Source organism: Anomaloglossus baeobatrachus, chromosome 6 (assembly GCF_048569485.1).
Source record: "Anomaloglossus baeobatrachus isolate aAnoBae1 chromosome 6, aAnoBae1.hap1, whole genome shotgun sequence".
Taxonomy (NCBI): Eukaryota; Metazoa; Chordata; class Amphibia; order Anura; family Aromobatidae; genus Anomaloglossus; species Anomaloglossus baeobatrachus.
This window is the reverse complement of record NC_134358.1, coordinates 361,093,683-361,165,771: the sequence shown is the minus strand read 5'-3', so window position 1 is coordinate 361,165,771 and position 72,089 is coordinate 361,093,683.

Below are 72,089 nucleotides of genomic sequence, written 5' to 3'. Positions count from 1 at the left end.
TCTTGAGTCTAATGTGCCCATTTTGAGGAAGTGAGTCTTTGTAGTATTTTCCTTTGCCAGGGCAGTCCAAAATTGTGAGGTTCACCAATGCTCCTGCATACAGACGTGCATGAGGGCCTGTAAACCTGAAGTGCCCATTGTAAGGAAGTGGGTCTATTGTAGTATAGCCCTTAGGCAGGGCAGCCAAAAATTGGGAGGCTCCACATTGTCCCTGGATAGAGACGTGCATGATGGCCTGTAAACCAGAAGTGCCCATTGTAAGGAAGTGGGTCTATTGTAGTATAGCCCTTTGGCAGGGCAGCCAAAAATTGGGAGGCTCCACATTGTCCCTGGATAGAGATGTGCATGATGGCCTGTAAACCAGAAGTGCCCATTGTAAGGAAGTGGGTCTATTGTAGTATAGCCCTTTGGTAGGGCAGCCAAAAATTGGGAGGGTCCACATTGTCCCTGGATAGAGACGTGCATGATGGCCTGTAAACCAGAAGTGCCCATTGTAAGGAAGTGGGTCTATTGTACTATAGCCCTTTGGCAGGGCAGCCAAAAATTGGGAGGCTCCACATTGTCCCTGGATAGAGACGTGCATGATGGCCTGTAAACCAGAAGTGCCCATTGTAAGGAAGTGGGTCTATTGTAGTATAGCCCTTTGGCAGGGCAGCCAAAAATTGGGAGGCTCCACATTGTCCCTGGATAGAGACGTGCATGATGGCCTGTAAACCAGAAGTGCCCATTGTAAGGAAGTGGGTCTATTGTAGTATAGCCCTTTGGTAGGGCAGCCAAAAATTGGGAGGGTCCACATTGTCCCTGGATAGAGACGTGCATGATGGCCTGTAAACCAGAAGTGCCCATTGTAAGGAAGTGGGTCTATTGTACTATAGCCCTTTGGCAGGGCAGCCAAAAATTGGGAGGCTCCACATTGTCCCTGGATAGAGACGTGCATGATGGCCTGTAAACCAGAAGTGCCCATTGTAAGGAAGTGGGACTATTGTAGTATAGCCCTTTGGCAGGGCAGCCAAAAATTGGGAGGCTCCACATTGTCCCTGGATAGAGACCTGTTAGGTTCTTAGTGCGTCCGTGCTTGCATTTAAAAACCGCACGTGTGTGCCTGTTGGTGGCAGCGTTCAGGTGCACTTGTGTGCGTTTTGCACAAACTTGGATATAACGCACAAGTCTAGTGAATACACATCAGCACAGCATTGCAAAATGCGCAAGGGCGTTGGCAACGAACAAGGAAGTGGACGTGATGGTGGTGCAGGCAGAGAACGAGGTCGTGTGCAAGCTCTAATTTCGCCACAACAAAGGGCCACATCTACTCGCTCGCACATCCTGTCCCAAATTCTTGGGGACCGCAGCAGTACACCGCTCTTGAACCAAGACCAGTGTCAACAGGTTGTTAGTTGGATAGCGGATAATGCTTCCAGTCAGATTGGCACCACCACAAACACTCTGTCTTCCACACGGTCAAGTGTCAGTAGCCGTGATACTGCACCGCACATTTCAGAACCTTATCCTCCTTCCTACCACCAGGCCGACTACACGTCCACGGACACTCGGAAGAGCTGTTCAAGTTTCCATTCACACATTCTGGCCTCTCGCCAGCTCCTGTTGAAGTGGGTCATGACGAGATTGTATGTACAGATGCCCAAATATTTGAGCAGACACGTTCTCACGAAGTTGGCAATGTGTCTCAACAAGGGGTGAACGATGATGAGACACAATTGTCAGGAAGTCAGGAGGAGGAGCAGGGTGCGGAAGAGGAAGACGACGTGGTGGATGATCCAGTAACTGACCCAACCTGGCAGGAGGATATGCAGAGCGAGGACAGCAGTGCACAGGGGGAGGGAGGCGTAGCATCCCAACAGGCAGTAAGAAGCAGGGTGGTGGCCCCAGGCAGAAGTCAGGCAACCATTCCCCGGAACAACAACACGACACAAGGTGCCTGTACAAATGTTAGGTCTTCCCGAGTCTGGCAGTTTTTTAAGTTGGCGCCAGTTGATTCTAAAAAGGCAATTTGCAACACCTGTCGTGCCAGCATCAGCAAGGGTACCAAAACTAGCAGCCTGACCACCACCAGCATGATCAGGCACATGTCAGCCAAGCACCCGACTTTGTGGGATGTACAACAGAGTCGAGGAGCAGTGCTTGCTGATGTCACTGCTGCGTCTTCGCTTGTTGTGCATGCGAGCCAATCCCCTGTCCATGCTGCCCGCGAACAAGCCTCCTCCGGCCCTGCACCTGCAGTTGCCCACGTAGATATAACACCATCATCAAGCACGTCCTTGTCCCAGTGCAGCGTTCAGTTATCCTTTCAGCAAACCTTTGAACGCAGGCGCAAATACACTGCCAACGCCCCACATGCCACACTTCTAAATGCTAACATTTCGCGACTGCTTGCGCTGGAAATGTTGCCTTTTAGGCTGGTGGAGACAGAAGCATTCCGCGACCTTATGGCGGCAGCTGTCCCACGTTACTCGGTCCCCAGCCGCCACTATTTCTCCTGGTGTGCCGTCCCCGCATTGCATAACCACGTGTCACAAAACATCACACGTGCCCTGAACAATGCTGTTTCAGCCAAAGTCCACCTAACCACAGACACGTGGACAAGTGCTTGTGGGCAAGGCCGCTACATCTCGTTGACGGCACACTGGGTTAATATTGTGGAAGCTGGGACCCAGTCTGAGCGAGGGACAGAACACGTCCTTCCCACACCAAGGTTTGCAGGCCCTACCTCAGTCAGGGTTTCACCTACACTCTACAGCTCCGGAATGTCATGCTCCTCAGCCTCCTCCTCCTCCTGCGCATCCTCATCCACTTTACCCTCCACACCAGTCCCAAGCTGGAAGCACTGCAGCACTGCCTCGGCGAAGCGGCAACAGGCTGTGCTGAAGCTAATCTGCATAGGTGACAAACCCCACAATGCAGAAGAGGTGTGGACAGCTCTGAAACAGCAGGCAGATCACTGGCTCACAACTCTGAACCTAAAGCCAGGAAAGGTCGTGTGTGACAATGACCGGAACCTGGTGGCGGCTTTGAGGCGAGGCCAGCTGACACATGTTCCATGCGTGGCCCATGTGCTCAACCTCGTGGTTCAGCGGTTTCTAAAGTCATACCCAGAGCTGTCTGATCTGCTGGTAAAAGATCGCCGCCTGTCTGCACATTTTCGAAAGTCACCTACTGCTTCAGCCGGCCTTGCCGGCTTTCAGCGCCATTTGCATCTTCCGGCTCACAGACTGGTGTGTGATGTCCCCACGCGTTGGAATTCAACTCTGCACATGTTGGTCAGAATATGTGAGAAGAAGAGGGCAGTTGTTGAGTACCTGCATCACCTAAGCCGTCGGGAAATGGGTCAAACTCCACACATAACACCTGAGGAGTGGAGATGGATGTCCGACCTATGTACCATCCGCCAAAACTTTGAGGACGCCACCAAGATGGTGAGCGGCGGTGACGACATTATTAGCATCACCATACCGTTTCTCTGCCTTCTAAAATGGTCTCTGCTCAAAAACAAACATGATGCATTGCAGGCGGAGCGCGATGAGTTGGAGCAAGAAACAATAGTGGGTGTGGGTGATAACACACAGCCCAGCCTCGTCTCATCACAACGTGCAGTGGAGGACTATGACGAGGAGGAGGATGAAGACATGGAGCAACTCTCCGGCCAAATTGAGGATATGACATGCAGTCATATCCTCGGTTCAGCGTGGCTGGCCAGAGGACAGGGTAGATGATGAGGAAGAGGAGGAGGAGGAGGAGGACAGCATGTTCAGTCATCGTGTTGGTCAGGATACTGAAGTGATGGCTGTTAAGAGTCTGGCGCACATGGCTGACTTTATGGTGTGCTGCCTGTCTCGTGACCCTCGCGTTAAGAACATCTTGGCCGACAATCATTAGTGGTTGGTAACACTGTTAGACCCACGCTAAAAGGAGAACTTTATGTCTCTTATTCCAGAGGCGGAGAGGTCAGGCAAAATGCAGCAGTTCCAGAAGGCCATAGTCACGGAAGTAGGCAAAGCATTCCCCTCACAAAACGCTAGCGGCATAGGTCAGGAATCAGTGGACAACCAAGGCGTACAGCCAAGAGGGGCACAAGTCCAATCCGCCAGAAGTAGGGGAACAGTCTTTAAGATGTGGGACAGTTTTCTCAGCTCCTCACATACCACAGCCCCTGAGGTGCGGGGTAGTGCCACAAGAAATCCTAAGTTTGCCCAGATGCTCAAGGAGTACCTTGCAGATCGAACAACTGTACTCCGACATTCCTCTGTGCCTTACAATTATTAGGTATCCAAGCTGGACACGTGGCATGAATTGGCTCTCTACGCCTTGGAAGTCCTGGCCTGCCCTGCCGCTAGCGTTTTGTCAGAGCGTGTTCTTAGTGCCGCAGGTGGAATCATTACAGATAAACGCACCCGCCTGTCAACTGAAAATGCTGACAGGCTGACTCTGATCAAGATGAACAAGGGTTGGATTGGGCCAGACTTCACCAGCAAATGACAGTGGAATTTAAAGTTTGTAACGGGAATTTGCCATGTACCTCCACTCACCCATGGGTACACACTTCTGGACTTTGGCTAATCGCTGGACTGCTCCTCCTTCTCCTCATGCACCACCATGATGACCGTTACAATAGTTAGGCCGTTGTTTCAGGTATACCCCCAGTGGCAAATTTTTTCGCCCATTCTTACAGAATGGGCATTACAACGACAGGAGACCCACTCCTTTGCAATGGGAACAATGTTTTGAGGCCCGCATGCACGTCTCTATCCAGGGACAATGTGGAGCCTCCAAATTTTTGGCTGCCCTGCCTAAGGGCTATACTACAATAGACCCACTTCCTTACAATGGGCACTTCAGGTTTACAGGCCATCATGCACGTCTCTATCCATGGACAATGTGGAGCCTGACGCTGCCACCGACTGCCACACACGTGCGGTTTTTAAATGCAAGCACGGACGCAATAAGAACCTAACAGGTTTTTAGGAGCGACAATTACTGAGAAGTTTGACACTATCAGACACTGCTGACGTGTATTATTCACTAGACTTGTGGGTTTTATGCTAGTTTGTGAAAAACGCACACAAGTGCACCTGTACACTGCCACCGACAGCCACACAAGTGCGGTTTTTAAATGCAAGCACGGACGCAATAAGAACCTAACAGGTTTTTAGGAGCGACAATTACTGAGAAGTTTGACACTATCAGACACTGCTGACGTGTATTATTCACTAGATTTGTGCGTTATATACTAGTTTGTGCAAAATGCACACAAGTGCACCTGTACGCTGCCACCGACTGCCACACACGTGCGGTTTTTAAATGCAAGCACGGACGCAATAAGAACCTAACAGGTTTTTAGGAGCGACAATTACTGAGAAGTTTGACACCATAAGCCACTGCTGACTGACGTGTATTATATTCACTAGACTTGTGCGTTATATCCAAGTTTGTGCAAAACGCACACAAGTGCACCTGTACGCTGCCACCGACAGGCATACACGTGCGGTTTTTAAATGCAAGCACGGACGCACTAAGAACGTAACAGGTTTTTAGGAGCAACAATTACTGAGAAGTTTGACACTATCAGATACTGCTGACTGACGTGTATTATTCACTAGACTTGTGCGTTATATACTAGTTTGTGCAAAACGTGTACCTGTACGCTGCCACCGACAGGCACACACGTGCGGTTTTTAAATGCAAGCACGGACGCACTAAGAACCTAACAGGTTTTTAGGAGCGACAATTACTGAGAAGTCTGACACTATCAGGACTGTTTTAGACTGTGTACACCAGCCCCAGATATGATGAAGGCTGGTATACGGTCACCACTAGGAATGGCTATATACCCTGCCTGCCTGCCTGTATACAGCTACAATAGTCCTGAGAAGGACTCTTCTGGTCACTAGCCTGTATTCCGACCTGGCTATACCCTGCCTGCCCTGCCTGTATACAGCAACAATAGTCCTGAGAAGGACTCTGCTCCTGTACTCCGACCTGGCTATACCCTGCCTGCCTGTATACAACTACAATAGTCCTGAGAAGGACTTCTGGTCACACTGTTTGCAGGCCTGCTACGGAAATAACTATAAAGGGCCGCAAACCTTTCCCTGAAGCAGCAACACTCTCCCTGCACTGACTGTCTGGATGGCTGTGTGCAGAGCACAGCGCGCCCGCCGGTATAAAGGCTCGGTCACGCTGTGCAGGCCGGCCAATCACTGCAATTCCACAACTAACAGGGCTGTGGCATTGCAGTGGTCTGCCAGCCAATCCCTGCATGAGGGCTGGCTCTCAAAAGAGCGCCAACATGCTGGGTTGAAGACCACGAGTACAGCACGAGTATCGCGAGATTACTCGGTCCCCGCCGAGTAGCCCGAGTACAGTGATACACGTGCGAGTACCGAGTAGTGACAAGCATACTCGCTCAACACTATTTATTAGATATGAAAAAACCACAATAGACCATTAAAAACATGATAAAACATCACCAAAATGAATCATCTGGGAGAATATATAGGTTGTTACATGGACAGAATTGTTACACAGACAGGGATGGTCTCAGGAAAACCACCAAAGATACTCAGGATTACCCATAAATCCTGTGAATAAATCGGTCACAGTGTGATTAATTACATTCAAATCTTAATCAGGTGAATCCTGAGACCCCCGGTCAGTGTTGAAATGTCACAAACTGAGGGTATAATAACTAATTAGGACTATACATATGAATGGCAGAGGACAGCTATAAGGCCCAATATAGGAGTAATCCCATGTGGGATGTGTATAAGCAGAACAACCATTCAATATAATACCTAACAAGTAAAGAGTTAATTACCTGGAAGTCAGAGGGATAAAGATTAAACCTTCAGTTTGAGAGACCCCCCCCAGTGAGGAACCTGGACTTCATCGACACGTGATTCGCATGGTACAAGAGCTTTTTCAAGATGGTAAGAGTGCCTCTCCATCTTGAAAAAGCTCTTGTGGCAGTGTGATGCGAAAGAAGCAGTTTCTGCAAGCACGCCACAAACAGAGTCGCCTGAGGTATGCAAAAGCACATTTGGACAAGCCAGTTACATTTTGGAAGAAGGTCCTGTGTACTGATGAAACAAAGATTGAGTTGGTTGGTTATACAAAAAGGCATTATGCATGGAGGCAAAAAAACAAGGCATTCCAAGAAAAGCACTTGCTACCCACAGTAAAATTTGGTGGAGGTTCCATCAAGCTTTGGGGCTGTGTGGCCAATGCCGTCACCGGAAATCTTGTTAAAGTTGAGGGTCACATGGATTCAACTCAGTATCAGCAGATTCTTGACAATAATGTGCAAGAATCAGTGACGAAGTTGAAGTTACGCAGGGGATGGATATTTCAGCAAGACAATGATCCAAAACAACGATCCAAATCTACTCAGGCATTCATGCAGATGAACAATTACAATATTCTGGAATGGCCATCCTAGTCCCCAGACCTGAATATCATTGAAAATCTGAGGGATGATTTGAAGTGTGCTGTCCATGCTTGGCGACCGTTAAACTTAACTGAACTGGAATTGTTTTGTAAACAGGAATGGTCAAATATACCTTCATCCAGGATCCAGGAACTCATTAAAAGCTACAGGAAGTGACTAGAGGCTAGAGTTGAGCACGGTTCGTGGTTCTCCAGTTCGCGGTTCGAGTGATTTTGGGGGCTGTTCTAAATCGAACCAGAACTCGAGCTTTTTGCTAAAGCTCGATAGTTCTAGTTATGTTCGAAAACCGTCTAGCAGCAAAAAGCCAAGCTAATTACTAGCTGGCTTTCCGCTGTAATAGTGTAAGTCACTCTGTGACTCACACTATTATGAAATTTCAGCGTATAGTGTGCGGGAACAGCGCATTCAGATCACTGCTGCTGGGAAAATGGCGATCGCCATTTTTTTTTTTTCCTTGTTTTCCTTCCCTAAGCGCGCGCGTGTAGTGGGGCGGTCCAGCATGTCAGCCAATCCCAGACACACACACAGCTAAGTGGACTTTTAGCCAGAGAAGCAACGGCATGTGTGATAATATGACCATGTCACATGTCCCTGCATTATAAAAACGGGTATCTGCCCATCAGGATGCCATTATCTGCCTTCTGCGTATGGGTGTCAGTCACCGCTGGCGTAGCTCCTGTCTCCGATACTGCTGTACTGCTGGGTATGCTCTACACACAACACTATACAGAATAGGGATAGAAGTTTCTTTTAGCCCTTGTAAGGGCTAATAACAGCAGGCTCAGAGCCATAGGTGACAGTTAGGGGTGCTTCACACACAGCGAGCTCACTGCCGAGATCGCTGCTGAGTCACGCTTTTTGTGACGCAGCAGTGACCTCATTAGCGATCTCGCTGTGTGTGACACTGAGCAGCGATCTGGCCCCTGCTGCGAGATCGCTGCTCGTTACACACAGCCCTGGTTCGTTTTCTTCAAAGCCGCTCTCCTGCTGTGACACACAGATCGCTGTGTGTGACAGCAAGAGAGCGAAAATGAAGCGAGCAGGGAGCAGGAGCCGGCGTCTGACAGCTGAGGTAAGTTGTATCCAAGATAAACATCGGGTAACCAAGGTGGTTACCCGATATTTACCTTAGTTACCAGCCTCTGCAGCTCTCACGCTGCCTGTGCTGCCGGCTCCGGCTCTCTGCACACGTAGCTGCTGTACACATCGGGTTAATTAACCCGATGTGTACTGTAGCTAGGAGAGCAAGGAGCCAGCGCTCAGTGTGCGCGGCTCCCTGCTCACACTGGTAACTAATGTAAACATCGGGTAACCATACCCGATGTTTACCTTAGTTACCAGTCTCTGCAGCTTCCAGACGGCGGCTCCGTGCATACGCAGCGTCGCTTGCACGTCGCTGCTGGCTGAGGGCTGTTCACTGGTCGCTGGTGAGATCTGCCTGTTTGACAGCTCACCAGCGACCATGTAGCGATGCAGCAGCGATCCTGACCAGGTCAGATCGCTGGTCGGATCGCTGCTGCATCGCTAAGTGTGAAGGTACCTTTAGGTCTGTGGAAACAGATTTTAACAGCTACAGATAAGAGTGTTTGTGTAGCTAAGGTCAGGGACTTCCTCGCTGCATTTCACCATTAGGAGCGATATAAAGTGAGGCTTCCTTTCCTCTACACAGACCCACAACCCTGTCACTGTACCCTCCAGCCCTTTGCACACTCAAGCTCATTGTTACTAAGCCATTATACTAGCAAACACTGAGGAAACTTAGTGGCATCCTAAAAGTGGCTGTTTTACTCCATTTGTGCCCCACTGGTGCCAAGCTATTTGCAGCACCACTGCATTGCACACTCAAACTCATTTTTACTAAGCCATTATACTAGCAAACACTGAGGAAACTTAGTGGCATCCTAAAAGTGGCTGTTGGACTTCATTATTGTCCCATTGGTGCAAAGATATTTGCGGCACCACTGCATTGCACACTCAAACTCATTGTTACTAAGCTAGTATACTAGCAAACACTGAGGAAACTTAGTGGCATCCTAAAAGTGGCTGTTGGACTTCATTATTGTCCCACTGGTGCAAAGATATTTGCAGCACCACTGCATTGCACACTCAAACTCATTGTTACTAAGCCATTATACTAGCAAACACTGAGGAAACTTAGTGGCATCCTAAAAGTGGCTATTGGACTTCATTATTTTCCCACTGGTGCAAATCTATTTACGGCACCTCTGCATTGCACACTCAAACTCATTTTTACTCAGCCATTATACTAGCAAACACTGAGGAAACTTAGTGGCATCCTAAAAGTGGCTGTTGGACTTCATTATTGTCCCACTGGTGCAAAGCTATTTGCAGCACCACTGCATTGCACACTCAAACTCACTGATACTAAGCCATTATACTAGCAAACACTGAGGAAACTTAGTGGCATCCTAAAAGTGTCTGTTGGACTTCATTATTCTCCCACTGGTGCAAAGCTATTTGCAGCACCACTGCATTGCACACTCAAACTCATTGTTACTAAGCCATTACACTAGCAAACACTGAGGAAACTTTGTGGCATCCTAAAAGTGGCTGTTGGACTTCATTATTGTCCCACTGGTGCAAATCTATTTGCGGCACCTCTGCATTGCACACTCAAACTCATTGTTACTAAGCTATTATACTAGCAAACACTGAGGAAACTTAGTGGCATCCTAAAAGTGGCTGTTGGACTTCATTATTGTCCCACTGGTGCAAAGATATTTGCAGCACCTCTGCATTGCACACTCAAACTCATTGTTACTAAGCCATTATACTAGCAAACACTGAGGAAACTTTGTGGCATCCTAAAAGTGGCTATTGGACTTCATTATTGTCCCACTGGTACAAATCTATTTGCGGCACCTCTGCATTGCACACTCAAACTCATTTTTACTAAGCCATTATACTAGCAAACACTGAGGAAACTTAGTGGCATCCTAAAAGTGGCTGTTGGACTTCGTTATTGTCCCACTGGTGCAAAGCTATTTGCGGCAACTCTGCATTTCACACTCAAACTCACTGATACTAAGCCATTATACTAGCAAACACTGAGGAAACTTAGTGGCATCCTAAAAGTGTCTGTTGGACTTCATTATTCTCCCACTGGTGCAAAGATATTTGCAGCACCACTGCATTTCACTCTCAAACTCATTGTTACTATGCCATTATACTAGCAAACACTGAGGAAACTTTGTTTCATCCTAAAAGTGGCTGTTGGACTTCATTATTGTCCCACTGGTGCAAAGCTATTTGCAGCACCACTGCATTGCACACTCAAACTCATTTTTACTAAGCCATTATACTAGCAAACACTGAGGAAACTTAGTGGCATCCTAAAAGTGGCTGTTGGACTTCATTATTGTCCCATTGGTGCAAAGATATTTGCGGCACCACTGCATTGCACACTCAAACTCATTGTTACTAAGCCATTATAATAGAAAACACTAAGGAAACTTAGAGGCATCGTAAAAGTGGCCGTTGGACTTCATTATTGTCCCACTGGTGCAAATCTATTTGCGGCACCTCTGCATTGCACACTCAAACTCATTGTTACTAAGCTAGTATACTAGCAAACACTGAGGAAACTTAGTGACATCCTAAAAGTGGCTGTTGGACTTCATTATTGTCCCACTGGTGCAAAGATATTTGCAGCACCACTGCATTGCACACTCAAACTCATTGTTACTAAGCCATTATACTAGCAAACACTGAGGAAACTTAGTGGCATCCTAAAAGTGGCTATTGGACTTCATTATTTTCCCACTGGTGCAAATCTATTTGCGGCACCTCTGCATTGCACACTCAAACTCATTTTTACTCAGCCATTATACTAGCAAACACTGAGGAAACTTAGAGGCATCGTAAAAAAGTGGCCGTTGGACTTCATTATTGTCCCACTGGTGCAAAGCTATTTGCAGCACCTCTGCATTGCACACTCAAACTCATTTTTACTAAGCCATTATACTAGCAAACACTGAGGAAACTTAGTGGCATCCTAAAAGTGGCTGTTGGACTTCATTATTGTCCCATTGGTGCAAAGATATTTGCGGCACCTCTGCATTGCACACTCAAACTCATTTTTACTCAGCCATTATACTAGCAAACACTGAGGAAACTTAGAGGCATCGTAAAAAAGTGGCCGTTGGACTTCATTATTGTCCCACTGGTGCAAATCTATTTGCAGCACCACTGCATTGCACACTCAAACTCATTGTTACTAAGCCATTATACTAGCAAACACTGAGGAAACTTAGTGGCATCCTAAAAGTGGCTGTTGGTCTTCATTATTGTCCCACTGGTGCAAAGATATTTGCAGCACCTCTGCATTGCACACTCAAACTCATTGTTACTAAGCCATTATACTAGCAAACACTGAGGAAACTTTGTGGCATCCTAAAAGTGGCTATTGGACTTCATTATTGTCCCACTGGTACAAATCTATTTGCGGCACCTCTGCATTGCACACTCAAACTCATTTTTACTAAGCCATTATACTAGCAAACACTGAGGAAACTTAGTGGCATCTTAAAAGTGGCTGTTGGACTTCGTTATTGTCCCACTGGTGCAAAGCTATTTGCGGCAACTCTGCATTTCACACTCAAACTCACTGATACTAAGCCATTATACTAGCAAACACTGAGGAAACTTAGTGGCATCCTAAAAGTGTCTGTTGGACTTCATTATTCTCCTACTGGTGCAAAGATATTTGCAGCACCACTGCATTGCACACTCAAACTCATTGTTACTATGCCATTTTACTAGCAAACACTGAGGAAACTTTGTTTCATCTTAAAAGTGGCTGTTGGACTTCATTATTGTCCCACTGGTGCAAAGATATTTGCAGCACCACTGCATTGCTCACTCAAACTCATTTTTACTAAGCCATTATACTAGCAAACACTGAGGAAACTTAGTGGAATCCTAAAAGTGGCTGTTGGACTTCATTATTGTCCCACTGGTGCAAAGATATTTGCAGCACCACTGCATTGCTCACTCAAACTCATTTTTTACTAAGCTATTATACTAGCAAACACTGAGTAAACTTAGTGGCATCCTAAAAGTGGCTGTTGGACTTCATTATTGTCCTATTGGTGCAAAGCTATTTGCGGCACCTCTGCATTGCACACTCAAACTCATTGTTACTAAGCTAGTATACTAGCAAACACTGAGGAAACTTAGTGCATCCTAAAAGTGTCTGTTGGACTTCATTATTCTCCCACTGGTGCAAAGCTATTTGCAGCACCACTGCATTGCACACTCAAACTCATTGTTACTAAGCCATTATACTAGCAAACACTGAGGAAACTTTGTGGCATCCTAAAAGTGGCTGTTGGACTTCATTATTGTCCCACTGGTGCAAATCTATTTGCGGCACCTCTGCATTGCACACTCAAACTCATTGTTACTAAGCTATTATACTAGCAAACACTGAGGAAACTTAGTGGCATCCTAAAAGTGGCTGTTGGACTTCATTATTGTCCCACTGGTGCAAAGATATTTGCAGCACCTCTGCATTGCACACTCAAACTCATTGTTACTAAGCCATTATACTAGCAAACACTGAGGAAACTTAGTGGCATCCTAAAAGTGTCTGTTGGACTTCATTATTCTCCCACTGGTGCAAAGATATTTGCAGCACCACTGCATTGCACACTCAAACTCATTGTTACTATGCCATTATACTAGCAAACACTGAGGAAACTTTGTTTCATCCTAAAAGTGGCTGTTGGACTTCATTATTGTCCCACTGGTGCAAAGCTATTTGCAGCACCACTGCATTGCACACTCAAACTCATTTTTACTAAGCCATTATACTAGCAAACACTGAGGAAACTTAGTGGCATCCTAAAAGTGGCTGTTGGACTTCATTATTGTCTCATTGGTGCAAAGATATTTGCGGCACCACTGCATTGCACACTCAAACTCATTGTTACTAAGCTTGTATACTAGCAAACACTGAGGAAACTTAGTGGCATCCTAAAAGTGGCTGTTGGACTTTTTTATTGTCCCACTGGTGCAAAGATATTTGCAGCACCACTGCATTGCACACTCAAACTCATTGTTACTAAGCCATTATACTAGCAAACACTGAGGAAACTTAGTGGCATCCTAAAAGTGGCTATTGGACTTCATTATTTTCCCACTGGTGCAAATCTATTTGCGGCACCTCTGCATTGCACACTCAAACTCATTTTTACTCAGCCATTATACTAGCAAACACTGAGGAAACTTAGAGGCATCGTAAAAAAGTGGCCGTTGGACTTCATTATTGTCCCACTGGTGCAAAGCTATTTGCAGCACCTCTGCATTGCACACTCAAACTCATTTTTACTAAGCCATTATACTAGCAAACACTGAGGAAACTTAGTGGCATCCTAAAAGTGGCTGTTGGACTTCATTATTGTCCCATTGGTGCAAAGATATTTGCGGCACCTCTGCATTGCACACTCAAACTCATTTTTACTCAGCCATTATACTAGCAAACACTGAGGAAACTTAGAGGCATCGTAAAAAAGTGGCCGTTGGACTTCATTATTGTCCCACTGGTGCAAATCTATTTGCAGCACCTCTGCATTGCACACTCAAACTCATTGTTACTAAGTCATTATACTAGCAAACACTGAGGAAACTTAGTGGCATCTTAAAAGTGGCTGTTGGACTTCGTTATTGTCCCACTGGTGCAAAGCTATTTGCGGCACCTCTGCATTGCACAGTGAAACTAATTGTTACTAAGCTATTCTAATAGTAAACTATGCTGCCAGTTTAAGGGCCGTAGTTGCATTGTCAGGAAAAGTTATTGCTGTTTATTCTGCTGGTAATAAAGCTACATCACCTCTCAATTTTTACTACCACATTTTAATTGCGCAATCTTGTCGCAGTCAAAATGAGTGGCAAAATGACAGATGCTGGTGGAAAGGGGAAGAGGCATTTTGGATAAGGAAAAAAAGGGTTTGTCCGTGGGGAAGGTGGCAAAGCTCCATTAACATCTGCTGAAGATAGACCATCTTCCATCAAAAGTAAGATGTCTACTACTTAACGCGGACAATCCCATGTGCTCCCTTTTTTACGGACACGAACAACCGGAACAAAGGTAGATGATGGCCAAAAAAAGAAAATGCTTGAATGGATCTCAAGTGGTCCAACAAGTGCCCTCTCCGCCACCTCAACTACCGCATCCAAAAAACACCAGTCCTCTGAGTTGTCATCCCAATCACACTTGCTTTCTCCCAGCTCTGAAGTCTCCATCCGCCCTGCACAGTATGGTGGAACTGAGATAGCTGAGTCTGCAGAGCTGTTCAGTCACACTATAGCATGGGACTCAGGGGTCTGCTCCCAAGCTACAGTGAGTACGGACAAGGAAATGGTCTGCAGTGATGCCCAGAACCTTTGTGTCTCAGATTCAGGCCGTGATGACCAAGTTTCTGAGCATAATGTTGACCCTTATTCACAAACTGAAACACCTGTTATAGACAATGAGGAACATACTGATGATGATGAGACGCAGATACCAGATTGGGATGACAACTTATATATTCGGTCAGGGCAAGAAGAGGCTCGGTCTGAGGGTGAGGGGAGTGCAAATACAACAATTGATAAGGAAGTTCTAGATCCTACCTACTGTCAACCCACAGTCAGGCACTCGAGGAGGTCAACAGAGGCGGTGGAAGAGGATGCAACTGACGACGAAGTTACCTTGCGCCTTCCTGGACAGAGTCGAAGCACTGGTAGCACGTCTACAACTGCATCCTCAGCCACCACTCTGCCTCTGAGCACTAGTCGGGGTGGATCAGCAGGTCACATGCCCTCTAAGCCTTGCCTAGCCTGGTCCTTTTTTGACATAGCAAAAGATCGCCCAAATTATGTGATCTGTAAAATTTGTCGTGATTCTGTTAGTAGAGGGCAAAACCTCAGCAGTTTGACAACTTCTTCCATGAATCGTCACATGAATAAATATCATATGTCCCAGTGGGAAGCTCACCGTGCTGCAATGCGGCCTAGTGGAGCTTACCATCCACCGCCTGCCCCTTCCAGTGCATTCGCGCGCTCTTCATCTTCTAGGACTGTGGGGACAGCTGTCACACCTGGTTTTCCACGCACAACTTCCACCACTTTAACCGCAACAGGCAGTTTGCTTGGTAGGCCGTCAGTTGGTTTGGAAGGGGAAACAAGTGTGTGTGTACAGCGCTCTCAGACATTGATAGCACCAACGTTGGATGAAGGCAACATCATGTCTATGCCTGCACTTTCCTCACAAACCTGCATTTTTTCAGGGACACCCTACTCACCACCGTCTACACACAGCAGCCAGATCTCTGTCCCTCAGATGTGGACAAATAAAATACCATTTCCTGCGACCCATGACAAAGCTAAGAGGTTGACTTTATCCCTCTGTAAGCTCTTGGCTACAGAAATGCTGCCTTTCCGCTTGGTGGACACACAGGATTTTAGAGACCTTATGTCTTGATGCCCCGCCCACCACCACCAGCCTGCCTGCTAAACACCTTTAACATGTCTCAAGGTAAATTTGCCATAACTCTATTACATGACATGTTATTGGCGCCGTTTTAGGGAAAGCTTTCTATGGGTAATCTAACCCTTGATTCCTTTGCTTTTCCTTTCTTTCTCCTGGCTATTTGGCCTTTTTGAAACCTGACCCATGTGTTTAGTAGCTGGTCTTTCATCTGCTGGTGATGTTTGTGCATTCTTTGTGTCTGGCGACTTTAAAGTATTTTTTGTCTGTGTAGTGTCTTTTTTTTAACCCCTGGAGATTCTTAATGGCAGGGTCAAATTTGCCTGACATTAAGAATCTCTGACTGAATACTAGCTGGTAAAACAAAGCTAGTATTAACTCATTATTACCCAGCAAGCCACCCGGCTTTAGGGCTGCTGGAAGAGTTGGATATAGCGCCACATGATGGCTCCTCATTTTCTGGGGCGGCTGTGAACTGCAATTGTCACGGGCGGAGGGGCCGCGCTCGCTATGCTCGGGTCCGGGGCTGCTGCTCGGTGGCTCGAGCGGTGGGCCAGACCCGGGGACTCGAGCAGCACTTTTCGCCCACGAGTGAAAAGGGGTGGTTTGTTTGGGGGGATAGTGCGTGACGCCACCCACGGGTCGTGGTGATATTGGGCACCACCGCTGCTGGTGACGGGGATCCCGGGAGCGATGGCAGGGAGCAGCTAGGATGTTGATTCCCCCTCCGTGGGTAAGGGTTGGTAATCCCGAGGCCCGATGGTGGTACAGGGAGGCAGGAAGGCCGGGGTGCAGGGTTGCTGGGGTAGCGCGGCGCGGTGCCGGATGGCACTGTTGTACTCACTCAGGCACAGATTCACAGAGTCTCTGGTAAACCATACGGCTGGATGGACGGGTCCCGCAGCCGGCTGCAGTGTCTTTGCTCTTTTCGGACAGGTTGATGGTGGCTGTCTTTCCCTGCACCGCTGTAGAATGTATTGACTCCGATGGTTTCCCACTGGTAGTCCGCTCCCCGGCGTGTATGTACCAAAGGAGCCCCTTTTGCCCGCAGGCGCTGGCCCTTGGATCTCTAGCCTATGGCGGTGGCTTTTTATCCTCACTGTGTAGACGGTTGCCTTCTGTCGGGTCTTGGGTGTGGGGGAACTTCTGAAGTCCCGGTCACTATCTGATTTGACCGTTGTCAGCGGCTCCTAGCCTGGTCGGGGTCTGATGGCCCTGCCTTTGTGCTGGTTCAGATCTGCTCCCCGGCTTGGTACCGGCGGGCCACCACCCGTCCCCGGTCCTACGGTTCCGCTGATCTGCGCCAACTCCTGCAGATGGCCACCACCATCTGCCGACCTTGCTTACAGTGCCTGGGCTCCTACCCAGACACCAACAGTTTCTGTCCTGTCACTTTCAACTCCAACTCGAATCTCCTCCACTCCTCAACTCCAAAACTGAACACACTGCTTTTTCCGCCTTCAGGCCTGTGAACTCCTCGGTGGGTGGCGCCAACCGCCTGGCTCCACCCCACCTGGTGTGGACATCAGACCCTGGAGTAGGCAACAAGGATTTTGTTTGACTGTTGATGCCTAACCAGGGGAGGGGGTGTGTGTGATGTTGTGTTTGTGACTACCTGGCTAGTCCAGGGTGTCACACAATTCGCAGCAGAGGGGCCCAGAAAGCTTGGGCTAACCTGTGCTGCGGATTCCAATCCCCAGTTGCCTAGTTGCACCCAGCTGGACACAAAAATTGGGCGAAGCCCACGTGTTTTTTTTTTTAATTATTTCATGAAATTCATGAAATAATTAAAGAAAGGGCTTCGCTATATTTTTAGTTCCCAGCCAGGTACAAATAGGCAGCTGGGGGTTGGGGGCAGCCAGTACCTGCCTGCTGTACCTGGCTAGCATACAAAAATATGGCGAAGCTCACGTCACTTTTTTTTTAGTTTTTTTGGCAAAAAAAAAAATAAAAAATGCTTCCCTGGATTTTCCATTGCCAGTGAAGGTAACACCAAGCAGTGGGAGTTAGCAGCCAGTAGCTGCTTGGATTACCCTTAGCTAGCAATACAAAAAATGCAGCGGGAGCCCATATATACATTTTTTTTAAATTATTTATTTAAATAACTAAAAAAAAAAAATGGGCTTCCCTGTATTTTGATTTCCTGACATCACAGTACTGTAAAAATAAATCATTAAAAAAAAGACGTAGCGCCCTGCAGTATTTTTGATTCTCAGCGCAGATAAAGCAGACAGCTACGGGTTGCCACCCCATCTGCCTGGTGTTACCTTGGCTGGCAATCAAAATACAGGGAAGCCCATTAATTTTTTTTTGTTTAAAAAAAATAGTTAAAAAAAAAAATGATGTGGGGTCCCCCCATTTTTGATAGCTAGCTAGGGTAAAGCAGCTGGCTGTAGCCTGAAAACCACAGCTGGCGGCTTTACCGTGGTTGGTGATCCAATGTGGAGGTCACCAAAAGGCTCTTTTTTGTAATTATTTTATAAATAAAAATAATTAAAAAAAAAGTAGGGTCCCCCTCAAATTGGATCACCAGCCAGGGTAAAGCGGACAGCTGTGGTCTGGTATTCTCATGGTGGGAAGGTCCATAGTTATTGGCACTTCACAGCCTAAAAATAGAAGTTATATATAAGAATAAGGCTGCACATCAAACTTAGATAATGGTATAATGCCTAAAGCATATGGAAAAATATTGGAATATACAATGAAAAATGCTACTTGCTAATTTGAACATGTGAATAATGAATTGCATACCTGCTATGAATATTAGGAAAAAGGAGATATTTAGCAATCGCATTGATCAATGTAACTGAGCCCCAAAACCTCGTCAAGGTATATCTCTATATTGGGGTCCCTAGCTCTGTGACCCTAACTGTGTGTCATCTCATTGCAATTAAAAACTGCTATGGGTGGAGAGGGGTAACTAAGGACTTTCTTATATAGGAGATGGAAAAAACATGGCCGAAAGGGGCGGAGCTGTGTTCACATTCAGAAAAAAAATTACATATAACTGAATAGGATAACTGAAGTGAGCACTAATATATATATATATATATGAGTGCAAGCCAAAAATACATACTATATATAAGAATAAGGCTGCACATCAAACTTAGATAATGGTATAATGCCTAAAGCATATGGAAAAATATTGGAATATACAATGAAAAATGCTACTTGCTAATTTGAACATGTGAATAATGAATTGCATACCTGCTATGAATATTAGGAAAAAGGAGATATTTAGCAATCGCATTGATCAATGTAACTGAGCCCCAAAACCTCGTCAAGGTATATCTCTATATTGGGGTCCCTAGCTCTGTGACCCTAACTGTGTGTCATCTCATTGCAATTAAAAACTGCTATGGGTGGAGAGGGGTAACTAAGGACTTTCTTATATAGGAGATGGAAAAAACATGGCCGAAAGGGGCGGAGCTGTGTTCACATTCAGAAAAAAAATTACATATAACTGAATAGGATAACTGAAGTGAGCACTAATATATATATATATATGAGTGCAAGCCAAAAATACATACTATATATAAGAATAAGGCTGCACATCAAACTTAGATAATGGTATAATGCCTAAAGCATATGGAAAAATATTGGAATATACAATGAAAAATGCTACTTGCTAATTTGAACATGTGAATAATGAATTGCATACCTGCTATGAATATTAGGAAAAAGGAGATATTTAGTAATCGCATTGATCAATGTAACTGAGCCCCAAAACCTCGTCAAGGTATATCTCTATATTGGGGTCCCTAGCTCTGTGACCCTAACTGTGTGTCATCTCATTGCAATTAAAAACTGCTATGGGTGGAGAGGGGTAACTAAGGACTTTCTTATATAGGAGATGGAAAAAATATGGCCGAAAGGGGCGGAGCTGTGTTTACATTCAGAAAAAAAATTACATATAACTGAATAGGATAACTGAAGTGAGCACTAATATATATATATATATGAGTGCAAGCCAAAAATACATACTATATATAAGAATAAGGCTGCACATCAAACTTAGATAATGGTATAATGCCTAAAGCATATGGAAAAATATTGGAATATACAATGAAAAATGCTACTTGCTAATTTGAACATGTGAATAATGAATTGCATACCTGCTATGAATATTAGGAAAAAGGAGATATTTAGCAATCGCATTGATCAATGTAACTGAGCCCCAAAACCTCGTCAAGGTATATCTCTATATTGGGGTCCCTAGCTCTGTGACCCTAACTGTGTGTCATCTCATTGCAATTAAAAACTGCTATGGGTGGAGAGGGGTAACTAAGGACTTTCTTATATAGGAGATGGAAAAAACATGGCCGAAAGGGGCGGAGCTGTGTTCACATTCAGAAAAAAAATTACATATAACTGAATAGGATAACTGAAGTGAGCACTAATATATATATATATATATGAGTGCAAGCCAAAAATACATACTATATATAAGAATAAGGCTGCACATCAAACTTAGATAATGGTATAATGCCTAAAGCATATGGAAAAATATTGGAATATACAATGAAAAATGCTACTTGCTAATTTGAACATGTGAATAATGAATTGCATACCTGCTATGAATATTAGGAAAAAGGAGATATTTAGCAATCGCATTGATCAATGTAACTGAGCCCCAAAACCTCGTCAAGGTATATCTCTATATTGGGGTCCCTAGCTCTGTGACCCTAACTGTGTGTCATCTCATTGCAATTAAAAACTGCTATGGGTGGAGAGGGGTAACTAAGGACTTTCTTATATAGGAGATGGAAAAAACATGGCCGAAAGGGGCGGAGCTGTGTTCACATTCAGAAAAAAAAATATGAGTGCAAGCCAAAAATACATTATCATGATGTGCAGCCTTATTCTTATATATAGTATGTATTTTTGGCTTGCACTCATATATATATATATATTAGTGCTCACTTCAGTTATCCTATTCAGTTAAAAATAGAAGTTGGCATAAACATCTGCATATCGTTCAAATTAAATATAGCAATGCACATGTACATACATATTTATCATATATAGCGCAGAAGGAACTATAATATATGAACCAAATCGCTGAAGGAACAACCAAAAAAGAAGAAAGAGGCGATCAACGGGTCAACACTTATTTTATTAATATTCATATGAAATATAGAACATGTGGACAAGTGAAGGGAGGAAAGAACGGTATACATCACCGCAACCAGTATAGATATAAATCATAATGTGCCAATTATATACCAAATTCATGATATAAGGTCGTATCCAAAAAGGGCGAGGGTCCCACAATTAGAAGAGAAGACCACAACAAGATGCTACATCAAAACAATTCTTGATAGATGGATACAATATATAATGAAAATATATATATATATATATATATATATATATATATATATATTATATATATATATATATATATTTATATATAAATGGAAGCAAGAAAGGATGGTATATAACCTCTCAGTGTGGAAACGACTCTTTAATCATTGTATGGTCCATGTCATGTAAAATACACCATACTAGTACACATCTATGTGCTCACACATGTCATGGAGAAACACGTGAGCATACATCCACATACACATATATTCCATGCTAGCTCTGCTGTAGAAACCACAGCACACAGACCCCACATATGACCAGTGTGAGACCAAACAAATTATTCATATATATAAAAATTAATCTCACACCAAAGTCAATATATATGGAAATAGCAGCGACAAGAGCAGCAGTATGAGGATACCTCACAGAATAAATGTAAATATGCGTCTGCACATACACATATTAATCCCACATGGAGGTCAATGTGTGTCTCACACAGCATGGAAACTAGAGGAAAACACACAATTGTGTATACATGTGCATATAGACGTGTTAATGGACAATGCTGCAGCAAGAGGACACACACAGGCCACACTAACACAACATCGTGAGGGCAATAATTCAAAGCACATACATGTATACTCACAACGGCGGCCAGCGTGTGTTCCCCATGCAGCAGCAATGACAATCACCACAGCACGTACAGGTGTCAGCGTCAATAGGACTAATAACACCGCAGGGTGATAGAACTGATAACACAGCAGGGAAACAGAAACTATAGCACTGACACCCCACACATGCTACTGGCCAGCGACTGCCACCATACTAGCACAGCATGGTAGAGACATATGGAGAAAAATCCACAATGTGGGACACCAAAACACTATCTGGACCAACCATAGTATGGATATAGCATTACCTAGAATATGCGGTTTGCGGAGGGAATGCGCCCGATGTGAATTTCGGAGTGTACCTTCGTCAGGGGGCGTGACCGGAAACTACGGGGGTGCCATTAAAATAGGCCTTCATCCCCCAGCTGATTGGGCAGACAACCGGACGCATCCACCGCCGGCCGACCGGAAGTCCCGCCTCACAAGCACGTCATGGCCCCACAGAACGCCGGGTAGTAACACCCGGCGTCCCCGTCGCCATGGAGACGCACCTGCGAGAACAAGAAATCCAGGCAAGCGGCGCATGCGTCAACCACCCAGCCAGGAGGGGGATGAAAAGTAGAAATTAGAGACTGCTATGCAGGCAGATAAACATGGAGGGATCCCCACATGATAACCGCAGCATAATATGGACATATACATTAATCTCATAGGGACAAAAATATGAACAATAATACAAGAAGAACAATTGCTACACATAGTGAAACATACATATTATACAGTACACATACAAAAGCAAATGCACAGATTACGTATATGCACATAATGTATGGATGTAAATAAGTATATATGTATACCATGACAGATTAAATTCAGGAAATAATACAAAGATATGAAACTAATAATAGAACTAAATATACATTTAGATATAGAAGAAAATAATTAAATAAAAATAAGGAATATTAGAATAAAAATAAATAAAATAAAAATGAATAAAAAGACAGAAAAAAATCAGAAAAAAACTAATTAAGAAGCAAAGGGAAAATCCAAAAGATGCTGCAGTCCGAAGAGATCCATCCATGTCGACATCCTATATGTACAGCGACGATGACCAGGTAACCAATCGCCAATACAAGTGACATATACCAATGCATATAGTACTAATAGGCCTAAAAAAATAAAATTAAAAACAATTAAAAACAAAAAAGACACCACGACATTTACAAAAACGGAATAAAACTCATGTTTTCATTTAGGCCTTGGGGCTGCACCGTACGGAGACGCCAAATCCATTGCGTCTCTAATTGTGCCAATCGCTGACTGACCCGACCCCCACGAACATCCACATCCAAAGTATCAATTCCACGGACTAGAAATCCCCTAGAATCACATTCATGGAAGAGCTTAAAGTGTCGCGGAATTGTCTTAAGAGTGGATGTGTCAGAATGTTCCCGTGCGGCTTCTATTCCCAAAACGTGTTCACGAACCCGAGTTTTCAACTGTCGGGTCGTGAGCCCAATATAAATCTTGGGACAGGGACAAACTCCATAATAGACTACAGATTTGGACTCACACGTGATCCTCTTCCTGATTGTATAATTCTTCAAAGCAGAGGAATCACAGAAAGTATTTGTCCGCAGTACATTAGGACAAGCCACGCATTTGCCGCACGGAGAACATCCGGTCCTAATAGCTGGTATATTGGAAAACATTGGGGGTGGCGTACTCTCCTGAAGGCTATGGACAAGATAGTCCTTTAGGTTTTTGGCTCTACGTAGGGTGATCTGTGGTCTTGAGGGTAAGATTTTGGCCAGTATGGAATCGGCCTGTAAAATCGGCCAAGACTTTAACAATGCCTCACGGATGCCAGAATGTGCGGAACAGTAGTTGGTAATAAACCTAATCGTTGAATCACTGTTCCGTACCTTCTTGGAGTACAGCAAATCATTCCTCACAGAGTATTTAGCTCTATGGTAAGCATGTTTAATCATACGTTTGCTGTATCCCCTTTCAGAAAATCGTTTGCTTAATTCAGCCGCCTGAAATTCAAAATCACGATCACTAGAACACAGACGGCGGACACGAAGAAACTGTCCGACAGGTATAGAACGGATCATATGTGGGGGATGAAAGGATGACGCATGAAGTAGCGTATTAATCGCCGTAGATTTACGATGTAAATTAGACTGTAAACAGTCCTCAGAGTCCCTATACACCAGCACGTCCAAAAATGCAATGGAATCAGCAGAGCTTTGATATGTAAGATGGATGTTGCGGGTGTTGGAGTTCAATTCGTTAATAAATATCAAAAGTAAATCAAAAGACCCCTGCCAGATAAGGAAAATATCGTCGATGTACCGAGTCCATGAAAGGACTCGGCCCATCGACGACTCCAAATCTGACAGGGGGAGGTCCCTCTCACACAGCCCCAGGAACAGATTTGCGTAAGCTGGCGCAAAAGAAGCGCCCATCGCTGTACCCTGGAGCTGGAGATAGAAGGACCCCTTAAAAATAAAAAAATTGTGCGTCAACGAGAACTCCAACAACCGCAACACCAAATCCACAAAGCTAGATGACAAATTTCTCATACTTAAATAAAATCTCGCTGCTCTGATTCCATCAACATGTCGGATACTGGTGTATAGGGACTCGACGTCACATGATACTAGAAGGGAATCTTGGCCCACATATAACCCGTCTATACGTCTCAGAAAATCACCCGTGTCTTGAATAAATGAAGAGAGATTCCTAACAAGTGGCTGAAGTTGATCATCAAGCCACTTATTGGTGTTCTCAAGGAAGTTCCCATTTCCTGAAATAATCGGGCGACCCGGAGGAGAGGAGGTGTTTTTGTGTACTTTTGGTAGTAAGTACAATGTTGCAATCCTAGGCTCAGGTACAATCAAAGCCAATGCCAGTTCGGGGGAGATAATACAGTCCTCTTTAGCCGTTTGCACAATCCGCTTGAGTTCCTCAACATATTTATTAAGGGGGTTAAATGTTAGTTTTTTGTAACATACAGTATCCCTTAGTTGGCGAAACGCCTCTTTCTCATATGCCGATGTCGGCCAGATGACTATATTTCCCCCTTTATCCGCAGGCTTTATTGTAACATCTGGTAGCCGTTGCAACTCCTGAAGACGATTGCGTTCAAACTTAGATAGATTGTCAACCCTGACCCGGCTAGACAAATTTTCAAGGTCTTTCGATACCACCTGCACAAACAAATCAATATTTGCGCAGGAAGATAGCGGTAAGGATTTTTTTGAAGAACGTTTAATACAGGATGGTACCTTACCTCCCTCACCAGCTCTATGTTCAGATTCTAACTCAGATAATATTGCTAGTGCCGCTTGTTCTTTTTCTGTGGGAAACAAAGTTCGAGATGTGTCATCAAAAAAATACCTTTTAAATAAAAGGGATCGGGCAAAAAGATGTAAGTCTTTAATTACTGTAAACATGTTAAGACCTACCACTGGTGAAAAGGATAAACCTCTAGACAATAGGGATAAATCAGATTTACTAAGTATATATGAGCTTAAATTAATCACCTTATTGTCAGTGTTGATGTTAGATCCTTTGGGTTTTTTATACCAGGGGGGCTGATGTCGAGGGAAACCACCACCGCCATATAAAGCTCCCGATCTAGTACTAGAATCGGAAGTTTCCGATACTTCACTCAAAGAGGATACATTGGAATGAGCTGACGGACGTCTAGTTCCCTCCTATATGGTATACGGTTTACGCCACAAGTAAACTTTATTTTCAGAAAAATCCTTCTGGTCTCGTCTAAACTTCCTCAGATGAACATCTCGAATTTGTTTCAACCTTCTTCGTGGCCTCAGAATCATATTTGTCAGCCTTGTCAGGGGGACAGATAGACCGAAAAGAGGTCTGTTTCTGGTCAATAACAGAATCCATCTTGGCAATATTAGAAGTGTTTAAGTCAATCAGGAGCTGCATAAGATCAAAGGAGCAACTATTGCACATATCCTCCCACTTAGATATAAAGTCTTGGTCCTCAACCACAAAGGTTGGTGTTAATCTAACCCTAAGACCACGTGGTATTAATTTTTTATCAATATATTTAGTCAGGAGTAGCCTGCTCCACCAAAGGCGTGGGCTTCCCTGTATTTTGATTTCCTGACATCACAGTACTGTAAAAATAAATCATTAAAAAAAAGACGTAGCGCCCTGCAGTATTTTTGATTCTCAGCGCAGATAAAGCAGACAGCTACGGGTTGCCACCCCATCTGCCTGGCGTTACCTTGGCTGGCAATCAAAATACAGGGAAGCCCATTAATTTTTTTTTGTTTAAAAAAATAGTTAAAAAAAAAAAAATGATGTGGGGTCCCCCCATTTTTGATAGCTAGCTAGGGTAAAGCAGCTGGCTGTAGCCTGAAAACCACAGCTGGCGGCTTTACCGTGGTTGGTGATCCAATGTGGAGGTCCCCAAAAGGCTCTTTTTTATAATTATTTTATAAATAAAAATTATTAAAAAAAAAAGTAGGGTCCCCCTCAAATTGGATCACCAGCCAGGGTAAAGCGGACAGCTGTGGTCTGGTATTCTCATGGTGGGAAGGTCCATAGTTATTGGCACTTCACAGCCTAAAAATAGCAGGCTGCAGGCGCCCCAGAAGTGGCGCATCCACTAGATGCGCCAATCCTGGTGCTTCACCCCAGCTCATCCCGTGCCCCGGTGCAGTGGCAAACGGGGTAATAAATCGGGTTGATACTAGCTGTAAAGTCACCTGAGATCAAGCCCAGCAGTTTGTGATGTCATGGCGTCTATCAGATACCCGACATCACAAACTGTCAGTACTAACAAAAAAATAGACAAAAAAAAAAATTTATTTGAAAATAACACTCCATAAAACATTCCCTCTGTCACCAATTTATTAAAAAAACAATAAGGTGGTCCCACGACAACTCTGGATTGTCTAGAATATTGGGACACACGCTCAGGGAACGTATCCCCCATTTTCTAGGAGTGCAGACCCTCCATGTGAGGAGTGTGGAGGCAATGAATCTGCACTCACTCTCCCCGGCTTCACAGCAGCAGAGTCCGTGTCGTAACTGTTGCTACCAAAGCTGCAATGCCCTGCTCATGAGGTAAGGGCATGCCTAATCAGGAGAACTATACTACATTTCCATAAAGAGGTATTTACTAATATTATTGGCATTACACTTACTATATATTGGGGATAGGATCTTAGAGCTGGAATACCCCTTTAAGTCCAGTTATCCTGCTGAATGAATACTAAACAACGTGGCATATAATGGACTGTCATATTTGGTAGTTGTTCAGCGGGGCAACTATAAAAGCAAATATCTCCAGTTGGAAATGTAGCATAGCTCTCCTGATCAACTATGTCCCTTACCTCATGAGCAGGGCATTGCAGTAGCTTACAGATGCATGGTTACCGCCACTCACTGTGACTGAAGACAGAAAGCTGAGCTGACAGCCGCTCTGTGCATGCGGCAGCGTCTATTGTAAAGGAGGGGGCCGTGGGGGATTGACGCTGCACAGGTACCATGGGACACCGGGGAACACTGGTGGGGTTATAGGGGGTGACCTGGCAGGGCTTGGGGAGGAGTTTTCTGTCGCATGTGTCATGGCACATGCGACAGAAATCAGAGGAGTAGGGTGAATGCGGATGGCGCACTGCTGTGCATGCGGCCATCTTGGATTTCCGGGAGGGGGTCGGGGGGCCACTTTGGTGACACCGGGGGACTGGAGGGGACCGGGGAGGAGATTTATCTCCCATCTGAGATGTTTGTTCATGCCAGATGGAAGATAAATAATTTTCTACCGGCGCTGTTATTTACTGTAACGTGATCATCGGTATATGGTGTATACTGGTGATCACGTGAGCGGGGACCGGAAAAACCAGCCTGAATCATGATCTCCAGGGTCTCAGCTATCCCCTGAAACCCCGGAGATTTTGTGACGCTGGGTGGTGCTATTCACTTATTTCTTCCTGCTGTTTATAAACGGCAGATCAGAATAAAGCTACATTCACACGACTGATCCGTTTTTGCGGTCCGCAAAAACGGTCCTTTTTTTCACGGATGCATCCGTGTGGCATCCATTTCCGTTCCATTCCGTATATGGTCTATTTGTCATCCATGTGCCTTCATACTGCAAAAAAACTGAAGGAGGGAAAATACCTAAATTTACCCAGGATCCATAGCTTCAATCTACATGAGGCGGTCACATGTTCACTCCAGTGCCATTTTCTACTGCTTTTTACAGCGTAGAGTGCTCTGGTGATTTTCCTGTGCTTGTACACTTCATATCAGTCTTTTCTGTCATTATAATGGCAGAAAGACACATAATGTCCCACTCTCCTGCATTTTGTAACTTTGCACCCTTTGGCGCCTTTCATGTGGCACTAAGGGGTGCTTAGCCTTGTATTTAGCCAAAAAAATAAATACATTTTAAAAAAAAATTACGTGGGGTTCCCCCTATTTTTGTAGCCAGCTAGGGTAAAGAAGACTGCTGCAGCCTGCAAGCCATAGCTGGCAGCTTCATCTTGGCTGGTAATCCAAAACTGCGGGCACCCCACGCTGTTATTTTAAATTAAATAAATAATTAAAAAAAAAAAAAAACACGTGGGGTCCCCCCAAAATTGGATCACCAACCAAGGTAAAGCGGACAGCTGGGGTCTGATATTCTCAGACTAGGGAGGTCCATGGTTATTGGACACTCTCCAGCCTAAAAATATCAGACCGCAGCCGCCCCAGAAGTGGCGCATCCATTAGATGCGACAATCCTGGTGCCTCGCTCAAGCTCATCCCATTGCCCTGGTGCAGTGGCAAATGGGGTAATATATGAGGTTAATACCAGATGTGTAATGTCACCTGGCATCAAGCCCTGGGGTTCGTGATGTCAGGCGTCTATCAGATACCCGACATCACCAACCCAGTCAGTAATAAAGAAAAATAGACGACAAACACATTTTTATTTGAAAAAACACTCCTTAACACATTCCCTCTTTCACCAATTTATTAGAAAGAAAAACAAATCCAGGTCCGGCGTAATTCAAGGGGGTCCCACGATGATCCATACCATAGTCAATGTCCCAATCAATGAAGATCAGAATGTTCCATATTGGCTGGGAGAGCAATGCAGTGACCTGAGCTAACATCAATAGGTCAGCCCAGGTCACTGCAGGGGATGACAAGTGCTGCTGTCAGGAGGATAGCGAAGTACATTACCTGCGGTGATCGCTGCACTCCTGATAGCAGAGCTGTCACTGCAGAGCATGAAAAGTGCTGCTGTCAGGAGGATAGCGAGGTACATTACCTGCGGTGATCTCTGCACTCTTGATAGCAGAGCTGTCACTGAGTTCAATGATCACCGCCTTCACAACCAAGTATCGCGGGAGCCTGTGACGTCACCGCTAGTCACAGTCTCGGGTCGGCAGCGAGAGGAGATGTGACAAGCTGCGGACATGGAGGACAGTGACAGCGCTGACGTCGGGAGGGCAGGATTTCATCACCGCAGGTAAGGAACTTCACTAACCTCCTGACGGCAGCACTTGTCATCCCCGCGGCTGTTGTCACTGCAGTGTGGGCAGCTGCGGACACCGTACAGTGTGCACACACTGAGGAGCGGGCAGCCGTGGGGCTGAGGCTGGGGCTGGAGCGGGACACAGACTGCAGCGGCATCCGACGGAAGTCACACGGAATTGCTTCTGTGTGGCTTTCGGGGATTTTTGCACACGTAGCCAGGGTAAACATCGGGTTACTAAGCAAAGCGCTTTGCTTGGATACCTGATATTTACCCTGGTTACCAGCTTACCGCAGGCTGCCAGCTGTAAAAAGCCACGCTTTTGGTACTCGAAGCATTCTCGAACGTTACTCGAACTGTCGAGCTTTTAGCAAAAGGCTCAAGTTCGTCGAGCCTCTCGAACACGCCCCAAAATCACTCGAACATGAAATTGGCGAACCTCGAGCCTTGAATATCGCTCAGTTCTATTCCACAACTTGGTAAATGTCCCATTCAGGTCCCCTATTGTGTCATTCCACACATGCACACACATGCACATACACGTACAAACACGCACAAACTCACACAAACACACAAGGACATATTATGCTCACCTTACCTTCCGTTCCCTCGCCGGTCTGCTGGGACTTGCTGTTTACTAGTACGGGCTGTGTATTGGGTTACCATAATGATGAGGGAGGAACTTCCGCTGCCAGCGCGCTGACGTCAAAGGCAGGGGACGCTTGCCTCTGATTGGCCAGCGCATTGCCTTTGCGTAGCAGTGATAGCGGAAGTTCCTGCTTCGTCGCTATGGTTGCCGATGCACGGCCTGGAGTGGAGCGGAGCGGCGAACTACAGGACCCAGGAGGCCGGTGATGAAATGGAAGGTACACTATATTACAGTCATGGCGAACCTTTTACAGGCCGAGTGCCCAAACTGTAGCCCTAAATCCATTTTTTTTCCCGAAGTGCCAACCAATCCTATTATGTAAATAATTGATTGTAATCTTACCTTTGCAGTCTTCTCTTCTCTTCAGCAGGGGGCATCATGCTCATGCATGCTTACCACACATTGAAGCTGAGCCCCTGCCCTTTCAAGACACAGCAGTTGGATTGATCTTTCTGGAAAAAATTGCAGCATATTAGACAGATTTTAGCCTGGAATGCAATCAGATGTCACCCTGTAATCCACATCTAAATTTCAAAGTCTGAACATTTTGAAATCCCATAAAGACGTACGAGTTGCCCCCCTCCCCTTTCATTGTGTAGTTCTGTCCCCCTTCCTGGCCACTTCCTGGTAAACATGTCCCCCATCCTGATATATATTTCCTACATTCTGGTATATTTGTCCCCATCATGGGCCCGTCCTGGCAAATATACTCCATCCCAGCATATTCCCCATCCTGGTAAATGTACCCCATCCTGGTAAATGTACCCCATCATTGTAAATGTACCCCATCATTGTAAATGTATCCCATCCTGGCATGTTCCCCCATGCTGTAAAATGACCCCATCCTGGTAAATGTACCTCATCCAGGCATGTTCCCGCATCCTGGTAAATGTCTCCTTTCCTGGTAAATGTACCCCATCCTGATAAATGTCACCCTTCCTGCTAAATGTTCCTCATCCTGGCATGTTCATGTTCCCCCTATCCTGGCATGTTTCCCCCCATCCTTTCATGTTTCCCCCCATTCTAGTAAATGTATCCCCCATACTGGTAAATGTACTCCTTCCTGGCATGTTCCCCTTCCTGCTAAATGTGCCCCATCCTTGCATGTTTACCCCATCCTTGCAGTCATGTTTCCCCCCATCCTTGCAGTCTTTTTTCCCCCCATCCTTGCAGTCTTGTTTCCCCCCATCCTTGCAGTCTTGTTTCCCCCCATCCTTGCAGTCTTGTTTCCCCCTATCCTTGCAGTCTTGTTTCCCCCATCCCTGCAATCATGTTTCCCCCATCCCTGCAGCCATGTTTCCCCTATCCATGCAGCCATGTTTCCCCCATCCCTGCAGCCATGTTTCCCCCATCCCTGCAGCCATGTTTCCCCCATCCTTGCAGCCATGTTTCCGCCATCCTTGCAGACATGTTTCCCCCATCTTTGCACGTTTCTCTCCATCTTTGCACGTTTCCCCCATCCTTGCAGCCATGTTTGCCCCGTGCTCTCCATGTTTGCCCCGTGCCCTGTGCTCTCCATGTTTGCCCCATGCTCTCCATGTTTTCCCCGTGCTCTGTTTGCCCCGTGCTCTGTATGCCCCATGCTCTGTATGCCCCGTGCTCTGTTTTCCCCGTGCTGTTTGCCCCGTGCTCTGTTTGCCCCGTGCTCTGTATGCCCCGTGCTCTCCATGTTTGCTCCGTGCTGTTTGCCCTGTGCTCTCCATGTTTGCCCCGTGCTCTCCATGTTTGCCCCGTGCTCTCCATGTTTGCCCCGTGCTCTCCATGTTTGCCCCGTGCTCTCCATGTTTGCCCCATGCTCTCCATGTTTGCCCCATGCTCTCCATGTTTGCCCCGCGCTCCCATGTTTGCCCCGTGCTCTCCATGTTTGCCCCGTGCTCTCCATGTTTGCCCCGTGCTCTCCATGCCTCGTGCTCTGTATGCCCCGTGCTCTGTCTGCCCCGTGCTCTGTCTGTATGCCCCATGCTCTCCATGTTTGCCCCGTGCTCTGTCTGCCCCGTGCTCTGTCTGTATGCCCCGTGTTCTCCATGCCCCGTGCTCTGTCTGTATGCCCCGTGCTCAGTCTGTATGCCCCGTGCTCAGTCTGTATGCCCCGTGCTCAGTCTGTATGCCCCGTGCTCAGTCTGTATGCCCCGTGCTCAGTCTGTATGCCCCGTGCTCAGTCTGTATGCCCCGTGCTCAGTCTGTATGCCCCGTGCTCAGTCTGTATGCCCCGTGCTCAGTCTGTATGCCCCGTGCTCAGTCTGTATGCCCCGTGCTCAGTCTGTATGCCCCGTGCTCAGTCTGTATGCCCCGTGCTCAGTCTGTATGCCCCGTGCTCAGTCTGTATGCCCCGTGCTCAGTCTGTATGCCCCGTGCTCAGTCTGTATGCCCCGTGCTCAGTCTGTATGCCCCGTGCTCAGTCTGTATGCCCCGTGCTCAGTCTGTATGCCCCGTGCTCAGTCTGTATGCCCCGTGCTCAGTCTGTATGCCCCGTGCTCAGTCTGTATGCCCCGTGCCCAGTCTGTATGCCCCGTGCCCAGTCTGTATGCCCCGTGCCCAGTCTGTATGCCCCGTGCCCAGTCTGTATGCCCCGTGCCCAGTCTGTATGCCCCGTGCCCAGTCTGTATGCCCCGTGCCCAGTCTGTATGCCCCGTGCTCTGTATGCCCCGTGCTCCCATTTTTGCCCCAAGCTCTGTATGCCCCGTGCTCTGTTTATATGCCCCGTGCTCTGTCTGTATGCCCGGTGCTCTGTATGCCCCGTGCTCTGTCTGTATGCCCGGTGCTCTGTATGCCCCGTGCTCTGTCTGTATGCCCCGTGCTCCCATGTTTCCCCCGTGCTCCCCATGCCCCGTGCTCCCATGTTTTCCCTGTGCTCCCCGTGTCCCGTGCTCCCATGTTTCCACCGTGCTCCCCATGCCCCGTGCTCCCATGTTTTCCCCGTGCTCCCCGTGCCCCGTGCTCCCATGTTTCCCCCGTGCTCCCCATGGCCCGTGCTCCCATGTTTTCCCCATGCTCCCATGTTTTCCCTGTGCTCCCCGTGCCCCGTGCTCCCATGTTTCCCCCGTGCTCCCCGTGCCCCGTGCTCCCATGTTTCTCCCGTGCTCCCCGTGCCCCGTGCCTACTGAGTGACGCTCCTCTGTCTCCTAGGCAACAGGCCTGCGGCCCAGGAGAGGAGGCGTGTCAAAGGGAGGTGAGATGTCTCCTCTGCTAAACACCACGTTGAACTGCCGGTGCGATCATATCGGCAGTTCAATGTGGCTCAGTGTGATAACAGCACGCGTGCCAACACAAAGGGCTCTGCGTGCCCAGTGTGGCACGCGTGCCATAGGTTCGCCATCACTGCTGTATTATATTATATGCTCAACTTACCTTCCGTTCCAGCCTCTTGTGTCTTGTAGTTCGCCGCGTGGATGCCGCAATGAGCCGGCGGACTACAAGAACCATGAGGTCGGTGGTGGAACGGAAGGTAAGCTGAGCATAATACTGTATGTGTGTGTGTGGGTGTGTGTTTGTGTCTGCTTGTGTGTGTTTGTGCGGACTGAAAGTGACTCGCCCACCCCAGGGCTATGGGACACCCGGTGCCGGGCCGGACTAGTCCGGGGGTCGTCAGTGGTGGCTGGGCCCGACTCCGTACCCTGGTGGGGTCAATTAAGATGGCTTCAGTGGGGGTGATTGTTAAAGTTTATAATTTTCGTGACGCCACCTGTGGTTTGCGGCTATTAAGCCGCCGCTGCTGTATGAGGCCTCCGGGGTGATGGAACGGCAGCAATGGTGGTACTGCTCCCCACAGGTGGAGTGGTGCCCCGGGGCAACAGTTGGAGCTTGTAAGTGTCTATGGTGATGTTGGTGTCAATGATACGGTGCAGGGCCGACAGGCAGTGAAAGAAACAGTCACAAACAGTAGTCTCTTTACCTTCTCCTCTTTTACTTTGAGAACAGTCCAGTCCTGGGAGACGGTTACAGGTGGTAGAGGGCTCCGGCCGGCCTGGAAATAACTGAGGTATCTTGTTGGCCAGATGAGTATGAGGCCTACTCCTGTTCTTTCTTTGCTGTTATAGGACCCTGCACTCTGGATTAGCAATGGCCCTCTTGCTGCTGGTACCGATGATTCGTCCCTCTCCCTGTGTGGTAGGCTGCGCAGGCCCTTTCTGGTGCTTCTCTGCTGGAGTCCACACCGGGCCCTGGTGATGCAGCTGTACCTTCAGGTTGTTTATGGGCCAGGTGCTTGCAGCTCTCCTGCCCTTCGGATTCAGCTACCAGGGAATATTTTAGGCCCTGGTGGCCACAGACTCCGATGTCCAAGTCTACTTCTTTGCCTCTCTGCAGCTCTGGCCTCCCTGGACTGAGCTAACCAGCTCCAGCCCCAGTTCACCAGACTGCACACTCTCCGTCTGCTCTCTCTGCTCTCTCCTCACAGACTGAACACTAACTCCTCCCTCAGGTCAGACTTGAGGAATGCTCCCTGGAACTCCAGGTTCAGAGCTCCCTCTGCTGGCCTGAGGGAGAAACTGCGTTGGATGTTGAACTTACTGGCCAATGATCTCCCCAATTACCTCCAGGCTCAGCATTAACCCTTTGGAGAGGCAATGCTGTTGTGGCGACCAGGTCCTGGGGCGCCACACTCCCCCTTAGTTAAACTCAGTACTCCCGGACTGAAGAAACAAAAAACAAGGCATAACATGTTAGAACATTTCATCCCATGGTGGGAGGCACATTTTCTTAAATGTTATAACTTAAATAATACTATAAGAGTCTAGTGTGGCTCCCTGCCGGGTGTCCATTACACTGCTCCATGGGGGACCCGCCGCGATAAAACCCCCAACGTAGGCTCTGGGCGTGCGTTAGAGCATTGATGACCCCACTCTATGCACGCTGGACGGGTTTTTCTTCAGGGGTGCTGAGCACACTGGTCCTAACTATGTACAGTTAAAGTGTTGGCCACCCATAGTCCAGTGGCCCAATTGTCCATTTACTTAATCACCTAAAACAAAAAGCATTTTATACAAGACATTTTAAATAACTTTATACATTCTAATAGGTACTTTTTCTTTTTACTCTCTATACCTTGGAGGGGGCTGTCCCCAAGTGCTGCGTTGGGACCTGCGTAGCTCTGGTGTTTGTCCCTGACTACTTGGTGTATGCACTACCTCAGTGCTACTGGTATGCCTAACCCTGATAGGTATGCCTCATGGTTGCCTACGTGGTCTGAGATTTGCCAAGGGTACGACAGGTTCACCACTGGCAGGGGGTTGATTCTCCTGTTCCACTGCTGGCATGTCATCTTGTGTTGGGACGGACAGTACCTTAGGTGTATCTGGAACCTCTTCTGTTTCTGGCTCGACCAATTGCGGGAACGTCAAGACTGGTACCACTATAGCATTATTTATTCGGGTCCAAGTTTTGGGGAATTTTCCAAGTATTGTTTGGATCATCTCTTCCTCTTTTTTTTGAATTTGGGGACTTTCTTGTACTTCCTCTACTTCCTTTTGGATTTTGCACCGTTCAGGGCACGCTTTCAGGTGGTCTCTAGAAACTGCTTGATAGGGCTTGCCTTCATCTTTGCTTATAAGACATACTTTACTATTGTCAAAGTTGGAGGGAACAATGGTGTAGGGTTCATTCTCCCACTGATCATCTAATTTATGCGCTCTCCACTTTTTCTTGAGGACCTGTTCTCCAGGTGCTAAGGGAGTTGCTGGGGCTGTTTGATTGTAGTTCTTTTCTTGTCTCATTCTTGCTTGGGACAGGCTCTTTTCTATGCATTCCTGAACTTTGCGGTACTGCTGTTGTCGCTCTGTATCCCAATCCTCTATCTCTTGGACCACTTCAGGTGACACAGTTCCCATCTCAAAGTCTACAGGTAACTTGCCAGGTCTTGCTCGCATCAGGTAAGCAGGGCTGCAGTTAGTTGAGTTTACTGGGATATTATTGTACAAGTCCACTAGATCTGGTAACTTCTCTGGCCATTGGTTTCTTTCTTCCAGAGGTAGAGTCTTGAGCATATCAATAACTACATGGTTCATCTTCTCGCATAATCCATTGGTTTGAGGGTGGTACGGTGTTGTTCTTATTTTGTTACAGGCGTACATGTTACAGAACTCTTGGAACACTTCTGCCTCAAATGCAGGGCCTTGATCAGTCAGTACTCTTTCAGGATATCCGTGAGGTCGACAAAAGTATGCCTGAAATGCTCTAGCTGCTGTTCTGGCTGTCTGGTCTTTCACAGGCACTACTACCAGGAAACAGGAGTAATGGTCCACAATGGTGAGGGCGTAAACATAGCCTGACCGGCTTGGTGTTAACTTCACGTGGTCCAGGGCCACCAACTCTAGGGGCTGCTTCGTGACAATTGGCTGTAGGGGAGACCTCTGGCTGGTATCATCCTTCCGCCTCAGGTTACACGGACCACAGTCTCGGCACCACTTCTCGACTGCCTTTCTCATGTGCACCCAGTAGAACCGATCGCGGAGTAGGGTCTCCAACTTCTTCCACCCGAAGTGTCCTGCTTTATCATGGTAAGCTGCTAGGACCATTGGAGCATCCCTCTGTGGGACCACTATCTGCCAGACGAGTTCATTCGTTCGCCAGTTGACATATCTCTTGCATAGCTTGCCTTGGTAGGTGAACAGTCGTCCCCTCTCCTTCCACAGCTCCTAGGCTTCTTGTGGAGCATCTGGACTGAGATGGATCTCAGCTTGTGCTAGCTTTTCTTTGACCAATCGCACAGCCGGGTCACCGTTCTGTGTCTCTTCCCAATTATGGTGGAGTAATGGGTTGACCGAGACCTCGTGCTGGCTCGAGCGCTTCCCTCCTACTACATGCTCACACTGGGAGACACCTTGGTGATGGAAAGCCGGTAACTCTATCTCTTCGAGTTCATCCAGGTCTTCTCCAGACTCGGGTAAGTGAGGCATTCTGGACAGCGCATCAGCATTGTTATTCTACTTGCCAGCCCGGTACTTGATGGTAAAGTCAAAGTTAGACAGCCGGGCCATCCATCGCTGCTCCAACGCACCTAGCTTGGCTGTTGCCAGATGTGTCAACGGATTATTGTCCGTGAAGATGGTGAACTTGGCTGACGCTAGATAGTGCTTGAAGCGTTCAGTCACTGCCCAAACAATAGCGAGGAACTCCAGCTTGAAGGAACTGTAGTTTTCTGGATTCCTTTCTGTGGGACGAAGCTTCCTACTGGCGTAAGCTATCACCTTCTCTCTGCCTCCCTGCACCTGGGACAGAACTGCTCCCAGTCCCACGTTGCTGGCGTCTGTGTACAGTACAAACGGCTGGCTGTAGTCAGGGTAGGCCAGAATTTCTTCTCCCGTGAGAGCCCCTTTCAGCTGGACAAAAGATGTTTCTATTTGGCTGTTCCATTCAAATGGAGGCCTTTGCTTCTTAGCCTTCTTTGGCTGGCCCACCAGGAGATCTTGAAGAGGCGCTGCTATCTTTCTGAAACCATCAATGAACCTTTGGTAGAAACCCACCAGCCCAAGGAACTGCCGCACCTCCTTTACCGTGGTGGGTCTTGGCCAGTCCTTGATTACTGTGACTTTCTCCAGATCAGGTGCCACACCTTCTGCGCTGACCACATGACCCAGATACTGTACCTTTGGCTTCAAGAGGTGACATTTGGACTGCTTTATCTTCAGGCCATACTCCGACAAGGACTCAAACACTTCTGCTAAGTGCCTCAGGTGGTCTTCGTAGGTCTTGGAGCAGACTATGACGTCATCCAGGTACAATAGCACGGTTTCAAAGTTGTAATGCCCCAAGCAGCACTCCATCAATCTCTGAAATGTCCCTGGGGCGTTGCAGAGCCCGAACGGCATACAATTGAACTCGCAGAGACCCATTGGTGTCGTGAATGCAGTCTTCTCCTTGTCCGCCTCTGCCACGGGAACCTGCCAATACCCACTGGTGAGATCCAGGGTGGAGGAATAATTAGCTGATTTTAAGGCTGTTAGTGACTCTTCTATTCTGGGTAGTGGATAAGCATCTTTATGTGTGATGCGGTTAATCTGCCTGTAATCTACACACATTCTCATTGTACCATCTTTTTTCTTTATGAGCACTAGTGGAGCTGCCCAGGGGCTACAACTATCTCTGATAACCCCAGCCTCCTTCATTTCCCGTAACATTTCTTTCGCACGCTGATACTGTGCTGGGGGTATGGGGCGGTATCTCTCTTTAATGGGATGATGGTCACCAGTGGGGATTTGATGTTTAACCCCTTTTACCTGCCCAAAATCTAGGGGGTGTTTGCTGAAGACCCGCTCGTATTCCTGTACCACCCGGTAAACCCCATGCTTTTGGTGTGAGGGGGTGGAGTCGGTGCCCACATGTAATTTTTGGCACCAGTCCTCCAGCTGTCCCTTGGAGCCACTGTCTTCCGCTTGGTCGGACGGGATCAAGGGTTCCACTGCTTTGATGGTATTGTTACTGACAGTGTACAGTTTTGCTACGGTGGCGTACCGGGGCAATTTGGCTTCCTCCTCCCCACAATTCAGGACACAGACGGGCACTCTTCCCTTGCGGACGTCTGCTACCCCTCTGGCTATCAGGACTCCAGGCCTGCTTTCTGAATACACCGGTTCTACCAAGGCCGGGTAATCCTGACCCTGGAGGCCTATTGCTGCCCGACACCATATCAACATTTCACTTCTTGGGGGTATTGCAATGGGGAGAGGGTCACTTACCCTCACACTGCCAATTTCTCCTCCGGCCAGCTCTACCTGCTGCCTCCTCATCAGGGCTCTGATTTCCCTCTGTAGGGCACGCTGCTGCCCGGAGCTGGCAGTTTCAGACGCCTGCTGCAACAAAATTATCACTTCGGCAAGACAATTTTCCATCACATTTGTACCAATGGTTAGCAGTGGGTTAGATTCTTTGCGATCAATATCTACAATTATCATCCCCTGACATGGCAATTCTACCCACCCCACTTTAATGGTTACCTCCTTATACCTAATTTGAGGCAAGGGCTGACCATTACTGGCCACAATTGTTAAATCATCATCTGGGCCATGGTTAATGTCTGAATCAGCCCAATATCTTTTGTACAGTTTATAAGGGATGGTTGTTACCTGGGACCCCGTATCCAGGAGGGCATTCAAAGGGATCCCATCCAGCACAATAGGAAGGACCGGTCGTCCTCCCACATACTTGCTGCGACTGGGAGTTGAGCCGGGCTTCCTTACACCTGGGGGTTGGCTCCTGGCCCCAGGTTCGGCCCATTTAAAGGACAGTGTCTTGCAATGTGGCCCGCCTGGCTGCAGCGGCGGCAGATTGGTTGTCCAGTTGAATCATACCGGTCTGTGTCTTTTCCTCGGGTCGGCGGAATCCTCCTTTGCCGCATCCATGGGACGTCCTCTGGACTGGAGGCCAACTCGATTCTTGCAGGTGATGGGGTCACTTGTAGAGACTGCACTGTTTTTGCGAAGGCAGCCACTTTCTTGGTCAGTTCCTGGACCTGCTGTCTGAGCTCTGCAGTGGAGTCCTTATCCAGGGACTGCGCCTCAGCCCCTGTAGCGGCTCGTGTTGCAGGCACCACCTCTGGGTACGTGATAGCAAGAGGCCGGAGGGGTACTGTGTCATTCGGCGTAGATTCTCTCAGTACCCGGATGGCCTGGTCCTTAAACTTTGCAAAGTCCAGAGCAGGGTTCTGCAGGACCATGATACGCAGCTGTGTCCTGTGGGCGTCTGACAGGAGCCCTTCTATGAACTGCTCAGTTAGGAGTTTGTCTTCTTCACGTACACTCTCTGGGTCCACCTGTTTAATTGCTTTCAGGGCCTCCTGCAGGTTTGAGGCATAGTCCCGTATGCTAGAAAAAAACCAAGGAGAAAAATTGTAGGAAAAATACCCTGACTATAAATAAATAAATTGCAAGTGCTTAATAACAGGGTACTTCGTATATACATTTTTGCAAAAAGGTAAGAAGCTGTCTCACCTCGTCACGGTGTACCCATCTGAGACAGTCCCTAACCTACTAAAGTTAAAAACATATTCTGTACCTGACTTGTGTCATGTCCAAAACTTCAATATGAATGGTAAAGTGGTTAGCTGGGTCCCAGATTAAATACACAGCAAAAAGTGAGACGCAGGTAATTGTTCAGCCTCAGTATCAGGAGGGCTGCACCCCCAACTTGCATTAGAGCAAGATAACAGACAAAAAAACACAAAAAAACTGAGCTGTAACAAATGTTCAATAAACATGCAACATTACAAGCATGTGAATTGCAGCCTCAAGACTAGAAAAAAACCAAGGAGAAAAATTGTAGGAAAAATACCCTGACTATAAATAAATAAATTGCAAGTGCTTAATAACAGGGTACTTAGTATATACATTTTTGCAAAAAGGTAAGAAGCTGTCTCACCTCGTCACGGTGTACCCATCTGAGACAGTCCCTAACCTACTAAAGTTAAAAACATATTCTGTACCTGACTTGTGTCATGTCCAAAACTTCAATATGAATGGTAAAGTGGTCAGCTGGGTCCCAGATTAAATACACAGCAAAAAGTGAGACGCAGGTAATTGTTCAGCCTCAGTATCAGGAGGGCTGCACCCCCAACTTGCATTAGAGCAAGATAACAGACAAAAAACACAAAAAAACTGAGCTGTAACAAATCTATATATATAACTGCCTTATTCTGTCTGTCTGTCAGTCATGCTCCAAAATTGTGTCACGGTGACATGTCCTTACGGTGACACAAAGCTGATTGGCCGCTGGGTTCACCATGGCCCTGCCCCCCCACACGGATTGGCCTCTCGCCCCGGCTGCGCCCCCACACGGATTGGCCAGCCGCTCGCCCAGGCTCTGCCCCCCCCCCCACAGATTGGCCTCTCGCCCCGGCACCCTGCAGGCATTGGCAACTCTCGCCCACGCCACGCCCCGCCCCCCTCACGCAATAGACGTTAGCTCTCGCCCCCCCCCCCCGCATTGCCCGAACTGACACGGTCACGGAGCCACGAATCCCAGGTGAGTACTGTACTCCCCCCCCTTTCCCCCCTCACCAACGGGAGCCCACATCAGCGTACGCCGCCGCCGTATGCTGGTGTTGGCTCCCGTGCGAGCGGGGGACGTGTTGCGCTGGTAACCATGCTTGCATGGTTACCAGTAAATCAAGGTCCTGCAGCGGCGGGACTTCCAGACGCACAAACATAACAGCACACACACACGCATACACACACACATCAGATCGCACTCACTCTCACAAACACCTCACACACACCTCACACACACATCGCATCCACACACTCACAGCATCCGGCGATATCGCTTGCTTCTCGGCCTCGATACTGTGCTGTGAGCTTCCAGGACCTGCCGGAGGATCACATGGCCAGAAGCATGTGGTATGTCCGGATGTTGTGAGTATCAGCGCGTATGTGCGATATCGTCAGTGTCTGTGTGTGTGAGTGGATGCGATCGGGTGTGTGTGAGTGGATGCGAACGGGTGTGTGTGAGTGGATGCGATCGGGTGTGTGTGAGTGGATGCGATCGGGTGTGTGAGTGTCGGCAGAGGAGCACGGCGTGCTGGAGGAGGCTGGGAGCAGAGAGGCTGATCATGGGGAAGGCTGGGAGGAGAGAGGCTGATGCTGGGGGAGGCTGGGAGGGGAAGGCTGATGCTGGGGGAGGCTGGGACGAGGGAGGCTGATGCTGGTGGAGGCTGATGCTTGGGGAGGCTGATGCTGGGGGAGGCTGGAAGGAGAGAGGCTAATGCTGGTGGAGGCTGATGCTTGGGGAGGCTGATGCTGGGGGAGACTGGGAGGGGAAGGCTGATGCTGAGGGAGGCTGGGAGGAAGGAGGCTGGGAGGAGAGAGGCTGATCCTGGGGAAGGCTGGGAACGGGAGGCTGATGCTGATGGAGGCTGGAAGGAGTGAGGCTGATGCTGGGGGAGGCTGGAAGGAAAGAGGCTGATGCTGGTGGAGGCTGATGCTTGGGGAGGCTGATGCTGGGGGAGACTGGGAGCGGAAGGCTGATGCTGAGGGAGGCTGGGAGGGGGAGGCTGGGAGGAAGGAGGCTGGGAGGAGAGAGGCTGAACCTGGGGAAGGCTGGGAAGGGGAGGCTGATGCTGGGGGAGGCTGGAAGGAGAGAGGCTGATGCTGGTAGAGGCTGATGCTTGGGGAGGCTGATGCTGGAGGAGACTGGGAGCGGAAGGCTGATGCTGAGGGAGGCTGGGAGGGGGAGGCTGGGAGGAAGGAGGCTGGGAGGAGAGAGGCTGATCCTCGGGAAGGCTGGGAAGGGGAGGCTGAGAGGAAGGAGGCTGGGAGGAGAGAGGCTGATCCTCGGGAAGGCTGGGAAGGGGAGGCTGATGCTGAGGGAAGCTGGAAGGAGAGAGGCTGATGCTGGGGGAGGCTGGAAGGAGAGAGGCTGAGGCTGGGAGGAGAGAGGCTGATGCTGGGGAAGGCTGATGCTGAGGGAGGCTGGGAGGGGAAAGCTGATGCTGGGGAAGGCTGGGAGGACGGAGGCTGGGAGGAGAGAGGCTGATCCTGGGGAAGGCTGGGAGAGGGAGGATGATGCTGGAGGAGGCTGGAAGGAAAGAGGCTGATGCTGGCGGAGGCTGATGCTGGGGGAGGCTGGAAGGAGAGAGTCTGATGCTGGTGGAGGCTGATGCTTGGGGAGGCTGGGAGAGGGAGGCTGGGAGGAGGGAGGCTGGGAGAGGTAGGCTGAGAGAAGAGAAGCTGATGCTGGGGGAGGCTGATGCTGGGGGAGGCTGGGAGACGGAGGCTGATGCTGGGGGAGGGTGGGAGGAGGGAGGCTGGGAGGAGAGAGGCTGATGCTGGGGAAGGCTGGGAGGAGAGAGGCTGATGCTGGGGACAGAGAGGAGAGGCTGATGCTGGACGGAGAGAGGCTGATGCTAGGATGAGAGAGGCTGATGCTGGGAGGAGAGAGGCTGATGCTGGGAGGAGAGAGGCTGATGCTGGGAGGAGAGAGGCTGATGCTGGGAGGAGAGAGGCTGATGCTGGGAGGAGAGAGGCTGATGCTGGGGGCAGAGAGGCTGATGCTGGTGCAGCATGGGGGATGGAGCACGATGGGGGGGTGCGCAGCATCGGGGATGGAGCATGATGGGGGGGTGCGCAGCATCGGGGATGGAGCATGATGGGGGGTGCGCAGCATCGGGGATGGAGCACGTTTGGGAGTGCGCAGCATGGCGGGTGGAGTACGTTTGGGAGTGCGCAGCATGGGAGATGGAGCACGATAGGGGGTGCGCAGCATAGGGGATGGAGCACGATGGGGAGTGCGCTGCATGGGGGATGGAGCACGATGGGGAGTGCGGAGTATGGCGGATGGAGCACGTTTGGGAGTGCGCAGCATGGCGGATGGAGCACGTTTGGGAGTGCGCAGCATGGCGGATGGAGCACGTTTGGGAGTGCGCAGCATGGGAGATGGAGCACGATGGGGGGTGCGCAGCATAGGGGATGGAGCACGATGGGGAGTGCGCTGCATGGGGGATGGAGCACGATGGGGAGTGCGCACCTCCCCCCAAAACACACACACACACACACACACACACGCGCGCGCACTGCACAACACACCACACACCACACACACACACACACACACACTGGGAACCACAAACAACTGCCCTACACAGACACCCACACACACAGACAACGCTGCGCACACACAGCACCCAACACACAAACACCGCGGCACACACAAATATACGCACATACCGCACAACACACACATTGCACAAAACATACTTCCCCCCAAAACACACCACACACACACAAACCGCGCAACACACACACAACGCTACAGACACACAGCGCTCCACAAACAACGCAACACACATACAACACCGCTCTCACCCCCCGTCACACCCAGACAACACCCAGAACATGTACAGCCCCTACACAAACACTTGGTAACTACACAAAACAACATCTATATATATATATATATATATATATATATAACAAAAATCATACATGAACTACACAATACGTAAATTCTAGAATACCCGATGCGTAGAATCGGGCCACCTTCTAGTGTTCAATAAACATGCAACATTACAAGCATGTGAATTGCAGCCTCAAGACTAGAAAAAAACCAAGGAGAAAAATTGTAGGAAAAATACCCTGACTATAAATAAATAAATTGCAAGTGCTTAATAACAGGGTACTTAGTATATACATTTTTGCAAAAAGGTAAGAAGCTGTCTCACCTTGTCACGGTGTACCCATCTGAGACAGTCCCTAACCTACTAAAGTTAAAAACATATTCTGTACCTGACTTGTGTCATGTCCAAAACTTCAATATGAATGGTAAAGTGGTCAGCTGGGTCCCAGATTAAATACACAGCAAAAAGTGAGACGCAGGTAATTGTTCAGCCTCAGTATCAGGAGGGCTGCACCCCCAACTTGCATTAGAGCAAGATAACAGACAGAAAACACAAAAAAACTGAGCTGTAACAAATGTTCAATAAACATGCAACATTACAAGCATGTGAATTGCAGCCTCAAGACTAGAAAAAAACCAAGGAGAAAAATTGTAGGAAAAATACCCTGACTATAAATAAATAAATTGCAAGTGCTTAATAACAGGGTACTTAGTATATACATTTTTGCAAAAAGGTAAGAAGCTGTCTCACCTCGTCACAGTGTACCCATCTGAGACAGTCCCTAACCTACTAAAGTTAAAAACATATTCTGTACCTGACTTGTGTCATGTCCAAAACTTCAATATGAATGGTAAAGTGGTCAGCTGGGTCCCAGATTAAATACACAGCAAAAAGTGAGACGCAGGTAATTGTTCAGCCTCAGTATCAGGAGGGCTGCACCCCCAACTTGCATTAGAGCCATTCTGCTCCCGGGATGTACGGCATTGTGAGCGGCATTACCGGCGCTACAGCGGGGGCTGGGGCGACGGCGACTGGGATTGCTTGGGCCGGTGCTGCGGCGTCTCAGGCTATGGCAGCCACCTGCTCTCCCTCTGTGTCGGACATCTTCCTCTCCCTTAGTGGAACTTACCAGGCTCCATTCACTTTTCAAAATCTCTGCAGAGTCGCGCGGGGTTAACGACCCTCCGCTCTGATGGCGCGCTTCCTTCGTGCTCTTTTTCGGGCACGCCCCCTTTCTTCCTGCACTTTGCAAGCAGTAATGGCGGCAAGAAACAGTCACAAACAGTAGTCTCTTTACCTTCTCCTCTTTTATTTTGAGAACAGTCCAGTCCTGGGAGACGGTTACAGGTGGTAGAGGGCTCCGGCCGGCCTGGAAGTGACTGAGGTATCTTTTTGGCCAGATGAGTATGAGGCCTACTCCTGTTCTTTCTTTGCTGTTATAGGACCCTGCACTCTGGATTAGCAATGGCCCTCTTGCTGCTGGTACCGATGATTCATCCCTCTCCCTGTGTGGTAGGCTGCGCAGGCCCTCTCCTGTGCTTCTCTGCTGGAGTCCACACCGGGCCCTGGTGATGCAGCTGTACCTTCAGGTTGTTTATGGGCCAGGTGCTTGCAGCTCTCCTGCCCTTCGGATTCAGCTACCAGGGAATATTTTAGGCCCTGGTGGCCACAGACTCCGATGTCCAAGTCTACTTCTTTGCCTCTCTGCAGCTCTGGCCTCCCTGGACTGAGCTAACCAGCTCCAGCCCCAGTTCACCAGACTGCACACTCTCCGTCTGCTCTCTTTGCTCTCTCCTCACAGACTGAACACAAACTCCTCCCTCAGGTCAGACTTGAGGAATGCTCCCTGGAACTCCAGGTTCAGAGCTCCCTCTGCTGGCCTGAGGGAGAAACTGCGTTGGATGTTGAACTTACTGGCCAATGATCTCCCCAATTACCTCCAGTCTCAGCATTAACCCTTTGGAGGGGCAATGCTGTTGTGGCGACCAGGTCCTGGGGCGCCACACTCCCCCTTAGTTAAACTCAGTACTCCCGGACTGAAGAAACAAAATACAAGGCATAACATGTTAGAACATTTCATCCCATGGTGAGAGGCACATTTTCTTAAATGTTATAACTTAAATAATACTATAAGAGTCTAATGTGGCTCCCTGCCGGGTGTCCATTACACTGCTCCATGGGGGACCCGCCGCGATAAAACCCCCAACGTAGGCTCTGGGCGTGCGTTAGAGCATTGATGACCCCACTCTACGCACGCTGGACGGGTTTTTCTTCAGGGGTGCTGAGCACACTGGTGCTAACTATGTACAGTTAAAGTGTTGGCCACCCATAGTCCAGTGGCCCAATTGTCCATTTACTTAATCACCTAAAACAAAAAGCATTTTATACAAGACATTTTAAATAACCTTATACATTCTAATAGGTACTTTTTCTTTTTACTCTCCATACCTTGGAGGGGGCTGTCCCCAAGTGCTGCGTTGGGACCTGTGTAGCTCTGGTGTTTGTCCCTGACTACTTGGTGTATGCACTACCTCAGTGCTACTGGTAGGCCTAACCCTGATAGGTATGCCTGATGGTTGCCTACGTGGTCTGAGATTTGCCAAGGGTACGACAGGTTCACCACTGGCAGGGGGTTGATTCTCCTGTTCCTCTGCTGGCATGTCATCTTGTGTTGGGACGGACAGTTCCTTAGGTGTATCTGGAACCTCTTCTGTTTCTGGCTCGACCAATTGCGGGAAGGTCAAGACTGGTACCACTATAGCATTATTTATTCGGGTCCAAGTTTTGGGGAATTTTCCAAGTATTGTTTGGATCATCTCTTCCTCTTTTTTTTGAATTTGGGGACTTTCTTGTACTTCCTCTACTTCCTTTTGGATTTTGCACCGTTCAGGGCACGCTTTTAGGCGGTCTCTAGAAACTGCTTGATAGGGCTTGCCTTCATCTTTGCTTATAAGACATACTTTACTATTGTCAAAGTTGGAGGGAATAATGGTGTAGGGTTCATTCTCCCACTGATCATCTAATTTATGCGCTCTCCACTTTTTCTTGAGGACCTGTTCTCCAGGTGCTAAGGGAGTTGCTGGGGCTGTTTGATTGTAGTTCTTTTCTTGTCTCATTCTTGCTTGGGACAGGCTCTTTTCTATGCATTCCTGAACTTTGCGGTACTGCTGTTGTCGCTCTGTATCCCAATCCTCTATCTCTTGGACCACTTCAGGTGACACAGTTCCCATCTCAAAGTCTACAGGTAACTTGCCAGGTCTTGCTCGCATCAGGTAAGCAGGGCTGCAGTTGGTTGAGTTTACTGGGATATTATTGTACAAGTCCACTAGATCTGGTAACTTCTCTGGCCATTGGTTTCTTTCTTCCAGAGGTAGAGTCTTGAGCATATCAATAACTACATGGTTCATCTTCTCGCATAATCCATTGGTTTGAGGGTGGTACGGTGTTGTTCTTATTTTGTTACAGCCGTACATGTTACAGAACTCTTGGAACACTTCTGCCTCAAATGCAGGGCCTTGATCAGTCAGTACTCTTTCAGGATATCCGTGAGGTCGACAAAAGTATGCCTGAAATGCTCAAGCTGCTGTTCTGGCTGTCTGGTCTTTCACAGGCACTACTACCAGGAAACGGGAGTAATGGTCCACAATGGTGAGGGCGTAAACATAGCCTGACCGGCTTGGTGTTAACTTCACGTGGTCCAGGGCCACCAACTCTAGGGGCTGCTTCGTGACAATTGGCTGTAGGGGAGACCTCTGGCTGGTATCATCCTTCCGCCTCAGGTTACACGGACCACAGTCTCGGCACCACTTCTCGACTGCCTTTCTCATGTGCACCCAGTAGAACCGATCGCGGAGTAGGGTCTCCAACTTCTTCCACCCGAAGTGTCCTGCTTTATCATGGTAAGCTGCTAGGACCATTGGAGCATCCCTCTGTGGGACCACTATCTGCCAGACGAGTTCATTCGTTCGCCAGTTGACATATCTCTTGCATAGCTTGCCTTGGTAGGTGAACAGTCGTCCCCTCTCCTTCCACAGCTCCTAGGCTTCTTGTGGAGCATCTGCACTGAGATGGGTCTCAGCTTGTGCTAGCTTTTCTTTGACCAATCGCACAGCCGGGTCACCGTTCTGTGTCTATTCCCAATTATGGTGGAGTAATGGGTTGACCGAGACCTCGTGCTGGCTCGAGCGCTTCCCTCCTACTACATGCTCACACTGGGAGACACCTTGGTGATGGAAAGCCGGTAACTCTATCTCTTCGAGTTCATCCAGGTTTTCTCCAGACTCGGGTAAGTGAGGCATTCTGGACAGCGCATCAGCATTGTTATTCTACTTGCCAGCCCGGTACTTGATGGTAAAGTCAAAGTTAGACAGCCGGGCCATCCATCGCTGCTCCAACGCACCTAGCTTGGCTGTTGCCAGATGTGTCAACGGATTATTGTCCGTGAAGATGGTGAACTTGGCTGACGCTAGATAGTGCTTGAAGCGTTCAGTCACTGCCCAAACAATAGCGAGGAACTCCAGCTTGAAGGAACTGTAGTTTTCTGGATTCCTTTCTGTGGGACGAAGCTTCCTACTGGCGTAAGCTATCACCTTCTCTCTGCCTCCCTGCACCTGGGACAGAACTGCTCCCAGTCCCACGTTGCTGGCGTCTGTGTACAGTACAAACGGCTGGCTGTAGTCAGGGTAGGCCAGAATTTCTTCTCCCGTGAGAGCCCCTTTCAGCTGGACAAAAGATGTTTCTATTTGGCTGTTCCATTCAAATGGAGGCCTTTGCTTCTTAGCCTTCTTTGGCTGGCCCACCAGGAGATCTTGAAGAGGCGCTGCTATCTTTGTGAAACCATCAATGAACCTTCGGTAGAAACCCACCAGCCCAAGGAACTGCCGCACCTCCTTTACCGTGGTGGGTCTTGGCCAGTCCTTGATTACTGTGACTTTCTCCAGATCAGGTGCCACACCTTCTGCGCTGACCACATGACCCAGATACTGTACCTTTGGCTTCAAGAGGTGACATTTGGACTGCTTTATCTTCAGGCCATACTCCGACAAGGACTCAAACACTTCTGCTAAGTGCCTCAGGTGGTCTTCGTAGGTCTTGGAGCAGACTATGACGTCATCCAGGTACAATAGCACGGTTTCAAAGTTGTAATGCCCCAAGCAGCACTCCATCAATCTCTGAAATGTCCCTGGGGCGTTGCAGAGCCCGAACGGCATACAATTGAACTCGCAGAGACCCATTGGTGTCGTGAATGCAGTCTTCTCCTTGTCCGCCTCTGCCACGGGAACCTGCCAATACCCACTGGTGAGATCCAGGGTGGAGAAATAATTAGCTGATTTTAAGGCTGTTAGTGACTCTTCTATTCTGGGTAGTGGATAAGCATCTTTATGTGTGATGCGGTTAATCTGCCTGTAATCTATACACATTCTCATTGTACCATCTTTTTTCTTTATGAGCACTAGTGGAGCTGCCCAGGGGCTACAACTATCTCTGATAACCCCAGCCTCCTTCATTTCCCGTAACATTTCTTTCGCACGCTGATACTGTGCTGGGGGTATGGGGCGGTATCTCTCTTTAATGGGATGATGGTCACCAGTGGGGATTTGATGTTTAACCCCTTTTACCTGCCCAAAATCTAGGGGGTGTTTGCTGAAGACCCGCTCGTATTCCTGTACCACCCGGTAAACCCCATGCTTTTGGTGTGAGGGGGTGGAGTCGGTGCCCATATGTAATTTTTGTCACCAGTCCTCCAGCTGTCCCTTGGAGCCATTGTCTTCCGCTTGGTCGGACGGGATCAAGGGTTCCACTGCTTTGATGGTATTGTTACTGACAGTGTACAGTTTTGCTACGGTGGCGTACCGGGGCAATTTGGCTTCCTCCTCCCCACAATTCAGGACACAGACGGGCACTCTTCCCTTGCGGACGTCTGCTACCCCTCTGGCTATCAGGACTCCAGGCCTGCTTTCTGAATACACCGGTTCTACCAAGGCCGGGTAATCCTGACCCTGGAGGCCTATTGCTGCCCGACACCATATCAACATTTCACTTCTTGGGGGTATTGCAATGGGGAGGGGGTCACTTACCCTCACACTGCCAATTTCTCCTCCGGCCAGCTCTACCTGCTGCCTCCTCATCAGGGCTCTGATTTCCCTCTGTAGGGCACGCTGCTGCCCGGAGCTGGCAGTTTCAGACGCCTGCTGCAACAAAATTATCACTTCGGCAAGACAATTTTCCATCACATTTGTACCAATGGTTAGCAGTGGGTTAGATTCTTTGCGATCAATATCTACAATTATCATCCCCTGACATGGCAATTCTACCCACCCCACTTTAATGGTTACCTCCTTATACCTAATTTGAGGCAAGGGCTGACCATTACTGGCCACAATTGTTAAATCATCATCTGGGCCATGGTTAATGTCTAAATCAGCCCAATATCTTTTGTACAGTTTATAAGGGATGGTTGTTACCTGGGACCCCGTATCCAGGAGGACATTCAAAGGGATCCCATCCAGCACAATAGGAAGGACCGGTCGTCCTCCCACATACTTGCTGCGACTGGGAGTTGAGCCGGGCTTCCTTACACCTGGGGGTTGGCTCCTGGCCCCAGGTTCGGCCCATTTAAAGGACAGTGTCTTGCAATGTGGCCCGCCTGGCTGCAGCGGCGGCAGATTGGTTGTCCAGTTGAATCATACCGGTCTGTGTCTTTTCCTCGGGTCGGCGGAATCCTCCTTTGCCGCATCCATGGGACGTCCTCTGGACTGGAGGCCAACTCGATTCTTGCAGGTGATGGGGTCACTTGTAGAGACTGCACTGTTTTTGCGAAGGCAGACACTTTCTTGGTCAGTTCCTGGACCTGCTGTCTGAGCTCTGCAGTGGAGTCCTTATCCAGGGACTGCGCCTCAGCCCCTGCAGCGGCTCGTGTTGCAGGCACCACCTCTGGGTACGTGATAGCAAGAGGCCGGAGGGGTACTGTGTCATTCGGCGTAGATTCTCTCAGTACCCGGATGGCCTGGTCCTTAAACTTTGCAAAGTCCAGAGCAGGGTTCTGCAGGACCATGATACGCAGCTGTGTCCTGTGGGCGTCTGACAGGAGCCCTTCTATGAACTGCTCAGTTAGGAGTTTGTCTTCTTCACGTACACTCTCTGGGTCCACCTGTTTAATTGCTTTCAGGGCCTCCTGCAGGTTTAAGGCATAGTCCCGTATGCTGTCTGTGGTCCGTTGTTTGCACCCAAAGAATCTCATTTTTATTTCTGCTGTGGTGCGGGTGTCAAAAGTACTCTTTAACTTGGCCAGTATCTGGGTTACTGTCCCTTTATCTGTATCAGGCCAGGACTTCACTTCACCCTGGGCCGCGCCGGCTAGCTGCCCCATTAATATGCGCACCTTCTGGCTCTCAGTCAGAGGATACACTCTAAACAAGCTGTGCAGCCTTTCTCTGAAGTCGGTCAGGGTATGTGACTCCCCAGAGTACTGCGGCAGCCATTCTGCTCCCGGGATGTACGGCATTGTGAGCGGCATTACCGGCGCTACAGCGGGGGCTGGGGCGACAGCGACTGGGATTGCTTGGGCCGGTGATGCGGCGTCTCAGGCTATGGCAGCCACCTGCTTTCCCTCTGTGTCGGACATCTTCCTCCCCCTTAGTGGACCTTACCAGGCTCCATTCACTTTTCAAAACCTCTGCAGAGTCGCGCGGGGTTAACGACCCTCCGCTCTGATGGCGCGCTTCCTTCGTGCTCTTTTTCGGGCACGCCCCCTTTCTTCCTGCACTTTGCAAGCAGTAATGGCGGCGGCAGTTTTTCAACAGTAAAACACACAGTCTTTTCAGGCACACAGTACCCGGTGGGAGCCGGGCACGTTATCCTGTTCGTGACGCCAAAGTTCACTCGCCCACCCCAGGGCTATGGGACACCCGGTGCCGGGCCAGACTAGTCCGGGGGTCGTCAGTGGTAGCTGGGCCCGACTCCGTACCCTGGTGGGGTCAATTAAGATGGCTTCAGTGGGGGTGATTGTTAAAGTTTATAATTTTCGTGACGCCACCTGTGGTTTGCGGCTATTAAGCCGCCGCTGCTGTATGAGGCCTCCGGGGTGATGGAACGGCAGCAATGGTGGTACTGCTCCCCACAGGTGGAGCGGTGCCCTGGGGCAACAGCTGGTGCTTGTAAGTGTCTATGGTGATGTTGGTGTGAATGATACGGTGCAGGGCCGACAGGCAGTGAAAGAAACAGTCACAAACAGTAGTCTCTTTACCTTCTCCTCTTTTATTTTGAGAACAGTCCAGTCCTGGGAGACGGTTACAGGTGGTAGAGGGCTCCGGCCGGCCTGGAAGTAACTGAGGTATCTTTTTGGCCAGATGAGTATGAGGCCTACTCCTGTTCTTTCTTTGCTGTTATAGGACCCTGCACTCTGGATTAGCAATGGCCCTCTTGCTGTTGGTACCAATGATTCGTCCCTCTCCCTGTGTGGTAGGCTGCGCAGGCCCTCTCTGGTGCTTCTCTGCTGGAGTCCACACCGGGCCCTGGTGATGCAGCTGTACCTTCAGGTTGTTTATGGGCCAGGTGCTTGCAGCTCTCCTGCCCTTCGGATTCAGCTACCAGGGAATATTTTAGGCCCTGGTGGCCACAGACTCCGATGTCCAAGTCTACTTCTTTGCCTCTCTGCAGCTCTGGCCTCCCTGGACTGAGCTAACCAGCTCCAGCCCCAGTTCACCAGACTGCACACTCTCCGTCTGCTCTCTTTGCTCTCTCCTCACAGACTGAACACAAACTCCTCCCTCAGGTCAGACTTGAGGAATGCTCCCTGGAACTCCAGGTTCAGAGCTCCCTCTGCTGGCCTGAGGGAGAAACTGCGTTGGATGTTGAACTTACTGGCCAATGATCTCCCCAATTACCTCCAGTCTCAGCATTAACCCTTTGGAGGGGCAATGCTGTTGTGGCGACCAGGTCCTGGGGCGCCACACTCCCCCTTAGTTAAACTCAGTACTCCCGGACTGAAGAAACAAAATACAAGGCATAACATGTTAGAACATTTCATCCCATGGTGGGAGGCACATTTTCTTAAATGTTATAACTTAAATAATACTATAAGAGTCTAGTGTGGCTCCCTGCCGGGTGTCCTTTACACTGCTCCATGGGGGACCCGCCGCGATAAAACCCCCAACGTAGGCTCTGGGCGTGCGTTAGAGCATTGATGACCCCACTCTACGCACGCTGGACGGGTTTTTCTTCAGGGGTGCTGAGCACACTGGTGCTAACTATGTACAGTTAAAGTGTTGGCCACCCATAGTCCAGTGGCCCAATTGTCCATTTACTTAATCACCTAAAACAAAAAGCATTTTATACAAGACATTTTAAATAACTTTATACATTCTAATAGGTACTTTTTCTTTTTACTCTCTATACCTTGGAGGGGGCTGTCCCCAAGTGCTGCGTTGGGACCTGTGTAGCTCTGGTGTTTGTCCCTGACTACTTGGTGTATGCACTACCTCAGTGCTACTGGTAGGCCTAACCCTGATAGGTATGCCTGATGGTTGCCTACGTGGTCTGAGATTTGCCAAGGGTACGACAGGTTCACCACTGGCAGGGGGTTGATTCTCCTGTTCCTCTGCTGGCATGTCATCTTGTGTTGGGACGGACAGTTCCTTAGGTGTATCTGGAACCTCTTCTGTTTCTGGCTCGACCAATTGCGGGAAGGTCAAGACTGGTACCACTATAGCATTATTTATTCGGGTCCAAGTTTTGGGGAATTTTCCAAGTATTGTTTGGATCATCTCTTCCTCTTTTTTTGAATTTGGGGACTTTCTTGTACTTCCTCTACTTCCTTTTGGATTTTGCACCATTCAGGGCACGCTTTCAGGCGGTCTCTAGAAACTGCTTGATAGGGCTTGCCTTCATCTTTGCTTATAAGACATACTTTACTATTGTCAAAGTTGGAGGGAATAATGGTGTAGGGTTCATTCTCCCACTGATCATCTAATTTATGCGCTCTCCACTTTTTCTTGAGGACCTGTTCTCCAGGTGCTAAGGGAGTTGCTGGGGCTGTTTGATTGTAGTTCTTTTCTTGTCTCATTCTTGCTTGGGACAGGCTCTTTTCTATGCATTCCTGAACTTTGCGGTACTGCTGTTGTCGCTCTGTATCCCAATCCTCTATCTCTTGGACCACTTCAGGTGACACAGTTCCCATCTCAAAGTCTACAGGTAACTTGCCAGGTCTTGCTCGCATCAGGTAAGCAGGGCTGCAGTTGGTTGAGTTTACTGGGATATTATTGTACAAGTCCACTAGATCTGGTAACTTCTGTGGCCATTGGTTTCTTTCTTCCAGAGGTAGAGTCTTGAGCATATCAATAACTACATGGTTCATCTTCTCGCATAATCCATTGGTTTGAGGGTGGTACGGTGTTGTTCTTATTTTGTTACAGCCGTACATGTTACAGAACTCTTGGAACACTTCTGCCTCAAATGCAGGGCCTTGATCAGTCAGTACTCTTTCAGGATATCCGTGAGGTCGACAAAAGTATGCCTGAAATGCTCGAGCTGCTGTTCTGGCTGTCTGGTCTTTCACAGGCACTACTACCAGGAAACGGGAGTAATGGTCCACAATGGTGAGGGCGTAAACATAGCCTGACCGGCTTGGTGTTAACTTCACGTGGTCCAGGGCCACCAACTCTAGGGGCTGCTTCGTGACAATTGGCTGTAGGGGAGACCTCTGGCTGGTATCATCCTTCCGCCTCAGGTTACACGGACCACAGTCTCGGCACCACTTCTCGACTGCCTTTCTCATGTGCACCCAGTAGAACCGATCGCGGAGTAGGGTCTCCAACTTCTTCCACCCGAAGTGTCCTGCTTTATCATGGTAAGCTGCTAGGACCATTGGAGCATCCCTCTGTGGGACCACTATCTGCCAGACGAGTTCATTCGTTCGCCAGTTGACATATTTCTTGCATAGCTTGCCTTGGTAGGTGAACAGTCGTCCCCTCTCCTTCCACAGCTCCTAGGCTTCTTGTGGAGCATCTGCACTGAGATGGGTCTCAGCTTGTGCTAGCTTTTCTTTGACCAATCGCACGGCCGGGTCACCGTTCTGTGTCTCTTCCCAATTATGGTGGAGGAATGGGTTGACCGAGACCTCGTGCTGGCTCGAGCGCTTCCCTCCTACTACATGCTCACACTGGGAGACACCTTGGTGATGGAAAGCCGGTAACTCTATCTCTTCGAGTTCATCCAGGTCTTCTCCAGACTCGGGTAAGTGAGGCATTCTGGACAGCGCATCAGCATTGTTATTCTTCTTGCCAGCCCGGTACTTGATGGTAAAGTCAAAGTTAGACAGCCGGGCCATCCATCGCTGCTCCAACGCACCTAGCTTGGCTGTTGCCAGATGTGTCAACGGATTATTGTCCGTGAAGATGGTGAACTTGGCTGACGCTAGATAGTGCTTGAAGCGTTCAGTCACTGCCCAAACAATAGCGAGGACCTCCAGCTTGAAGGAACTGTAGTTTTCTGGATTCCTTTCTGTGGGACGAAGCTTCCTATTGGCGTAAGCTATCACCTTCTCTCTGCCTCCCTGCACCTGGGACAGGACTGCCCCCAGTCCCACGTTGCTGGCGTCTGTGTACAGTATAAACGGCTGGTTTTAGTCAGGGTAGGCCAGAATTTCTTCTCCCGTGAGAGCCCCTTTCAGCTGGACAAAAGATGTTTCTATTTGGCTGTTCCATTCAAATGGAGGCCTTTGCTTCTTAGCCTTCTTTGGCTGGCCCACCAGGAGATCTTGAAGAGGCGCTGCTATCTTTGTGAAACCATCAATGAACCTTCGGTAGAAGCCCACCAGCCCAAGGAACTGCCGCACCTCCTTTACCGTGGTGGGTCTTGGCCAGTCCTTGATTACTGTGACTTTCTCCGGATCAGGTGCCACACCTTCTGCGCTGACCACATGACCCAGATACTGTACCTTTGGCTTCAAGAGGTGACATTTGGACTGCTTTATCTTCAGGCCATACTCCGACAAGGACTCAAACACTTCTGCTAAGTGCCTCAGGTGGTCTTCGTAGGTCTTGGAGCAGACTATGACGTCATCCAGGTACAATAGCACGGTTTCAAAGTTGTAATGCCCCAAGCAGCACTCCATCAATCTCTGAAATGTCCCTGGGGCGTTGCAGAGCCCGAACGGCATACAATTGAACTCGCAGAGACCCATGGGTGTTCTGAATGCAGTCTTCTCCTTGTCCGTCTCTGCCACGGGAACCTGCCAATACCCACTGGTGAGATCCAGGGTGGAGAAATAATTAGCTGATTTTAAGGCTGTTAGTGACTCTTCTATTCTTGGTAGTGGATAAGCATCTTTATGTGTAATGCGGTTAATTTGTCTGTAATCTACACACATTCTCATTGTACCATCTTTTTTCTTTATGCGCACTAGTGGAGCTGCCCAGGGGCTACAACTATCTCTGATAACCCCAGCCTCCTTCATTTCCCGTAACATTTCTTTCGCACGCTGATACTGTGCTGGGGGTATGGGGCGGTATCTCTCTTTAATGGGATGATGATCACCAGTGGGGATTTGATGTTTAACCCCTTTTACCTGCCCAAAATCTAGGGGGTGTTTGCTGAAGACCCGCTCGTATTCCTGTACCACCCGGTAAACCCCATGCTTTTGGTGTGAGGGGGTGGAGTCGGTGCCCACATGTAATTTTTGGCACCAGTCCTCCAGCTGTCCCTTGGAGCCATTGTCTTCCGCTTGGTCGGACAGGATCAAGGGTTCCACTACTTTGATGGTAATGTTACTGACAGTGTACAGTTTTGCTACGGTGGCGTACCGGGGCAATTTGGCTTCCTCCTCCCCACAATTCAGGACATGGACGGGCACTCTTCCCTTGCGGACGTCTGCTACCCCTCTGGCTATCAGGACTCCAGGCCTGCTGTCTGAATACACCGGTTCTACCAAGGCCGGGTAATCCTGACCCTGGAGGCCTATTGCTGCCCGACACCATATCAACATTTCACTTCTTGGGGGTATTGCAATGGGGAGGGGGTCACTTACCCTCACACTGCCAATTTCTCCTCCGGCCAGCTCTACCTGCTGCCTCCTCATCAGGGCTCTGATTTCCCTCTGTAGGGCACGCTGCTGCCCGGAGCTGGCAGTTTCAGACGCCTGCTGCAACAAAATTATCACTTCGGCAAGACAATTTTCCATCACATTTGTACCAATGGTTAGCAGTGGGTTAGATTCTTTGCGATCAATATCTACAATTATCATCCCCTGACATGGCAATTCTACCCACCCCACTTTAATGGTTACCTCCTTATACCTAATTTGAGGCAAGGGCTGACCATTACTGGCCACAATTGTTAAATCATCATCTGGGCCATGGTTAATGTCTGAATCAGCCCAATCTTTTTTGTACAGTTTATAAGGGATGGTTGTTACCTGGGACCCCGTATCCAGGAGGGCATTCAAAGGGATCCCATCCAGCACAATAGGAAGGACCGGTCGTCCTCCCACATACTTGCTGCGACTGGGAGTTGAGCCGGGCTTCCTTACACCTGGGGGTTGGCTCCTGGCCCCAGGTTCGGCCCATTTAAAGGACAGTGTCTTGCAATGTGGCCCGCCTGGCTGCAGCGGCGGCAGATTGGTTGTCCAGTTGAATCATACCGGTCTGTGTCTTTTCCTCGGGTCGGCGGAATCCTCCTTTGCCGCATCCATGGGACGTCCTCTGGACTGGAGGCCAACTCGATTCTTGCAGGTGATGGGGTCACTTGTAGAGACTGCACTGTTTTTGCGAAGGCAGCCACTTTCTTGGTCAGTTCCTGGACCTGCTGTCTGAGCTCTGCAGTGGAGTCCTTATCCAGGGACTGCGCCTCAGTCCCTGCAGCGGCTCGTGTTGCAGGCACCACCTCTGGGTACGTGATAGCAAAAGGCCGGAGGGGTACTGTGTCATTCGGCGTAGATTCTCTCAGTACCCGGATGGTCTGGTCCTTAAACTTTGCAAAGTCCAGAGCAGGGTTCTGCAGGACCATGATACACAGCTGTGTCCTGTGGGCGTCTGACAGGAGCCCTTCTATGAACTGCTCAGTTAGGAGTTTGTCTTCTTCACGTACACTCTCTGGGTCCACCTGTTTAATTGCTTTCAGGGCCTCCTGCAGGTTTAAGGCATAGTCCCGTATGCTGTCTGTGGTCCGTTGTTTGCACCCAAAGAATCTCATTTTTATTTCTGCTGCGGTGCGGGTGTCAAAAGTACTCTTTAACTTGGCCAGTATCTGTGTTACTGTCCCTTTATCTGTATCAGGCCAGGACTTCACTTCACCCTGGGCCGCGCCGGCTAGTTGCCCCATTATTATGCCCACCTTCTGGCTCTCAGTCAGAGGATACACTCTAAACAAGCTGTGCAGCCTTTCTCTGAAGTCGGTCAGGGTATGTGACTCCCCAGAGTACTGCGGCAGCCATTCTGCTCCCGGGATGTACGGCATTGTGAGCGGCATTACCGGCGCTACAGCGGGGGCTGGGGCGATGGCGACTGGGATCGCTTGGGCCGGTGCTGCGGCGTCTCAGGCTATGGCAGCCACCTGCTCTCCCTCTGTGTCGGATATCTTCCTCCCCCTTAGTGGACCTTACCAGGCTCAATTCACTTTTCAAAATCTCTGCAGAGTCGCGCGGGGTTAACGACCCTCCGCTCTGATGGCGCGCTTCCTTCGCGCTCTTTTTCGGGCACGCCCCCTTTCTTCCTGCACTTTGCAAGCAGTAATGGCGGCGGCAGTTTTTCAACAGTAAAACACAGTCTTTTCAGGCACACAGTACCCAGTGGGAGCCGGGCACGTTATCCTGTTCGTGACGCCAAAGTTCACTCGCCCACCCCAGGGCTATGGGACACCCGGTGCCGGGCCAGACTAGTCCGGGGGTCGTCAGTGGTGGCTGGGCCCGACTCCGTACCCTGGTGGGGTCAATTAAGATGGCTTCAGTGGGGGTGATTGTTAAAGTTTATAATTTTCGTGACGCCACCTGTGGTTTGCGGCTATTAAGCCGCCGCTGCTGTATGAGGCCTCCGGGGTGATGGAACGGCAGCAATGGTGGTACTGCTCCCCACAGGTAAAGCGGTGCCCCGGGGCAACAGTTGGTGCTTGTAAGTGTCTATGGTGATGTTGGTGTGAATGATTTGGTGCAGGGCCGACAGGCAGTGAAAGAAACAGTCACAAACAGTAGTCTCTTTACCTTCTCCTCTTTTATTTTGAGAACAGTCCAGTCCTGGGAGACGGTTACAGGTGGTAGAGGGCTCCGGCCGGCCTGGAAGTAACTGAGGTATCTTTTTGGCCAGATGAGTATGAGGCCTACTCCTGTTCTTTCTTTGCTGTTATAGGACCCTGCACTCTGGATTAGCAATGGCCCTCTTGCTGCTGGTACCGATGATTCGTCCCTCTCCCTGTGTGGTAGGCTGCGCAGGCCCTCTCTGGTGCTTCTCTGCTGGAGTCCATACCGGGCCCTTGTGATGCAGCTGTACCTTCAGGTTGTTTATGGGCCAGGTGCTTGCAGCTCTCCTGCCCTTCGGATTCAGCTACCAGGGAATATTTTAGGCCCTGGTGGCCACAGACTCCGATGTCCAAGTCTAGTTCTTTGCCTCTCTGCAGCTCTGGTCTCCCTGGACTGAGCTAACCAGCTCCAGCCCCAGTTCACCAGACTGCACACTCTCCGTCTGCTCTCTTTGCTCTCTCCTCACAGACTGAACACAAACTCCTCCCTCAGGTCAGACTTGAGGAATGCTCCCTGGAACTCCAGGTTCAGAGCTCCCTCTGCTGGCCTGAGGGAGAAACTGCGTTGGATGTTGAACTTACTGGCCAATGATCTCCCCAATTACCTCCAGGCTCAGCATTAACCCTTTGGAGGGGCAATGCTGTTGTGGCGACCAGGTCCTGGGGCGCCACACAAGTGCGGGTTAGAGTGCGGTGGATGTACGAAACCGGAAGTGTGTGCGGTGAGAATTTTGCTTCTACAGCAAAGCTTTCTCGTAAACCGTATTCCAAATTTACAGAAAGATTTGCTTGTTAAGCGAAATTCTCAATAAGTGGGTTACTCGTTAAGCGAGTTTCCACTGTACTTTAACGTAACCTTTTCTACAGGCAGTGGACCAACACTTATGCCGGGATGTTAAGTTGTGTTAATAGTTTCTCACGATAGCTGTTTCTGTAAGTCTAAAAACCAAAAGGAACCTTTATAGGACAAACTACCACTTGGAGGCATCGACAAAGATGTTGTGGATGTTTTTCAGCCTAAAAAAAAACAGGGTTTGACAATACTTTTATTTTAATATTGATTTTTGGCACTCAGTCTGTGTTTTGGTAAGAGCAAGCCACTATCTAGATTCTGTAAAATATGAAGCCCCAAAATTACACTAGGTTGCTTGTAGGAAGGTACTGGCCTTGAGGCAGAAGTTGTGCCCCTGACACCAAAGATTAATAAAATTGGGTAACACTGAGACTGTGTGTTAGTTGCAGCAAGCCACTATGTAGGTGTTGTAAGTTATGAAGCCCCCAAAAGTATGCTTGGTTGCTTGTAGCAAGGTACTGGCCTTGAAGCAGAAGTTGTGCCCCTGACACCAAGTATTAATAAAAATTGGGTAACACTGAGACTATGTGTTAGTTGCAGCAAACCACTATGTAGGTGCTGTAAGATATGATGCCCCCCAAAATATGCTAGCTTGTGGCTAGGAAGGTACTGCACTTGAGGCAGAAATTGTGCACCTGACACAAAGTATTAATAAAAATTGGGTAACACTGAGACTGTGTGTGAGTTGCAGAAATCCACTATGTAAGTTCTGTAAGATATGAAGCCACCTAAAGTAAGCTAGGTTGCTTGTGGGAAGGTACTGGCCTTGAAGCAGAAGTTGTGCTACTGACACCAAGTATTAATAAAAATTGTCGAAAGGCAGCTTTACACGCTGCGATATTGTTACCAATATCGCTAGCGTGCGTACCTGCCCCCATCGTTTGTGCGACACAGGCAAATCGTTGCCCGTGGCACACAAAATCGCGTGGACCCGTCACACTACTTACCTGCCTAGCGACGTCACTGTGACCGGCGAACCGCCTCCTTTCTAAGGGGGGCGGTTCATTCGGCGTCACAGCGGCGTCACTAAGCAACCACCCAATAGAAGCGGAGGGGCGGAGATGAGCGGGACGTAACATCCCGCCCACCTCCTTCCTTCCGCATTGCTGGCAGCCGCAGGTAAGGTGAGGTTCCTCGTTCCTGCAGTGTCACACGTAGTGATGTGTGCTGCCGCAGGAACGACGAACTACATCGTACACGCAGCAGAAACGATAATTGGGAATAGAGGGGCATGTCACTGATTAGCGATTTTGCATGTTTTTTTGCAGGGCAGCAAGGTGGGATCCCCTCCATGAGTAGGGGCGGTGTAGTCCCATGGCCCAGGATATTGTGAGGGGTTGCAGGGAGCAGTCTTTAGGAGGCAGGAAACGGAACTCACAGTTGGTAGTCATGGTGCTGGATGAGGCTGTGCTGATTTGGAGGGTCAGTAAACACACAAAGTACATATTGTAAACCAAGGCCAGATGCCGGTTGCCTCCGAAGGGGTGTGCTCGGGTTCCGCACACCGGTGACAGGACAGGGGCCCATCCTCCTGCACTTTTGTGTTGTTTCTTTGTGTGGTGACTAGTCCGCATGAAACGGGGAAAGTCCACTCCCTGTGTCTTTGCTGTGGGAGCTGTGGCCTGCGAGAACTAACCCTTGGGATCTCTGTAGGCACATGCAGATGCCGTATCCCCCGCGTTGGGCTGCCGTCTCGCTCTATCCGGGCTGCTAATGGGACAAGATCTGGAATCTTGTCCCCTGCTGGTGAATTATAAAAGTGCTTAAAGCTGTCCTTGCTATGGGGTCCAGGTACCCCGACTGTGTACGGCCTCCGGACCGGATCCTTGCTGTCGGCACCTGTGGACTACAACCCTGCCCCGGTCCACTTAAGGTCTCCTGCGACCGTATCTCCATCGCCTGTAGCCCTGCTCTGCCATCTGCTGCCCAGTCAGCTCAAGGAGTCCGGGAGCTCCAACCCCCAACCACCACTACACTCCTCTCACTTCCTCTCTCCAGACTTGACTAACTGGTAACCTCCTCAGACACCTCAGGACCCCTAGGTGGGCATCACCATCTGCCTGGCCCCGCCCACTGGTGTGTATCTGTTGTCCCGGGAGGGGTGACTAGGCTATTGTGGCTGGTGTTTGTACCTGTGTGTGGGATGTTGGTAGAATTCCAAGGAGAAGGTGATTCCTGCACCCTGGAGGGGTACAGTCATCTGTGACATCCTGATTTTGTCAGGGCGTCACATACACAGCAGTTAGCACACCGTGGACACTGTCTTCAGCCCTTACAAGGACTATTTAGGATTCTGCAGCAGGAACACTATCTCATAGAACGCACTGCACTGTCCCTATACCTGTTTCTATGATTTACACAGTCGCTAACAGGTAATGCTAAATATCTTCAGCCCTTAGAAGGACTGGTATTAGTTGGCTGGAAAAACGCTGTACCGCAAACAGTACAGTCTCACTACACCGGCAGCTCAGGAAAGAATGCGTGCACACAAAATGGCGGCTGCCTTATATAGTCTCTATGACGCTGTGCGGCCAAGCCAATCACAGTAACACCACAACAAAGATGACTACGGCGTCACTGTGAGGGCATGGAATGTCAGATGTGTTCATTGCCTTGAAAAAGGTGCCAGGAAGTCCAGAAATGAAAATGAAAGTACCGGAGCGAATACCATAATAGCTGTCGGATAGCGAATACCTGGAATACCCCATTATCTGTTGGATACCGAATAGTGGCGAATACATTCGCTCATCCCTAGTGCTGTCCTACTCTTTATTTCACTTCTATTCACTAGAATTAATAAAATGTGTTTGATACTTTGCAACAGTTGTCCACTTTTCCTCCTGTTCTCTTATTGTGGGAGTTGCTGCATCTTTAAGGATCAGTATTTGTGCTTCCTTTGGGTGCTATATATATATCCTGTCTGTACGGATTTTGTTGCATTAGGTATGGGATGAATACAGGGTTCAGTTCAGTGACAGGCAGGATGGCTGATACAGACTGGATGGATCACCACAAGGGGTTAGGGACACAGTCTGGAACCAAGACATGGATACAGGAACACTGGAGGATTAGGGGATCTGGAACCGACTCAAGTACTCTAGCTACTTCAGGAACATAGGATTGAAACAGGACACAGGAACAGGTTCAGGTATTCAGACAGATTCAGGACACATTCAAGCTGAACAGATTAAGGCACACAGGTGGGGTTTAGTACTGGAACACCGGCTAGTCGAACCCAGGAACACAGGCTGACTTCGGCTGTAATACACTGTAAAAAATAAATCAATAGCGCAATCTAAGAGCACCCGATGTATTAATGTTAGATTAGTGTAGTTAGAAGCTTCTCACCTGCTTTGGTTGTGCGCCCTCGCACAACCTCGGTGATGAGCGTGTAATTCCTCTGGATATGAGGGGCTGTGGTAACTGGTGTTATCTGATCCTTTTGGCTGGATGGAGCTGGAGGTTTACCGCTGATGGCTCCTGGTTCACCGACTCCTTTGATCCTGGAGCTTTCAGGTCGGCTCTCCGTCCACCCGTTGGATTATTCAAAGTGAACTGATAGATTCTGTGATCCTCAGCAGCTCTTTGCCGGATTCCCCTTCAGGAGCAGGCAATGTAGATAATAGTGATGAAACCGGTCTTTGAGCGCTAATGATGGATCAGTTTCTAAATGCTCTTTTGAAGATTAGGCTTTATTGTTAAAAGATAAAGCTCTTGTTATCACTTCACAACGCGTTTCAGCAAGATCCCCTTGCTTTCCTGAGGAAAGCAAGGGGATCTTGCTGAAACGCGTTGTGAAGTGATAACAAGAGCTTTATCTTTTAACAATAAAGCCTAATCTTCAAAAGAGCATTTAGAAACTGATCCATCATTAGCGCTCAAAGACCGGTTTCATCACTATTATCTACATTACGGCTGTAATACAGGCTAGTCGGATCCAGTAATACCGGAAGGACCAACATTGATGTACAGGTTAAATGTGTTCAAGAACAGGGCAGGTACAGGTATACAGGCAGGTACAGGTTGCAGGGACCAGACAAGTCAGTAGCCACATGGCACACATGATACTAGACAAGCTTTGCACTGGCACCTCCCAGTATAGGCAGGTGCCTTAAATACCTGGTTTCTCCCAGTGATAGGCTGGGAATGTGACACCCCTGATCTTATCAGGGTGTCACAGGGAACTGCACTCCTTTTCCTTATGGTGCAGAACTCACCCTCCATGGGTCTGGGATTTTAACTATTGGTATTGCTTCCATCAGCAATTCCATCAGCTAACGCCCTTTCTATTCACACTGTATACATCAGACTTTCGGTGTAAATTTGAATTTTGCCACCTTCAAAAATTCTCGGATGATTCCGTGGTAGTTCGATGTATTAGGGAGGATCAGTGTGATGAGGAATATAGAAAGGTGGTGTCGAATTTTGTGGATTGGTGCCATGGTAACTATCTACAACTAAATGTTAAGAAAACTAAGGAGTTGGTGGCCAACTATAGCAGGAGAAAGATGGAATGTTTACCGATCACTATTGCTGGTCAGGAGGTGGAGCAGGTGGAGAGTTACAAATATTTGGGGGTCCACCTGGATAGCAGACTGGACTGGCGATGCCACTCAGAGAGGGTCTACAAGAAGGGGATGAGCAAACTGTATTTCCGAAGGAAACTGAGGTCTTTTAATGTGTGCAGCAAAATGTTAGAAAAGTTCTACGAGTCTGTAGTGGCAAGTGCCATCTTTTTTGCACTCATTTGCTGGGATAGTAGTGTGCGGGTCTCTGATGCTAATAAGCTGAATAAGCTTATCAAGAAGGCAAGCTCCGCTGTTGGCTGCAATATTGACTTTTTTGAGGAGGTAGTGGAGAGAAGAACTCTGAAAAAGTGTATGGCGATTATGAATAATAATGCACATCCATTATATGAGCTGTTCATGAGACAGAAGAGCACCTTCAGTAACTGGCTAATCCTTCTGAGGTGTAAGAAGGAAAAATATAGGAAATCATTTGTGCCAACTGCTATGGGAATGTACAACAATAACATTAGTGTTAAATCATCAAGGTGAATGTGAACCGCCCCGCTCTCAGCAGGAGAGATGCTCGGATCCGGACCTTCTGTGGGTGGCTCGAGGGTCTCCGGACCCGAGGGTCTCGCGGTCACTTCAATTGAAAAGGGGGTTATAATGTATGGGATTTTGGAAAGTTTGTACATGACGCCACCCACGGTATGTGGTAAATGGGGTACCACCGTTGCCATTAAGGGGACTCCCGGGGGCGTTGGGCTGGCAGCTGGATGTTGTTAACCCTCCGTGGGTAGGGATGGTGGCCCCAGAACCCGTTGAGTTTTTGGTGCAGGGAGATGGGCGACCGCAGGGTGCTGGTGTACTCACTATTAAGGAAACACACGAGTCTCTGGTAAACCAAGGTGATGTTGGTTGGTGCCCGCAGCCGGCTGCGTTCTGATCCCCCACCCGGCTGGTGGTCTCTGTCTTTCTCCTGCACCTTTGTGAAATGGTGGACTGCCTGTGCTTGCAACTTCAGGAGTTCCCTCCCGGCTGGATGTGGCCTAAGGAGCCCTTGCCCGCAGACGCTGGCCCGTGGGATCTATGGGCCCTGGCGGTGACCTTCTTATCCCCCTCGTTGGGCTGTTGTTTTCTATCTATCGGGACTTTGGGTGGGACAGGACCTCTAGTCCTGGCCTCAATCGGTTAATTAACCAGTTCCAGTAGCTTCTGGACTTGGCTTCAGGGTCCGAGTACCCCCCTGTGTGCTCCGGTTTCTGAGTCGGTTCCCCGGGTCGGTACCGGCGGGCCACTACCCTGTTCCAGTCCACCTCGGTTCCACCGAGATCGAGTAACAGCTTTTGCTGATACTCCTGCATACGTGCGTCCCTTTCTATGGCTGGAATTATGTCACAAAATTTGGACTTGTACCGGGGATCTAATAGTGTGGCAAGCCAGTAGTCATCATCACTTCTAATTTTGACAATACGAGGGTCATGTTGGAGGTAGTGCAGCAAGAAGGCGCTCATGTGTCTTGCGCAGCCATGCGGACCAAGTCCACGCTGTTTGTGGCATAGAGGTGCTAACCGTTCTTTCTTCCTCTGACATCTCCCCCCAACCTCTTTCAACTGAAATTTGACCAAGGTCTCCCTCATCCGCTGAGTCTTCAATGTCCATGGACAGTTTGTCCTCCATTTCTTCATGTTCTCCTGGACTTTCCTCAACATTTCGCCTGCTACCATGCGCCCTTGTTGATCCCTGTCCCCCATGGTCCCATGCCTGCTGCCTTGGTGATGATGAACGTCTGGACCTTGGTGATGTTGTTGTCCCTTGCGCATATGAATCCTCCTGTAGTTCCTCCCCTTCCTGTTGTCCCACCCCCTGACTCCGAATAGTGTTTAGCATGTGCTCCAGCATGTAAATGACTGGAATTGTCATGCTGATAATGGCATTGTCAGCGATAAACAAATTCATCGCCATGTCGAAACTGTGCAGAATGGTGCATAAATCCTTGATCTGAGACCACTCCATCAGAGTGATCTGCCCCACCTCTGCATCTCGTTGGCCCAGGCTATACGTCATGACGTATTGCACCAGTGCTCGGCGGTGCTGCAACAGTCGCTGTAACATGTGGAGAGTCGAATTTCAGCATGTTGGCACATCGCATTTCAGGCGATGAACCGTCAGGCCGAAAGACTTCTGGAGCGATGCAAGACACTCAGCTGCGGCGGTTGAACGGCTGAAGTGAGCAGACAGTTTTCGTGCCCTGTTCAGAAGGCCATCTAGGCCGGGATAGTGTGTTAAAAATTGCTGGACAACAAGGTTCAACACGTGAGCCATACAAGGCACGTTTGTCACCTTGCCCATGCGAAGGGCCGCACCCAGGTTTGCAGCATTGTCGCACATGGCCTTACCAGGCTGCAGGTTGAGTGTAGACAACTATTTACTAAACTCAGTCTCCAGAGCTGCCCACAACACAGATGCTGTGTGACTCTTATTTCCAAGACATTTCAAGATAAAGACCACCTGATGCCGTTGCGCTCTGCTGCCAGCATAGTAATGAGGGGTGCGTGTTTCCTTCTGTGCAGTTACAACGCTGGTGGCCTGACTAGACAGGCTTGGGGCGGAGGTGGAGGACCCAGACGAGGTTGAGGAGGCAGAAGCAGTGGAGGAACTTGGACAGACAGAGGATTGACGCCCAAGTCGTGGGGACAGCAAGACTTGTGCAGCAGACCCTTCAACATCTATCACCATAGTTACCCAGTGCCCAGTCAGCGACATGTAACATCCCTGTCCATGCTTACTGGTCCAAGTATTGGTAGTGAAATGCACCCGTTCACACACTGAGTTTCTCAAGGAAGCGGTGATGTTGTGTGCGACATGCTGGTGTAGCGCAGGCACACTATTCTTAGAGAAGTAGTGGCGACTGGGCATCTGGTACTGGGGCACAGCGACAGACATAAGGTCTCTAAAATCCTGTGTGTCCACTAGGCGGAAAGGAAGCATTTCGGTAGCCAAGAGCTTACAGAGGGATAAAGTCAACCTCTTAGCTTTGTCATGGGTCGCAGGAAATGGTCTTTTATTTGTCCACATCTGAGGGACAGAGATCTGGCTGCTGTGTGTAGACGGTGTTGAGTAGGGTGTCCCTGGAAAAATGCGAGTTTGTAAGGAAAGTGCAGGTGTAGACATGATGTTGCCTTCATCCAACGTTGGTGCTATCGATGTCTGAGAGAGCGGTACACACGCACTTGTTTCCCCTTCCAAACCAACTGACGACCTACCAAGCAAACTGCCTGTTGCGGTTACAGTGGGGGAAGATGTGCATGGAAAACCATGTGTGACAGCTGTCCCCACAGTCCTAGAAGATGAAGAGCGCGCAAATGCACTGGAACGGGCAGGCGGTGGATGGTCCGCTCCGCTAGGCCGCATTGCAGCACGGTGAGCTTCCCCCTAGGAAATATGATATTTAGTAATGTGACGATTCATGGAAGAAGTTGTCAAACTGTTGAGGTTTTTCCCTCTACTAACAGATTCCCGACAAATTTTACAGATCACATGATTTGGGCGATCCTTTGCAAGGTCAAAAAAGGACCAGACTAGGCAAGGCTAAGAGGACATGCAACCTGCTGAGCCACCCCGACTAGTGCTCAGAGGCAGAGTGGTGGCTGAGGATGCAGTTGTAGACGTGCTACCAGTACTCCTCCTCTGTCCAGGAAGGACCAAGGTAACTTCGTCGTCAGTTGCATCCAACTCCACCGCCTCTGTTGACCTCTTCGAGTGCCTGACTGTGGGTTGACAGTAGGTGGGATCTAGAAGTTCCTCATCAAGCGTTGTGTTTGCACTCCCCTCACCCTCAGACCTAGCCTCTTCCTGCTCTGAACGAATATTTAAGTTATCATCCCAATCTGGTATCTGCGTCTCATCGTCATCAGTATGTTCCTCATTGTCTCTACCAACAGGTGTTACAGTTTGTGAATAAGGGTCAACATTATGCTCAGAAACTTGGTAATCACGGCCTGTATCTGATTCACAAAAGTTCTGGGCATCACTGCAGACCATTTCCTGGTCTGTACTCACTGTAGCTTGGGAGCAGACCTCTGATTCCCAGGCTATAGTGTGACTGAACAGCTCATCAGACACAGCCATCTCTGTTCCACCATACTGTGCAGGGCGGATGGAGACGAGAGCTGGGAGAAAGCAAGTGTGATTGGGATGACAACTCAGAGGACTGGTTTTTTTTGGATGCGGTAGTTGAGGTGGAGGAGAGGGAACTTGTTGGAGCACTTGAGATCCATTCAAGCATGTTCTTTTTTTAGGCATCATCTACCTTTGTACCAGTTGTTTGTGTCCGAAAAAAAAGGAGCACATCCAATTGTCCACGGAAAGTATTAGACATCTTACTTTTGCTGGAAGATGGCCTATCTTCAGCAGATGTTAATGGAGCTTTGCCACCTTCCCCACGGACAAACCCTTTTTTTCCTTTTCCAACCTGCCTGTTCCCCTTTCCACCAGCATCTGTCATTTTGCCACTTATTTTGATTGCGACAAGATTGTCCACTTAAAATGTGGTAGTAAAAATTGAGAGGTGGTGTAAATTGCAGAGGTGGTCTAGCTTTATTGACAGCAGAAGAAACAACACTAACTATCCCTGACAATGCAACTATGGCCTTTAAACTGGCAGCACAGTTTGCTATTATAATAGCTTAGTAAAAATGAGCAGGAGGGTGGAATGCAGAGGTGCTGGAAATTGCATGGCACCAATGAGACACTAATGGAAGTCCAAAAGCCACTTTTGGATGCCACTAAGTTTCAGCAGTGTTTGCTATTATAATGACTTAGTAAAAATGAGCTTGAGGGTGCAATGCAGAGGTGCTGCAAATATCTTTGCACCAGTGGGACACTAATGAAGTCCAACAGCCACTTTTTGGATGCAACTAATTTTCCTCAGTGTTTGCTATTATAATGGCTTAGTAGAAATGAGCAGGAGGGTGCAATGCAGAGGTGCTGGAAATTGCTTGGCACCAGTAGGACACTAAGGCAGGCCTTGCACACTACGACATCGCAGGTGCGATGTCGGTTGGGTCAAATTGAAAATGACGTACTTCCGGCATCACATGCGGCATCGTAGTGTGTAAAGGTTCGATGATACGATTAACGAACGCAAAAGCGTCGTAATCATATCATCGGTGCAGCGTCGGCGTAATCCATAATTACGCTGACGTGAAGGTCCGATGTTGTTCCTCGCTACTGCGGCAGCACACATCGCTGTGTGTAAAGTCGCAGGAGCGAGGAACATCTCCTACCGACGTCACCGCGGCATCCGTAGGATATGCGGAAGGAAGGAGGTAGGCGGGATGTTTAGATCCCGCTCATCTCTGCCCCTCCGCTCCTATTGGCCGCCTGCCGTGTGATATTGCTGTGACGCCGCAAGACCCGCCCCCTTAATAAGGAGGCGAGTCGCCGGCCAGAGCAACGTCGCAGGACAGGTGAGTCCATGTGAAGCTGCCGTAGCGATAATGTTCTCTACGGCAGCTATCACAAGGATATCGCAGCTGCGACGGGGGCGGGGACTATCGCGCTCGGCATTGCAGCATCGGCTTGCGATGTCGCAGCGTGCAAAGTACCCCTAATGAAGTCCAACAGAGACTTTATGGATGCCACTAAGTTTCCTCAGTGTTTGCTATTATAATAGCTTAGTAAAAAATGAGCTTGAGTGTGCAATGCAGAGGTGCTGGAAATTGCTTGGCACCAGTGGGACACTAATGAAATCCAAGAGCCACTTTATGGATGCCACTAAGTTTCCTGAGTGTTTGCTATTATAATGGAATAGTAAAAATGAGCTTGAGGGTGGTGCTGGAATTTGCTTGGCACCAGTGGGAACCTAATGGAGTCCCACAGCCACTTTTAGGATGCAAATCAGTTTCCTGAGTGTTTGCTGTTATAATGGCTTAGTAAAAATGAGCAGGAGGGTGCAATGTAGAGGTGCTGGAAATTGCTTGGCACCAGTGGGACACTAATGAAGTCCAACAGCCACTATTTGGATGCCACTAAGTTTCCTCAGTGTTTGCTATTATAATGGCTTAGTAAAAATGAGCTTAAGGGTGCAATGCAGAGGTGTTGGAAATTGCTTGGCACCAGTGGGACACTAATGGAGTCCCACAGCCACTTTTATGATGCCACTAAGTTTCCTCAGTGTTTGCTATTATAATGGCTTAGTAGAAATGAGCAGGAGGGTGCAATGCAGAGGTGCTGGAAATTGCTTGGCACCAGTGGGACACTAATGAAGTCCAACAGCCACTTTATGGATGCCACTAAGCTTCCTCAGTGTTTGCTATTATAATAGCTTAGTAAAAATGAGCTTGAGGGTGCAATGCAGAGGTGCTGGAAATTGCTTGGCACCAGAGGGACACTAATGGAGTCCCACAGCCACTTTTAGGATGCCAATAAGTTTTCTGAGTGTTTTCTGTTATAATGGCTTAGTAAAAATGAGCAGGAGGGTGCAATGTAGAGGTGCTGGAAATTGCTTGGCACCAGTGGGACACTAATGAAGTCCAACAGTCACAATTTGGATGCCACTAAGTTTCCTCAATGTTTGCTATTATAATGGCTTAGTAAAAATGAGCTTGAGGGTGCAATGCAGAGGTGCTGGAAATTGCTTGGCACCAGTGGGATACTAATGGAATTCCCACTGCCACTTTTTGGATTCCACTAAGTTTCCTCAGTGTTTACTATTATAATGGCTTAGTAGAAATGAGCAGCAGGGTGCAATGCAGAGGTGCTAGAAATTGCTTGGCACCAGTGGGACACTAATGAAGTCCCACAGCCACTTTTACGATGCCAATAAGTTTCCTGAGGGTTTGCTATTATAATGGCTTAGTAAAAATGAGCAGGAAGGTGCAATGTAGAGGTGCTGGAAATTGCTTGGCACCAGTGGGACACTAATGAAGTCCAACAGCCACTTTATCGATGCCACTAAGTTTCCTCAGTGTTTGCTATTATAATAGCTTAGTAAAAATGAGCTTGAGGGTGTAATGCAGAGGTGCTGGAAATTGCTTGGCACCAGTGGGACACTAATGGAGTCCCACAGCCACTTTTAGGGCTAAGCCACACGGCGAGAAAATCGGTGCGAGTGGAGTGCGATAAAACATCGCATTCCCCTCGGACCAATTCTAGCCTGTGTGTGAGCACACATGAGCGATTATTTTCTCAGCCCTAATCGGACTGAGAAAACAATCGCAGCATGCTGCGATTGTAATCCGAGACTCTTTCTCTCGCAGCCATTCAAGTGAATGGGGCGAGAGAAAAATCGCACTGCACTCACGGTACACCAGTGTACTGCTAGTGCAGTGCGAGAATGGCTATAGCCGACTATGCAGGAGAGAGGGAGAGAAATCCCTCCCTCCCCTCCTGAGTGCCGGCCCGCCCCCGCAGCTGAGGTCTGCTCGCACGAACGGACCTCAGTTGCAAAGACACAGGCATGACACTCGGCTCTGCTGTACTGCCAGCACGAGCCGAGTCTCATGCAAGTGGATCGCAGTAGTGCCCGTGTGGCCACAGCCTTATGATGCAAATCAGTTTCCTGAGTGTTTGCTGTTATAATGGCTTAGTAAAAATGAGCAGGAGGGTGCAATGTAGAGGTGCTGGAAATTGCTTGGCACCA